Raw genomic sequence first — 60,745 nt, forward strand, 5'->3', positions numbered from 1 at the left:
CTAAATTATCCAAGAAAGGCTCTTCGAGTAGCAAGGAAAAGTGGTTTTGCAAGGCGTGTAACGAGGATAGAGAAGCCGATGATATTATGCAGCGTTTGTTTGTGTTAGTTGCATGCGTACTGCCTTGGACTAACAAAAGAAGCCACTGTTCAATCATATATTATTTGTCCTTATTGTTCTTAAATACTTACTTATTGTTATTTTTCAGCAAATATATCATTTTGAAGTATAATGTTCATTTGTTAGACTGTATTGCATTAATATTGCCAACAAGGCTTGGAAATATCACCAAAGATGACTTTTTTTTTTAAATTGTCCAGTAAATGTCCACTATCCAATAAAAAAATTCTAAACCTTAGCATGGCGATATTACCTACAGATACCTTATAGGAGATTTGGAAAAATTCTGAAAAACTCTAAAATTAGGAACCAGTTGTCGTTAGATTGGGAAAATGTTAATAAAACCATGAATTCATATTCAGTTCATATTCTATTTAGTGAATTCTGGTGATGCAATATCTAAAAAACAAATCGTAAAACCCATAAATTTTTATTTTTAAATAATCTGAACAGTCTTAGAGTAAAAGATATTGAGAATATCACAAATTATACAACACGATAGTAAAACAAACGTTGATCATTTATTAGGTAGATATGCCTCGAGATTTTTCAGATTCTGATAGAGGAGGTCTTCTGTCGGTCCTAAGCCTACAAAAATCCAAGCCGTAAAAGCCAGCAACGATCTCCATAAAGATAGGTGGTTCCATGTTCGTAGGTCACTTTTTGTGATCTGAAAAAAGAACATATATATTTTAAACATTCACATAAATAAAACATTTTTTTAGGATATCAAAGTAGCAACATACTAAAGGCTATAAGATAATATAAGGCTATACGAGAGCTATAAGTGATAAGATGGTCAAAAGTGCCCCCACATCTCTAAGCACCGCGATATGTGCTTTCGATAAAGCGTATAAAAACATGACTTTATACAATTTTTTAGCTTTCCAGAGGCCACAGAACCTCTTAAATCTAAAAAAGAAACTTTTTTCGACTTTATTTTTTTATGGACCCAATTTTACTTTAAAAAATCTGAAAAAATTCATGAAAGTGTATCTTTCGAATACAAAATAGCCTGATTTTTTTCAAATTTTTGTATTGAAAATTAAGCCTAGGAAAAATCATTGAAATTTTCAATAATTTTTTAGGTTGTGTTAATAATTTTTGGCTAACTTTTGAATATTAATGTTTTATTTATTTGATTGTCGTTCTTTTGAATGCCTAAGGCAGAATTTTCAATTATAAAAAAAAAACATTTTTTTATTCATTTATTTACACATAACTTCATAACTCAGTTGGTAATTGAATATTTTTCAGCATTTTTTCTTCGACATTATCAAATTCTATTGTAAAAGTCCCCATTTAACTCTTTCATAAAGATAAAATTCGAAAATACCACGTTTTTTTATCCTTTTTGCACTCTTTTTACCTTACCTCAAAATCAGATAGTTAGATGTATGCTTTTCCATCTATTCTCTTACTGGCTATGAATCATCATTGTTAAAATAATCATTTTTAACTTACATATTCTCAAATTGCGAAAAAATCGTGTTTTTCTAATATTTTTCCACTTTATTGGCTCAAACCTAAAATCTAATAGCTAAATAACCTAATTTCCGCGTATTTTTTATCGCACCCTTTAATTTTGTTATACCACTTGTCTTTTTTTTCTTAGACAGTCAAAACTCGAAAAAAAAACCATTAGCTTTAAGATTAACCCTTCCTCAACAATTTTTTTTATCGCTTTTAATCGCATATCACATTTTGTGCATATTGCCTACATATAATCTAGTGCCAAATGTTTATTAAAATAAATCAGTCACTAGATAATGATAGAGCACACCTATGGGATATATCATCCCTTTGTCCTAAAATCCGTTGTGAGTTAATATCGAAAATCTCGAGTCGTATTGAAATTCTCGAAGTAGTTGGTCAAATCGAAGTTTAGAGTTGAATATTATAATTGCCATATTATGTCCTATAGCCGCGAGTATCGTACTCTATAGGCTAACACAGTCAAAGCGATACGAAGGCGATGGCGACACGAAGACGATACGAAGACGACACTGAGACGAAAGCAGTGGCGACAACAACAATGTCTGCTAGAGATGAGAAGTTCTATGAGAACTTTTAGTTCCCATATTTAGTTCCCAATTGCAGCGGTTGAAGGAATTGTTAGTGTCCATGAGAACATCACATTGTAGAGACGTGACGAAGCTCTGGTTATATTTTTATTCAAATTACGCACTGGTTCATCGAATAATTTTATTTCATCAGTCTTTGAAATAGAAAATGAAATAAAAATTTCAGATTTTAGTGAATCAGTAATCTATTCCTTTGAAAAAGATGTTTTACTGAAATATTTTGGCGCTAAAAGTATCAAAAGAGAAGAACTAATACGTGACCATACTTCTATATATGCATTTAACTTGTCGGACGAACTTGCTTTGGTTTTTGATGAAACATACTTACATCACCAAAAGAGTCAAAATAACGATTATCAGCGTAATCAGCATTAAAGTCGTATTCAGGTCAGAAAAAAAACCCTTGCTCAAACCTTTTACTATTTGTACTATAGATGGATAGGTTGTAGATCTCCCTGGTCCATTTTATGCCACTGAAAATGATGCAACCATCATGAAAAAAGTAATGGATGATCCAAATGGTATAAAATCTATCATGAGGAAAGGAGATGTGTGTATCGTGGATAGATGTTTTAAGGATGCTGTACCTTACTTAGAAAGCCTTGGCTTCAAGATTCTTATGGCTGCCTTAAAAGGAAAAAGATCCAATTTGACCACGGCTGAATCAAATGAATCACCCTATGTAACTAAATTGAGGTGGGTTGTAGAAGCTGTTCATGGAATTCTTAGCAAAAATATAAGCTTCTTCATCAACAATTAGATAATAAACTTATACCAAAAGCTTATTAACAATTTATTTGGTAAGCGTTTGAATAGTGATCAAAATGATGATGGTTCTAGGATATAATAATCGAAAGAATGTTAAAATCTAATCAAGGTGAGAATACTTTAGCATTAGAAGCTGAGACAGCCAGGTGGTCAAGACGTCCTACGACCAAGCTGACATCGCAAGAAATTATTAAGTTTCCAGAGATGACTGAAAGGGATCTCAAAATTGTTTTCGGGAAACTATCAGTTAGGTCAAGCCATTTGACTGAGTTGATGGATGATAGTAATATCATCAATTTGGAGTATATTATAATGAAACCAAATATTATTAAAGTACTGATATGATCCAGGCATATAAGCAGTAAGACATATAAATGTATAGAATATAAACCTGATTCAATTGGATATGGTGGTATTTTGCGCCACGCATTTGACTGTCCAAATGGGGTAGGCACTGTGGGTTCGTGTTCTCATATAGCAGCAGTCATATATTATCTCAGTAGTGCAAGATATAAATCGAGAATCATAAGACCAGCAAAAATTCTATTAGAAATTTTTACATCTGATGTTAAACCAGTCATAGATGAGAATAGTGATTTAACTTTTCATTACAAATTATTTTTAGTTTATTGCCTAATTTTTAAACTTGCTAGGTAATTTGTTGTTATTACAGTACGACTAGCAAGAAGTGGCTTGTCCGGCTTATAGCTCGCATAGATTATGAAGCGATTAAAATAACAATTTTTCGATTTGAAGTAAGGTTTTAACGTTCTATTCCTTTTGTATTCTATAAGTGCAAATTTAAAATCAACCACAACCTTTGCGTAAATTTTGTTTAAAATAATAATATTTAATATATATTATTTTCGTAATATTCAAATTGCAACTAAATTTTTGTCGCAGCAACACCGCATTCGGAACAAGCTTATTTTATCTCTCTTATGAAACTTTTTTTTCTATTTACGTGCCGATGACGAGCTACTTCTCACTTGCCCTATGGTATTGTAGATATACTTACATTATATAACAATGTACTATTAAAATCTTGATATGATAACGTTGAAAACTGGTCGTCGTAGTTAAAAGTAATAAGATGAATAACTAGACAGAAAGCGTAGAGAAAAGCTATAATAGATATTCGTTTTTGATTCCAAAATTCCTTCAAGAAGTTTTTCTCAAAGTGAGCAGTGTCTATCCTAAAAGATGAATAAACAAAATTACAAACATGCAGAGTATAGGTTATTAGTGATTTTCATGTTCATATTTGTCCGAAGTAAGTGAACTATTATGATATAAAAATTAATATTTAATATGATCCTGAAGCTATTTTCTTGTGTGAGAATAAACCACAATTTTGAGTGTTAAATTTATCGTTTTATTTCCACAGCGGAAATCGTTCTCAAAATTTTTCTAATGTGAAAAAAAACCGGACTAGAAATCGAAATGAGTCGAATATAACGTATTTTCAATTAAATATAGTATTTTCATTAAAGAATTAATAATATAGTCTATAATTAATTTTTTTTGTTAAGGCGTTCTCTGTTTTATAGAAGTCTATGAATGTATCATATTTTTTTCTACACTTATAAATAAGAAAGCCGTAATGCAGTCGTCAATTTCATTAGTGAATTCTCCTTCACATTACTGTTATGTAAAAAGTTACCAAAACTATTATGTAACAATTTTAGGGATTTTTTTTTAAATATTTTACATTCTTAGGATGTACTAGTTGATGTTAGTTAGACTTTTAGTGGCAGATCTTGGAATTCAATTTAGAAGATATTTTGTCTATGTTTTAATACTTTCTAAAAAAGATTTACAAAACTAAAAAAAAAAAAATAATAATATTTATAAAAAAACCAAGGCTGATAGTACCGCTACTGTAGCTATTCATAGCTCCGACTGAAAGTACCTTATAATGGCTCCCGTTTAGGAATACGGATAAAGAGTATGTCAAAAATTCAAAAAGCAGACGAAGAAAAATAAGTCAAAATGGTTGAAGAAGCTGAGGAACATATTCAAAATATATGGGTAGACAGCTCTATAGACTTGGATGACAATTGCAAAAAAAATTACTCAAAAGCCCAATTTTTTACAAAGCTAAATGATGTAATAGAAGAAATCGGCAACACACGTGAAATATTGCTATTTTTCTTCTTTATAGTAGTAGCGATTGTAGTATTATTAGTCTCTGGTATATCGGCTGTGTAGTGAGTAAAGCAGCGGCCCTAGAACACTACCCTGCGGGACTCCGAAGTTGATAGGACAGAGGTTGGATTGTTGGTCTTTAAATTTTAGAGAGAAATATCTATTTGATATGTATATTTTAAGTAGGAGGAAACAGTTACTGGATAGTGCTATTTTTAATTTGTAACGCAGACCTCTGTGCCAGACTTTGTTAAACACTTGTGAGATGTCTAGAAATATAGAGTTGCAGTATTTCTTTTCTTTGGACTTGTTGGATAGTGGAGTGATTTTCCCGAAAACCAAACTGATGTTTTGGTAATGTTAGAAATTCATGATCTGCATATATCCTTTGTAGCAGCAATCTTTCAAAAACTTTGCTTACGGTTGGGAGTAGGCTAATGGGTCGATAATATGTTACTTCATTGGGCTCTTTTCCTGCCTTGCATAATGCTTTCAGCGAATTTCCATATTTTTGATATGATAAGCTTAGCTGGGGCCTTTCGTGAGTTGAGTTTGTTTATTTATTTCTTGACTTCTGTAGGAGTAAAACTTTTAATTGGGAGGGACATTTGAGCATCAAAAAAGAAAGATATGCAAGAATGGTTACAAATAAAAATATTCCTTTTGATTTGGAGATGGTTACATCTGATTCGTTTAAATGAATATATCTAAGTATAATATTGTATTGTATTTAAGTGATAAAATGAAACGGTCAAATTTAACTGCGGCTGCCTACATATCATTGCGAGTTAAATCCCATTGAGAAAATTTTTGCCCAGGTGATAAATGAAGTGGCATTCAAAAACACAACATTTAAACTGCAAGAAATAAAAAAACTTCTGTTACAATAGAACCACTAATAATTTCAATTGGCAATGGTGACAGTAACACAAGTTCCTCAAAAGATAAATAAATTGTATCTAAAATGTAATTTTGTGACTATGATTTATTTGAATTTGTATTTTATAAAAATTAAAAATATAATTCAATGTCTATGTCTTAATTAACGGCTTAAATTTTGCATGATTTTGTACATCAAACAGTTAAAACCAAGATATGAAAGTTTCAAATAAAATAAAATGTAAGTAATTTAATAAATATAATAAAAGTAAATACCGAATTTGTAAAAAGATTTTACATTAAACTTTTTTCAAGCAATCTTCTTGCAAAAATACACTACTGTTTGTTTCAATTAAGTGGCATTCATTTCAATAAAATTAAGTTTTTATCTGCAACCAGGAAGCGATGAAGTAGCACCAGAAATAATGAAATATATAGGAGTAAAAGCAAAAAAAAATTGTTATACATATATAACCTAATATGGAAGTGAAAAGTAATATCCAAAGAATGGACAAATGCAGTAATTATACTTATATACAAAAAAGGAAACACAAGAGACTGTAAGAACTATAGAGGTATATCACTACTATGTGTAGCAGCAAAAGTATACGAAACCATAATAGAAAGGAAAACTAGAAAAGAAATAGAACATACATTAGAGGATGTACAAAGTGGATTCAGGAAAGGACACAACACACAAGACCATATATTCACCATGCAACACGTAATAGAAAAAGCCTTAAAGAAAAATAAAAAAATATATCTGAGCTTTATAGACATGGAAAAAGCATTCGACTCAGTCAAGAGAAAAGATATATAGGAAAGCCTAAAGAAAAAACAAGTAAGTGAAGAACTGATAGAAGCAACAAAGAGTATATACATGAAAACAACATGTTTTCTGTATGAAAACATACAGTAAGAATGTTAAATATACAGTCAGAACCATTTGGAACAACTCAAGGAGTTAGACAAGGGGGAAGTCTCAGCCCAGTGCTATTCATAAATGTAATAGATAAGATAGTGAAAGAATGTAAGAAAACATTCAAGAAATACTGCATCGGTTGGAACAGAATGCAAATGATAAATGCTGAGATATGTATATTTGCAGACGACATAGTATTAATTGCGGAAACTGCAGAAAAACTGAAATACAACTTAGAAAAATGGAACCTAGAAGCAAGCAAATACAACTTAAACGTAAACATAGAGAAGACTCAGATAATGAAAATATCAAGGAAACAAGGGACAGAAGATCAAATTGAAGTAATGATAGACCAACAAAAAATAAGACGGACAAATTCATACAAATACTTAGGAACAGTAATCAACAACAAAGGAGACATCGAGGACGATGTTAACAACAGAATGGAAAACACAGGAAAACTATTCCAAGCACTAAATAGAGGATTCCTTAATAACCAAGAAATATCAACAAAGACCAAGATGACAATATACAAAACAATATATAGACCTACAGTGACATATGGAGCAAGAAAATTGGATATTAAACAAAAGACATCAGAGCAGAATTCAGGCAGCAGAGATGAAATACCTGAGAAGAACGATCGGAGTAAAAAGAACTGATAGAATCAGAAATGAAGAAATAAGAGAAAGACTCAAAATCAAACCGATACTCGACTCAATCATGGAGAAAAAATTGGCATGGTTCGGACATCTAACCCGGATGGACAATAATAGACAAGTAAAAAGAGTGTGGGACGCCAAACCAATAGGGAAGAACAGAAGAGGAAGACCCATTAAAGAATGGAACAGTGACATCTCGCAGATACTGCAGAGTAAAGGTAAGACTTTGCAGGAAGCTACACAGATGGCATCCAATAGAAAGGAATGGAGAAAGTTCGTTAAGAGCTAGGATACCTCAGAATACTGTCAAATATTGTAATTTAATGAATTGTATTATAAACGGCCCAACACCGAAAGGTACAAATGGGTCTACTGATTAAGTAAGTAAGTTTTATCTGCAAAATTGTCCGATACTGATTACTGGACTACCAACGAAGGCCGAGATGGTCAACCAAAAAGAAGATGAATCTGGTGATTTATGTAGTAAAATTATTGGGTGTGAATCTGTCTTTTGAGTTTACTTCTGCTAGTTTAAAAACAGAGCATAGTGGCTCCTTTTTTGATTTGATTAGTGTATAATACAATTAATTAATACAATATGCTATAAATACTATAAATATAATATAATTTTTATAAAGTCTTTTTATGTAAAATTTCGTAAAATTTTCTTCGACAGTCTAATTGAAATGCGAATTGAAAATTCTCAACTGTTAAGTAACTGCATCGTTTATGTAACTTCTAATTCTCTTTATATAAATAGGAAACCAAACTAATTATTACTTTTTGAAATTATATCGACAATATTTTTTACTCACCTGTCAAACACAGATACTAGACATAAAACACAGAGCGCGAAAAATGTCCCAACATATATGTCACTAAAATAAGCGTAGTGTATCAAGAAACTGGCATCCTGTTGACGTAAATTACAGACCAAATAAAGCCAATGTCCTAAACCTAATCCTCCGAGAAGTCCGTGACACAACGTGGAAAACCGTATCCACCATTTTTGGAAGCATATGGATATTTCCAGCGGGTAAATTGCGTACCTAAAACATAATTTACACATTAATAGATTACCTTGTTTCATTATAATCATTTATATATCTTTGATCAGAACAGTAAAAGCAAATTAAAAAAAAAGTCATAAAAAGATTAGTTTAATTTGGAATTTGTCGAAGAAAAAAAAGCAAATTTGGACAAACATACCAATAAAATATAATGAGCTAAAAATCACGCGAATTCAAGGAAACAAGGAGTGGATCAAACTAAAAATGATTTAATATACGGCGATACTGAAAGCAAAATAAAATAAAATGATAAGGATAGTCCATCAAGATAAATGCGTTTGATGTACTTTGAATGAAGATTTTATAAAAGAGATTTTTAATTTAACTTACACATTACTACTTTCGTGTTATATAATAATAATAGTAATAATAATAATAGTCAAGGGAGAAGAGGACTTATAGACATAGGTGAGGAACTGGATAAAGAGGTTGCTAATTTAAGAACCTCTTTTCAGATGCAGGCTGAGACATCTAATTTACATTGAAAAATTGGCGCAGTAGATGATATAACACCGCTCAAACTGAGGGAACAAGAAATGCGCATAAACCATCTGACTAAGTAAGAAAAAAAGTGCACTTGGATGAGTAAACCTCTGCATGGGCGACATCTCAATGAGATCAGCCAAGAATACGTCGACAATACAGCGTCGAACTATTGGTTGACACCAGGAAAGATGTTACCGAGACAGAGGGTTCCCTACTTGTCACTTAGGATCAGGTTATTTTAACTAAAAATTACCTGAAATATGTTGTCAAAGACCCTCATGTCCAAAACGACAAATGCTAATATGGATGTCAAACGCAAAAAACCATTCAACATCTTACGTGGGACTGCCAAGCATTTGTCGGAACTGATTACAAAGGACGCCATGACTGCGTAGGAAAGATTCTTCACCAAGAACTAGCTAGCAAATTGACCCTTCTCCAAAAAGACCATCAACCTTATGTAACGGGATTTAATTAAGCATCCAGAAATCAGATTCCCAATTCAGTCATATCATTCATTGCTTATTGCTCAATGCGATTGTTTGTTTATGACATGAAAAATATTGGTGTAACTAGAACACGCGCTGACCTAGTGAAATTTGCAATGTAATCAAAAGCTTATTTAATAATGTGTACAAATTATATTAGAAAACATAAATGCATAAAAAAACGCACGTGAGTTAAATACTCGGAACATAACGGGAGTAGATCATTAAGAATTAAGACTTAACAGTCGAAGCTAGTGTTGTCATCCATCAACTGACTACTCTCTTATTGTACTTAGAGAACCAATAAAGTAATTATGAGTATCCAGTGAGTTCGAGTTAATCAACCCCATGCCGGGGGTAAACTACCCCTAGAGTTCCACTTTATGGAACTCTTGATGGAAGCAATCTAATAAACATTATACAAAATATCCAACATTATTATATAGCGATCCTAGACCAGACGGAAATGGAGCAGATATAAAATGGGAGGAAAGGCGTCCAAGGATGAGGTACAGGAGAATGGAGTTGTAAACAGTAATTTCATCGTAAAGAACAAAGATGTCAAATCAGATATGGAGCTGAAAGTACTGCTATACATAATCACGACAGTTCTAATATTGAAGGTGCTATGGTCAGTATGGAAGACGCACAGGAGGAATTTGAAAAGTGACATCCATCGAGGCATAGTAGCAAGATCAACGGCAAATTTAGACGTATAAAGTGGTAAGTCTGTATTATCTGTTTTTATGATACTTCCTTGCACGATTTATTGCACATTTTTATGAATGAATAATATAGTACATATTTTTTTTAATACGATTTTTTTTAATACGATTAGGTCACTAATTTTTAATAAGACTATATGACCTCTATTTTTATATATATTTACCTAAAGATATTCACGATATTGACATGGTTTTAATCTATTAATTTAATTATTATTATTAATCTATTTTATTATTATCATTATCTTTGACTATTTTATTACTATTAGGTAGTCTATTATTGACAATTTTTAACAAGTACAATAGGTTTTATCATATTTATATAATTTTATATATGTATATATGTTTTTGACAATTTTATCATACTGCGTAAGACTATCGAATTTATGTGTTCATTACGAAGTACAAAAATAACGCAAATGGAAATTCTCATGAATAAATGAGTAGCAACAAGGTTTGTTGGGAAGATTTCGTCAAAATAATTGATGAAATTACAAAAGAAGTATTGAAGCAAAGCAAAAGGGACGTGAAGAAAGACGTACCTAAAGCTAAAGAAGTTAAAGAAGACGTGACGACACAATCATCGATTTATACAATAAATTCATTAATTTAATAAGGAAAAATTGGGAGACATTAACAGACAAACAAAGAGAGACGTGTAACAAATATTTTGGCAGAATCAGGGATAGAAATTTGCGCTCGTTTCAAGCAGTTAATACAAGAGTAGTAGTTTCCAGCTCGATACATCAGCTAATTAACAAGGAAATAGAAGACGAAACTAGCGACACAGAGCAAGAAATAAGTATGGCTCTTACAATCAACGAATTTTTAAATATCACAAGTAAGGTATTGCCCAGTGAGTTTGATGGAAGCGCAGGTAAACTGCAGTCATTTTTAGATGCATTAGAACTCCTTGAGAAAATAGCGATAGGGCACGAGGAAACAGCGATAACATTAATTAAAACAAGATGAACCAATAAGGCCAGAAACCTTATCACTAAAGAGGATACAATCCCAAGAATAGCAGCGGCACTGAAGAGAGAACTGAGAGGCGACAATCCGAAGACGGCAATATAAATTATCGAAGAAAAGACAAGGACATAAAAATGCAGCGGTCTATGCATCTGAAATTGAAGAATTAGCAAAACATCTAAAAGTTGTATACATAGCGGAAGGAATGCCATTGGAAGTAGCGAAAAAATATATAACGGAAACTGTAGTTGCAACAATGAAACGCAACGTCAACACAGAAAAAGCTAAATTAATATTGGAAGCATGTAACTTTACAACCACGCACGAAGTAATGTCCATTTTTTTATCGATCGATGCGACAGAAGGTAGCACACAAGGAAGAGTGTTAAATTACAGGACAAATTACGAAGCTAAGAGAGGACAGCACCAGTATAGGAGAGGATATCACAACAAATATGACAAGGAGAGAAGACCTACCTTTAAACAACAGAACGAAGCAAAGGGAAACCAATGGAACTATACACACAGAGGGTATAGACAATAAAGCAACCAGGCATCTAGAGGAAACCAGAGAGGAGGACATAATAGGAATGTAAGGCTACTAGAATTAGAAGATAGCCTAGGGAAACCGGAAAACCCACAGTTGGGGTTTTTAATGATCAAGATAACAGAAATACACAGTTAGAAGTGGAATATTACATTTACAATTTCGACTTAAAATTAACACATTTTTATACTTTTAGATATTTCTATACTCAAATGATCACAAGATTTTATGCAGAAACATGTGAAACCAAACACAAAGGCGAAAATAAAAGGAGTAACTAAAGGAGAATTGCAAACAATGGTAGAAATCGAAACAACACTAGAAGTAAAAGAACGTCGGTTTGAACATATATTTCAATTAGTGGAATCAAACTTTCCCATTTCAACGAACGGAATCACTGGGAGAGACCTTATTTAAAATTTTCAATGCATATTGGACTACGCTAATCTGAAAATGCATATTAAAGACGACGGAGACTGTTATGTTAGCACGAAACTGTTTTAGATAACATAGATAATGACACGATAATAATACCGCCTAGATGCGAAATTTATAGAATAGTAAAAAATTTTCAAACACTAAAGAACGACAGAGTAGTGGAACAACAGGAGATACTACCTGATTTCAAGAAAGAATCCGTACATCAAAATGTTGAATACAATCTACGAAACGGTAAAGATAGAGACAAACACAATCAGAACACTAGACATTAAATTGTGTAGCATATAATATAGACTGATCAATGACAGTAAAGATAGGAAAAAGGTATTACGGGAATCAGTTAAGTTAGATATCCCAGAATACACACCCGATAAATTGGTATTTTTTTGTGAGGAATACTCAGATATATCTGCCCTAAGGGACGACATGCTAACATGTAACAACTTCTACGAACAAAAACTGAGAGTGAAAGACCAAACCCCAGTATACATCAAGAATTATAGGACACCGCATGCACAAGCAGAAGAGTTAAACCGACAAGTACAGAAATTGAGAGACCAAGGAATTGTAGAACCATCTACATTAGAATACAATAGCCTGGAAGTGCTAGTACCGAAAAAGGCTATAGATGGAAATAAAGCATGGATATTATGCATAGATTTTAGGCAATTGAACAAGAAAATGTCACAGACAAATTCCCATTACCAAGAATAGACTCAATACTAGATCAACTAGGGAGAGCAAAATGATTTTCAGTTATAGACCTAATGTCAGGTTTTCACCAAATACCATTAGAAAAATTATCGAGGAAATACATATAGTTTAGCGTAGAATGGAGCATTTCAATTCACCAGATTACCTTTTGGATTAAACGTAAGCCCGAATAGCTTTTCTGTTCGTTTTCTAAAAACTACTATAGACGTTTTATTCAAAATTTTGCTGAAATATGCACACCACTAAACAGATTATCGAGGAAAGGAGCAGAATTTTTTTGGTCTAAGGAATGTGAAGAATCATTCAATAAGCTCAAATCATCTCTGATTAAACCACCAATCTTGAAATATCCGGATTTCAGTAAACAATTCATTTTGACAACAGACGGATCCAACGAGAGTTGTTCAGCAATTTTAAGTCAAAACTATACCAAAATAGACCTACCGATAGCATACGCACCAAGAAGTTTTAGTAAAGGAGAATGTAATAAACCTATAATCATCAAGGAATTACTAGCAATTCATTGGGGAATTAACCATTTCAAATGTTATTTATATGGAGCACCAACATTTTTGGTAAAAACGGATCATAAACCCTTAACACACCTATTTTAAATGAAGGAATCTACCTCAAAACTTACGAGGATCAGACTAGATCTAGAGGAATACGATTTTGAAATAGAATATATAACAGGGAAAAATAATTACGCGAACAGTCTTTCGAGAATAACATTGCATCAACTAAAGGACTTATACATAGATAACACCCATATACTAGCTATAACCCGAGCTCAATCAAGAAGAAAAATGGAAGAAACAAGACACAAGGATACAGAAAGTAAACCTACATTACAGCCGGAAGTCCACAAGCAACCAGTAAGAAGGGTACTAAATAATTTAGAGACGCATAGACTAACAATTTTGTCTTTGGGAGTAGACCGAATCTCACCAAGACTGAGCATTCGGATCAAAAACAAAATCAAGTGCAGCAAGAGCATGGCCACAGGATTCAATCACTTTGATTTAAGTCAAATGTTGGCACAACTTGATTGGCTCGCGGTAGAGAATGCAGTACGTAAAGTAAAGATATATGTAAATGATATTATTTTTAAATTGTGCACAATTGATGAATTTATAAAAGAAGGAAACAAATTATTGAACAATATAGAATTAATATACATATGCGAAGTACCAGAAACAGTAGAGGACGACAAAGAAAAACGTAGGATAATGGAGGAATATCATAACCACCCGATGTTTGGGGGTCATGTAGGAAATAATAGGCTAATAAAGAAACTAAAGGCAAGATTTAAATGGAGAAACATGGAAAGAGACGTAAGAAAATACATTAAACAATGTCATAAATGTTAAATTAACAAACCGAAAAGACTACATGTCGAGAAATTGGTGATATCGGACACTTCTTCAAAACCATGGGACATAGTGTACATGGACACGATAGGTCCATTCCCTAGAAGTAACGAAGGCAATATATACTGTATCACAATGCTGTGTGAACTGACGAAATACGCAGTGAGTGTACCAGTGCGCAACAAAGAAGCCGAGACAATATCTCGCGAAATTTTCGATCATTTTATACCAACATACGGACTCATGAAACAAATCAGAACAGACCAAGGCACAGAGTACAAAAATGAAGTATTACACAAACTAACAAAAATGCTAAAGACCACAACTTCTCAACGGCGTACCACCCACAATCGATTGAAAGTTGTGAGAACCTACACATAACATTAAACGAGTACGTGAGATCATTCATAGATGAAGACAGAGAAAATTGGAACGTGGGTTGCAGAATGTTCACATACTGCTACAACACAACCCCTAACGCGTATCATGGATATACACCGTTCGAATTGTTGTATGGCAGAAAATAAACTTACCTGAAGACCTTACACGAGACGTTCAACCATGTTACAACATAGATGCCTACTACAATGAGTTACGCTATAAACTACAATTCGCACACGAGAGAGCTAAAACCTTCTTATTAAAGCACAAAAAGGAACGACAGGAACACTTCGAAATAGGAGACCTAGTCCTGGTCAAAAGAGAAGAGAATTGTAAGTTTGATAATCTTTATGCAGGTCCTTTCATAATAAAAGAGGTAAATAACGTTAACTGGGGGACAAAGGAGTAGGATGCGAAAATATGGAGTTGATTCCAGTTTACTCCACTAAGCCTCTTCTACTCAAATCTGACTCTCACCTTCACGTTGGTGTTCCCTAATCGGTATCCAACCCGGGTGGAAGTTTGGGTCGGCAACTGACAAGAGCGGGTGAACTGGTCCTCCAGGTTGGGGGTTAGGCAGTGGGTTAACGCCCCCCTCCTATAAAAATTCTTCTGTTACGGAAACTTCAAAACAATCAGATGGACGGATTTTTTGTCGACAACTTGGCAAACGAAATAAGGTTAATGATATTGGTTTATTTACTTGGAATGTGCGTACGCTGTATAGTGCAGGTAAACTAAGAAGTCTGTCCAATACACTTAATGAATATTCAGCAGACATTATAGCACTTCAAGAAATCAGGTGGACAGGTAGTGCTAGCCTAGACAAAAAAAGACTACACTCTCTACTACAGCGGAGATAAAAATAATCATATTTTTGGCGTGGGATTCATACTGAATAAACGATTCAATTCAGAAGTCATAGCTTTCGAACCAATAAGTCCAAGGATATGTAGAATCTGAATTAAAGGCAGGTTCTTTAATTACAGCATTATCAATATCCATGCTCCCAATGAAGATAAAGAAGACGAGGAGAAGGACAGATTTTACGAGAAACTGGAAAGCACTTACAGACAATGTCAGAACAACGACATACAAATTATTATTGGTGATTTTAACGCTAAAGTCGACCAAGAAACTAATTAGCGTAAAACCCACCATCGGCGAGCATAGTCTTCATGCTGTCAGCAACCAAAATGGTTTACGCCTGATTGAACTCGCAGCATCATTGGGAATGGTGGTAGTAAGTACATGTTTTCCTCACAAAAATATCCACAGAGCCACATGGCAATCACCAGACGGTCAAACAAAAAACCAAATTGACCATATATTGATAGTCGACATTTCTCGGACGTACTAGATGTAAGAGCATGTAGATGTGCTAATATAGACTCTGACCACTACCTTGTAAGAACAAAACTCAGGGCTCGTATATCAAACGATAAGAAGGGTCAGAGCACAAAATCTACGAAATATAATAATGATGTGCCAAAATCTGAAGACGCTAGGGATAACTACAGGAAAATTTTAAATGAAGAGCTGACAAGAATTGACGAAAATTTAAGTATAGAAGAACACTGGACCAAATGCAAGGAAGCTATCCATACACCGGATAAAGGCTTTTTAAAACCCAACCAAGCTAAAATAAACGAAGATTGGTTTGACGAAGAATGTAAATCCATTAACCAATAGAAAAATGAAGCATATAAGAGACTTCAGCAGCGCAGAACGAGATCAAACCTGGAAGACTATGAAAATCTTAGACGAGAAGAAAAAAGGACGTTTAGAAGGAAAAAGAAAGAGCCATACGAAAACTCTCTAAACGAGATTGTTAACCACCACAACAGAAAAGACTCGCGAAAATTCTACCAGGAGATAAACAGCAGCAGAAAAGAATTCAAACCCAGAATAACAACATGTAAAGACAGAGACGGTTCCATAATTAGCGACAAAGAACATACACTAAACAACTGGGCGAATCATTTTGAAGAACTGTTTAGCGACAGTTGTGAAGAAGACCAAATATAAATTACTTTGCCTGAAATGGATGAAAACGCTCAAGAGCCGTCCCCACCGAAGAAGAAATTAGAGAAGCCATTTCAAAACTGAAAAATAACAAAGCCCCCGGTTTGGACAATCTTCCTGCCGAACTCTTTAAAAATGGTGGTGACATGGTAAACACATGCATAAATTAGTAACCGAAATCTGCCAACGGAAGGAAACGCCCGCGGACTCGAAAATAGGGGTAATGCACCCTCTTCACAAAAAGGGAGATATGATGGTGTGTGATAATTATAGAGGAATCACCCTACTTAACGTGGCATATAAAGTATTGTCCAACGTATTCTACAGAAGATTGATCCCCTATGTTAAACAAATAGTTGGGAACTACCATTGCGGTTTCCGATCCAATAAATCAACAATTGATCAAATCTTCACAGTCAGGCAGATTCTTGAGAAGACGCTTGAGTTCGGAGTCGACACCCACCACATATTCGTGGATTTCAAAGCCGCATACGACTCAGTCAACAGACAAAAGCTTCTACAGGCTATGGTGGAATTTCAAATACCGCTTTATCTTGTTCAACTAACGGAACTTATGCTGACAGGCGTAGAGAGTGTAGTCAGAATCCAGAACGACTTTTCAAGACTCTTCCATTGTAAAAATGGACTGAGACAGGGAGATGGAGTGTCGTGTCTCTTATTTAACCTTGTACTAGAAAAAGTAATTCGAGACTGCCATATTAATACGAATGACACCATCTTTAATAAATCTGTACAAGTGGTCGGATATGCAGATGACATTATTACTAGGTCCACAGAATCTCTGATCGAAGCATTTCGATCACTAAGGGCGTCTGCACTGAGAATGTGATTAAAAATAAACGCACAGAAAACCAAGTATATGTATTGTACTAGATCAGGCAACCAGATACCTAGACTATTAATTGATGATCTGGAACTGGAAGGTGTGGACACCTTCGTCTACCTGGGCTCGCTGCTGACCAAAGACAACAATGTCAGAGAAGAAATTAAAAGAATAGTGCTTTCCAGTAAATGCTATTATGGCTTGAGGAAACAGATAGCCCCAAAACTACCCAAAAAAATTAAAGTTACCATATATAAAACACTAACAAGGCCAGTGTTAACATACAGGTCAAAAACGTGGTCACTTACACAGAACGACCAAGAATTGCTTAAACGTTTGGAAAGAAAAATTCTAAGGAAAATATATGGAGGAGTCCAAGAACAGGGTTTGTGGCGTAGGCGCTACAACTTTGAGTTATACAGAAGTTTTGGGAAACCTGATGTTGTAAAATGTATTAAATTAGCACGCCTTCGATGGATACGACATGTAATTAGGCGAGATGAGGATGCAACGATCAGAAAAATTTTCGACCGAAGAGGACCAGTGGGAAGACGACCCAGAGGGAGACCAAAACTTAGGTATCAAGATAAAATAGAGGATGATCTAAAATCCATCGGAGTTAAAGCATGGAGAAGAGTTGCCATAGACAGGGACGAATGGAAGATTGTTCTGAAGAAGGCTTTAGCTCACAACGAGCTGTAATGCCACTGATGATGATGAAATAACGTTAACTGTAAAATTAAGATAGATAACGGTAAGATCAAGGAGGTGCATAAAAATAAGCTATACGCTTACAGTCCAGAAACACAGTGAATTAGTGATATGTGAAAACGGGAACAATTATATTGATATTGAACATTTTTTTGTTACTAAATATAAGGAAATATGTACCAGAAATTTGGATATAATTCTATTAATATGTATATGTAAATAGTGAATATAAATAATGTATGTATGTACAGTAATCAGTTGATGATGACACGAAAAATTTTCTTCTTTCGGAAGGGAAGAGTAAAAACAATCCCTCAGAAATTTTTTCTTCTGAGGGATAGAGATGTAACGGGATTTAATTAAGCATCCAGAAATCAGATCTAAGTAACCCAAAGTTTAAAAAATTTAAAATCCTTTTGATAATATTATTCATTGCTTATTGCTCAATGCGATTGTTTGTTTATGGCATTGAAAATATCGGTGTAACTAAAACACGCGCCTAGTGAAATTTGCAATGTAATCAAAAGCTTATTTAATAATGTGTACACCAATTATATTAGAAAAACATGAATGCATAAACAAACGCACGTGAGTTAAATACCCGGAAAATAACGGGAGTAGTTCATTAAGAATTAAGAATTAGGAGTTAACAGTCGAAGCTAGTGTTGCCATCCGTCAACTGGGTACTCTCTTTCTTATTGTACTTAGAGAACCAATAAAGTAATTATGAGTATCCAGTGAGTTCGAGTTAATCAACCCCATCAGGAGGTAAACTACCCCTAGAGTTCCATTATATGGAACTCTTGATGGAAGCAATCTAATAAACATTATATAAAATATCCAACATTATTATACTTATCATCAATATGTCCCTGACAGAATGCTTGAAAACGACAACTATAAACTTTACTGGTATCGCACTATGCTTACAGACCAACCAATGGCACATAATACACTGGATCTCATACTAGTTAATAAACTTACTAGACAAACAACACTTATAGGTGTGGCGATACCTAACAATAATAATCTGCGTGTTAAATACAATGAAAAAATCGCCAAGTACAGAGATCTAGAAATACAAATTAGGAGACAATGGAAAATCGAAAATCCCCAGACAGTACATATTATTCTCTTTACTACTAGAGTTATTTAGAGAGCCTTTTAGAGAACATAAAACACCTGGGTCTTAATGAACATTTCTATAAGACCATGCAAAAAGCAGTATTGCTCTTAACATCTAGATGCGTAAGAAAATTTTTGGGAGGTACACGGACGTACCAGGTCACCTAGGGCCCAAAAACACTGAAAGATTCCCACCAGAGCTTAATCCGTTTGATACCCTAGGTATCTGGGATGAGTGAGTTTTCCACTTAGAGGGAGTGTGAGCCAAATGGCTAAATCTGGATAATAATAATAAGGTCTTTTGTTCAGTACCGCATGAATGGCTTGTATATATATTGAAAATATATAAAGCCGATAATAAGATAGTGACCTATTTAAAGCATATAATGACGGAGTGGAAGACTAAAATTCACCTTCCAATACTCGGTGAAAACAACATCGAACCCGAAGATATCCCAATTAACCGGGGTCTTTTCCAGGAGGACTCGTTTAGTCCACTTTGGTTCTGTTTGGCGATATACCCACTATCTCAGTTACTGAACTTCACTGACTCAGTTTTTAGCATCAAAAATAACAATATTGTTGTGGTGAAGCTTAAGCATCTGCTGTATATGGATGACTTGAAATTAATAGCTTCAAGTCGAAACCACCTGGATCAGATGCTTAAAACTGTAAAAACATTCTCAAGTGATATCAGTGTGCACTTTGGACTAGACAAAAGCCGTGTTCTAAATATAGTCAGAGGAAAGGTTCAGCCCCGAGGTTTCGATATACAAGATGGCCAAAACAACAAGGAAATGGGTGAAAATGATAAATACAAATATAAATACAAAAACACTACTGCTGTGGCAAAGCTTAATTATCTATTGTATATGGATGATTTAAAACTATTGGCTTCCACTCGAAGACACGTGGATCAGATGCTGAAAACAGTAGAAAATTTATTTTCTAATTTTAAATGGCTAGAACATCGAGGTCATGGGTGAAAATGATATATATAAATACCTTGGAATAAAGCAAACGCGGAAGATTGACCATAAGCAAATGAAAACTGAGATAACTACTGAGGTTATACGAAGGGTAAAACAGCTGCTTCGTTTCAACCTTATTGTAAACAGTAAACATTGATTTAAGGCACTAAATACCTAAGCATGTTCTCAGTAGGAAAGATGCTCAAGAGATATCTACCAAATCATGACTTCTTCAAACCAACCGTCTACCATATTATCAAAACGTTCCTGAGAGTATGATTGAGAATGACAACTATAAGCTATACTGGGACCGCTCTGTGCTTACAGACCAAACAGTAGCACATAATAGACCAGATCTTATACTAGTTATTAAATTAACAAGACACACAACACTAATTGATGTGGCGATACCTAACAACAATAAATCGATAAACAATGAAAGGAACGAGATTCCGAAGAACCTCCTAAAAAAAAAAAAAAAACTGGGTCTGAAGGAACATCTCTATACACCATTAAGAGGGAGTGAGAGCTATATTTTACAAAGGTATTATTACGTATTTTACAACTTCTGCGTTTATGAAATTCGGTTTATGGGATTTGGGAAACACTATTAGAGGCTATTAAAGGTCAAAATCTGGAAATTGAAAATTTCGCTGATATAAATAAATCATTTTGACTTTTCTGTTGATCAACTCAGTCTATTAAATAATTTGTGACACTCAATATGCACATAATGTTGAAAAAAAGTCTAGCATCATTGTTTAAAAAAGACAAAGACTTTTTTAAACAATGCTAGCATAGTACGGGATCTATTCCAGTACTTGTCTAAAGCGCGCCTCTCCAATTATTTTCTGAACCATAATAGATACTTAAATTAGGCAAAAAATTTTTGAGTAACTGAACTAGAATATCTTGTTAAGGCACTTTGTTTTTGTGATATTTTTTGACAGAGTCGCATAAAAATCTAGAAAAATTTTGAATGACACGAGAACTTTTATATGATGTTTATTTATGTGCCATATATTGTCCTGTATAAAAACTGTCAATGATGTAATATTATTATTACTACTATTAATATATAAATAAATACGAATTCACAATGATAACATGGAAATAATGGCAAATTTATTATTTGAGCAAGCACTTACTTTTTGCCAAAGTTATCGTCCATATTGTCCAATGATGGTGGTCGATTTAATAATGTATTCGACCTAGATGTGACTTCGAACTTGTTTTTTTTCTGTACATATAGTTTATCCGATTTCCTAGGGCTTTTCTTCATTTTATCCGGTCTGGAATTGAATTCGGGGTTATTTTCGAATACGTCATCTTGAAGTTCTTCCAAGGCTACGGCTATATCGTTGCGAAGATCGTATTCTTCTTCTCGTTTTTTGTGCTTTCCTAAAATATAACGACAACACTTAAGACCAACAAAAAGTCAAATGATCAAAACATTCATAAAACGTTAGTTGTGCGATTTCCAGGGTAACAATTGTAGAGAAATAACTGCAAATTCAATATTGAGTTATCGATATTAATTTTAAATTTTGATTTAATTAAATGTTATTGATATTAAATGTATAAATATAAAAGGTTTTTTATCAAAGTAAATTTATACCTGCTATTTTGATCACATATTTGGCGATGCGCTTGTTTTTGATGACTTTGACTTAAAATATATATTTTTTATTAAAGTCGGTGAGTTAATTTCTAATTTATTTTTTTTAGAGGATAACTTTATTTTTTAGATGGTCTGAGGAAATATTTCAACGATGTAATTACAAGATGTAACTACAAAAAAGCAGACGTGGTGCAAGCTGTGACTCAGACCATCTGCTAGTACAGGCACGGTTTAGATGCAAAATCAGTCGACAGGCAAAGGAAAAATATACAAAACAAGAAAAACTAAACTTAGACAACCTAAAAGTCTCTGAGGTACAAGAAAGATTTGAGAGAACAGTGGATGAAAAATTACTAGAAGAAAACAGAGCAGACTCCACAATAGAAAACCAATGGAACACAATAAGCAGTATCATACTCAACACAGCGAAAGAAGTCTTAGGAACAAAGACACAACGGAGAGAAGAAACATGGTTCGATGAAGAATGCAAACAAGCTATACAGGAAAGAAATGAAGCGCATAAGAATTACATACTCAGACGTACTAGAGAGAGAAAAACAGAACATGAGAACAAAAGACGAAGAGCAGATAAACTGTGCAGGCAGAAAAAGAGAAAGTATGAAAACCAACGGATACTAAACATAGAGAGAGAGTTTAAGGAAAACGAAACACGTAGCGCATACCAATTTATCAAACATCTAAGACAAGGATACAAACCGAGGACTAGCCTCTGCAAAAATAAGAAAGGTGAAATCATTAGCGATATGGACGAAATTAAGAGAACCTGGATGACATATTTTAAGGAATTACTAAACAAAGGGACACAACTACCATTACAACAACAGTGGCAGCAGCAGGCACGACAGGAGGTACAACAACAAGAACTGGGGAAAGATGGAGAAGAAAATGAATTAACTAGACCCCCAACGCTAGAGGAGGTCCAAACGGCAATCCACATACAAAAAAGCCATAAAGCACCGGGAATAGATAAAATACCGGCAGAACTACTCAAGCAAGGAGGAAGGAATTTGACACAACAGATGTACCAGCTAATACGAGAGATATGGATAGAAGAAGAAATTCCCCAACAATGGAAGAAAAGTATAATCTGCCCTATTCATAAAAAAGGAGACAAACTGTTGTGTCAGAATTATAGAGGCATCTCTTTACTTTGTTCGGGATACAAAATACTCACAAACATCATTAATCGAAGACTACAACCTCTCACGGAAAAAATCATCGGGGAATATCAAGCAGGGTTTAGGCAAAATAGATCTACCATTGACCAACTATTTACAGTTAAACAAATACTAGCCAAAGCATGGGAATATGACATGGACGTTTACAATCTCTTTGTAGATTTTAAACAAGCCTATGATTCAATAGATAGAACAATTCTACCTAATATACTGAAAGAATTTGGCATACCATCAAAATTAATACGACTAGTGCAAATGACAATGACAGAAACAGAAGCACAGGTATGTATTCAGGGACAGATCACTGATGCGTTTACGATAACGCAAGGACTGAAACAAGGCGACGGACTAGCTCCAACGCTCTTTAATCTTGTTCTGGAATATGTAATTAGACGATTGACGGTGAGCGGAAATAACATACTTACAAACAAGTCTACCCAATTAGCAGCATACGCAGATGACATAAACATAATGAGCAGAACAATGAATGCAGCGGAAGAAACCTACGTTGAGTTAAAACAGAGTGCAGAAGCAGTAGGGCTAGCAATAAATACAAATAAAACAAAACTACTCATACAAACCAGATCAAATAGACCGGTGCAACAACACTTTATTGACGATATAAAACATGTAAATAGATTCACATACCTAGGAATGGATCTGGTCGCAAGCAATGAAGAAGAACCGGAAATAAATAGAAGGCTTGTGCTGGCAAATAAAGCCTATTTCGCGATGGGCCACATATTCAAATCGCGAGACGTACACCGGAAAACAAAACTCCGGGTCTATAAAACAATAATCAGGCCCATAGTAAGTTATGGTTGCGAAACATGGGTGGTGACACAGAAATCTGCCAATGCATTAGATGTGTTTGAAAGAAAAATATTACGTAGGATCCTGGGCCCAATAAGTGAAAACAACAACTGGCGAATTAGGTACAATAGAGAAATATACGAGCAATATAGCGAACCAACTCTAGCACAACATACTAAACTGCAGAGATTACGATGGGCAGGGCACGTGGTCCGCATGCATGAGAATAGAATCCCCAGAAAATTATTAAATGCAAGAATGCAGGGAAAAAGACCTGTTGGAAGACCTAAAAAGAGATGGGAAGATGAAGTCGATGAGGATGCCAGGAACTGCCTGGGAACGCGTTCATGGAAAAGAACAGCGGTAAATAGAGATGGTTGGAGAAGCCTGTTGAAGGAGGCCAAGGCCCGATTTGGGCTGTAGCGCCATTGGATGGATGGAATTACAAGATTTAAAAGCAGGTTCATATCTTAGATTAAATCAACAGTTTCTTTAATCTCAATTCATAAAAAAAACATAATAAATTCTTAACGGAAAGATAAATTTTCAAAAAGTCCACCACGTTCAGCTAAGCAGTAGCCCAATCATTGCCTTCGGGTGTTCGACAACATTTCGGGTGTTGAAAGTCCTGAATGATTTTTTGACGTAATTCGTTTAAACTCCGGCACGTTCATGCTCATGTCAGTAAATTTGTTGCTTTACATATCTCCATACGAAGAAGTCCAAAGGTGCAAGATCAGGAGAGCGAGGTGGCATTTTTATGGTACGTTTTGTACTAATAACTCTATCTGGCAACATAATGTTTAAAAAATCTAACACCTCCCGTGCATTGTGAGCTGGACGGCCGCCTTGCTGCAACCAACTTTCATCCATATTAATGGGTAATGCTCGAACTTCTGGAATTATGTATTTCTCAGGAGATCTAGGTATTTATGATGACACAAAGTGCCCACAATGAAAAAAGGGCCAATACGTTGTCACCTAAAATACCAGCCCAGACGTTGACTTTTGACGGTATTGTGTTTTGTAAGGAACACTTGTGTGCCTATTTCTGTAGACTACCCTAAGATAACAGATGAATTCTGATAATCAGTAGGGATTGCAATTTGTGGCAACGGTACTTATTTCTTTTTAATATATTTTGTGCAGTTCTAGCACTAATACCAGTTTCTCTTAAAACTAGGGTGCTGTTACAAAGAAAATCTGTTTCAGCTAGACTACATACGGCAGAGTCACGCTGTTTCCGTTATTTATTAATTGCACGAGCTGGTTGATTTTCATATTTATCACTATCCGTGCGTTTTCTACAATTCTTGACACAACAAATTTTTTCAAATTTAAAACTATTGTTGTGAATTGTAGATTTTGTTGGTACAGGGCCTTCGAATGAAAACGAAAACCTTCCTATTATATCATCGGCAATACTTCCAAAATAATGCCATCTAATAATTCGAATTTTATGTTGAGTTATAAAGGTTACCATCTTTTTAACTTGAAATATCAATTCAATCCAATGGGTGTTAAAAACAAGCTCATATGCCTGTACTAATTTCATACTATATTCGGTCTCTCTCTGTTAACAGAACAATATCATACTGTTCCTTTCGCACATTAATTATGCGTGCTATCTCCAAAATCAACGCACTCCCTCAAATGGACTATAATTTTGAAACTATATTTCTTCTGAATCTTTAATTGGATTTCGATGATTTTTTTTAGGTATACTTTTAATTAATTACTATATTAATGTTTTTTTGAGAAATGTCCACGTTTTACCTATATACAGGGTGTAAAAATAGTTGTGTTTTTTTATCTAATTTTGCAACACCCTGTGGAATTTATTAGACATAAACGCTACATGTTATTAATATTTCAAAATAGCTTTATCTCTTCTCAACATTTTCTACTCTCCAAAATTAACGCATTACCTCAACTGTACCATAATTTTTAATCTATTTTTCTTTTGAATCCTTAATTGGATTTCGATAATTTTTTTGCATTGCAGGTCTATTTCTAAATGCTTAGTGGTGATAGTTACTTTATTAATGTTTTCTGGGAAATGTCAACGTTTTGCCAAGGAAATTATTAGAAGCAAACGTTACATCCTATTAATATTTAGAGACAGCTTCATTTTTTCGACATTTTCGTAAAAAACCATCGATATCTTTATTATCAAAAAAGAAAAGTACGTTCATAGCATAACGTGATTTTACTGAATTGTAATACTCATTAATGGAAGCAGTTAGTTGGCTATGAAAAATCAAACAATTTGACAGGACAGTTTTTGACTGTCAATACTGTTTATAATTCAATAAATTGTTTTGCTGTTTTGCGTATGTTAGTTAGTTGACCTGGACCGTATTTCAAGAAATCTGAGCAGAGATGAATGTGTGCAGGCAATTACTTTAGCTGATGTAGGGTTAAGTTATCGTGAAATAGGCTTAAGGTTAAGAGTATCTAATACAATACTACGTACAATATTACGAGTCATTCAACGTTTTCGAGAAACAAACGACCATACGAGACGGCGTGAACAAGGAAGAGAAAGAATCACAACACCACGCCAAGATCAGTTTATCAGGCTTCGTGCTATAAGAGAACGTTTTGTCACAATGAAACATTTACCAATACAAGTTACAGATATTCATAATATTCAAGTTAGTAGAAACACTATACAAAGGCTTCTCGCTGAGCAAGATCTGCATGTAAGGATACCAGTCAGAGCACCAGCTTTAAACGTAAATCATCCTAGAATTAGATTACAATTTACAAGAGAGCACCCTGATTGGAATGTTAATGACTGGGATCACGTGTTGTTCACTGATGAGTCGAAGTATTACTTAAATAGCTCAGATAGACCTGTGCGAGTTATTCGACGGCCAAGAGAACGCTATGCACAGTGCAATATACGACTTATTACTTTGTTCAATGAAGGATCTGTAATGGTTTGGGGAGGAATATCTCTTACACCGCGAACCGCCCTTGTTGCTTTACAAAGAGATTCCTTAACAAGTGAAAGGTATATTATAGACATTTTGTCTAACCATGTAGTTCCATTTGTTCCTTAAATGGGAAATAATTTTCTTTTAATGCATGATAATGGTCGATCCCAGGTTGCACGTGTGGTCCGTGATTATTTGGACGAGGTTGGAATACAAACTATAAACTGGCCACCGTGCAACCCTGATCTAAATCCCATGGCGAATTTGTGGGATAGTATTGATCGCCAACTCAGTAGCTGAAAACTACCACCTGTCTCTCTTGACGACATACAAGTAATGGTGAGAAAAGTTTGGGATGCAATTGATCAAGAGCAAATACGCCGCTTGATTCTAAGTATGTCTCGTCGCTGTGAAGAAGTAATTAGATGTAGAGCTGAACATGCTCGTTAAGTGTTTTTGGGAGAAGAAATTATTAAAGATTATTCAGGTTATGTTTTCTTAGGCTTTAGTTGTACAGAATGTCAATAAAGTTTATGTAAATAGTGTTTTCTTTGCTTTAAATGTTAATAAAAACTTGTTGAAAAAGTTCTGTATAATCTTTGATAATAGAGATATCCAGATAATAATAACAAGTTTTTAGAAAGGATGAGACTGTCTTGAAATATTACTGTAATCTAGAGTTTCTTTTTAATAAATTCCACAGTGTTGCAAAATTAGATGAAAAAACACAACTTTACACCTCGTATACGGGTAAGTTTAAAAGGAGGGGACGATAGTAGATAAGGAAGCGGGGTCCTGAATCACTTTGGTAACCTGTCCATCAGGGTCTCCGATGCGAAGGTATCGATGCCATGATTTGACCTTGGGGGTGTACAAGAAGTACAAGAAGTGATCGACAATGACCAGAGGGTTGTAAGAACTGGTCGCTTATCGCTTGATCTCTTCTTCTTCTCTCCCGAAGAAGTGATCGACAATGACCAGAGGGTCGTAAGAACTAGTCGCTTATCTCTAGATCTCTTCTTCTCAGCCGAAGAATTGTCACCTACGTTACCTGTATGTTTTTACACTTGTCTCTTCTTTGTCTTACCTGTCCTGAAGAAGTAAAAGAATCGGTCGACAATGACCAGAGGGGGTGTCTTTGAGTGGACCACCTTGTATGTCGAGTGCAAAACTCATCGCTTATCGCTTCATCTCCTCTTCTTTTCGTTAAATTTGTACAGGGTGATCGAAAAAATAAATTTTGTATTGAGACTTGGAAATATTTTAGGTGTTGTTGCGTCAAATTTTTTTTTGTGTACGATGCTTAGATATATCTGTATAGCCTGCCTAGCCTAGCCTGCCTAGTCTTTACTTTTGAGACTTGTAGGAAAAGGAAAAATAACTATGTATCACATAAATGCTTTATTGTGTATATATATATTTTAATGATATATGTGGGTAGATGTAAATAAAACAATATTGGATTGATACTATAAATTTTATTTGTTTTGAAACAAGTTATTTATTTTAAATAAATGTATCCAGCAAAATTTTGTCAGTAATCAAGATGTGTCTTGAGGTGTACATGCTAGACGAGTTTTATTCAAGGCTCTCAACTTTTAACAATTGGAAGGGGAATAAATCTGAAATAGAGTTAGCTGCTTGTGGATTTTACTTTCTCCAAGTGGAAGATATAGTAAAGTGTTTCAAGTGTGGCGTAGAGATTTACAAATGGGAATCAAATGACAATATAATCGAAGATCACAAAAAATTTAGTCCCGATTGTGCCTTTGTAGAAAGAGTTTATCCCATTTTTCAGAGAATCAACGACAACAACAAATAAATTGTGAGTGAGAACAATAAATATGCCTGTTCCTGTGAAACATAAATGTCCAAAGTGTGGGGGTGACACTGAAGAACGAAATGACCTGTGTATAAATTGTGAATTGGAAGAGGTGTACAAGGAAGAGAGTGGTGCTAAAAATATACCTAGTAGAATGTATGTAAAGAGACAGAGACCGCAAAAATAATGTAATCGCATGATAAAAAATTAGAATAATAAAATAGCTGTAAATATAACATAAAGCTCATTTTTATTTTGCCCTTTGAATATGCCTGTACCTGTGACATATAAATGTACAAAGTGTGGTGGTGAAACTGAGATTCCAAATACACTTTGTGTAAATTGTTACTTAAAAAGTATATTTAGACAATTTGGTGGTGACAAAAATAACCCAAGTCATCTATTTATCCAAAAATAAGTATGCCTGTACCAGTAAAGTATAAATGTCCAAAGTGTGGTGGGGAGACTGAAATATCTAATAGGAATTGTATAAACTGTGACTACATAGAATATTTGAGATCCAGATCTGGTGCTAAAAATATACCAAGTAGTATGTTTGGTGAAATGTGAGGTCAGTTGTCTGAAGAAGAGAAAAAATATATAAAGACTTATATTTAGAATAACTATGTATTAATTTGTAAATCGTCTACGAGTACGCTACCAATATGTTAAACGCTGTCATTAATAAATTACCTTTCGAAATGCACATCCCTGGAGGTTATAGGTTTTGTGGACCCGGCACCAAATTACAGAAACGACTAGCACGAGGAGATAGGGGAATAAATGGATTAGACGAGGCGTGTCGTGAACATGATATTGCATATTCTCAAAATAAAGATCTATCCGAACGACATAAGGCTGATAAGATTCTAGGTGAAAAAGCTCTTGAACAGTTTCGATCGAAAAATACAGCATTTTCTGAAAAATTGGCAGCACTTGGTGTAGCTGGTGCAATGAAAGCAAAAGTGAAATTAGGTATGGGTCTAGGTTCTACTAAATATAAAGCTGTAACAAAAAGTTGTAATAAAGAATTGAACAAAGCTAAAAATAATTTAGAAAAACTAACTGAAAATATAGACCATTGTACTTTATTACTCCAAGGATTAACTATTTCCAAATCAAGTAAACGCAAACAAAATGTAAAAAAAAATAAACAAAAAATACAACAAAAGCTTTTAAATCATAAAAGAGCAAAACAATTAGAAAATAATATGGATGTGGACATTACAGATGATTTTGTTGATGATGATGATGACCTTCTTTCCAAAAGAAGAGAAAAACGAAAAATAATTGATGACAATGTAGTTGGTGTCAAAAAAGCAAAAATCAACTTAAATTACTTATTAAACAATACCCAAAAAAGAAAACGAGACATAAACAATGAAGATGAGGATGATGATGATCCAGTTAAGAAAAAAGTTAAGATATAATAAGTAAATTGTATTAAATTAAAAAATATAATGAAAAAATATGTAGATACTATATATATACGCACATATACCAATAACTAATTCAGTCTGATCTGTATCGTTGTTAATAAGCTGTGTGTTAACAGTTCAACAGCGAAAAAAAGTAAAGATAACAGTGAAATGGGAGTTAAGAGTTGTGTTGTTGAATTCCATGGTAAGCAAAGAGACAATGCCAGGACAAGACTCTTCACGAGAGAATTTAGTAGGTATCGGCAAAGAGATGAGGGTGTTCAAGCACAACAACTAGGGAGGCTTAACCATTTAGAACCCCATAGAGATGCCGATTACCCATTGGGAAGGAGACCGCTACCATTTCCAATCGAAGGAATCAACCACGTTCGAAGACAGTAATTTTAAAAAAATTTTATGTAATTAATAATAATTAATATATGCTACATTTTCTATTGTCGTTTTTTTTTAATAAAGACTTGTTGTTGTGTGTATTATGGGTAGTTGGTTGGAAACAGTCAAGATGGTTGGTAATAAGAAAAAGACAAGAAACAGCACTAAAAGAAAGGTCACATCCTCCTCCTCATCTTCTAAAAGAAAAATTTCAAAGCAAAAGTCATTTAGTTTATTGAGAGTAATTCGAGACATTAGAAAGAAACTATTGGAAAGCAAACCAAGAACGTTAAGGGAAGCTATTCAACAAGCATTACGAATTGTGAAATCCTACAAAAACATTAAAAAACCACGTGGTCGAGTAATCCAAGTTCCAAAAACTGGGGGTATATTACCTCTAATACCGATCTTTGCTGGGTTGAGCGCATTGGGCACTATTGCTGGGGGTACATCAGCTATCGTTAAAACTATTAACGAAGCAAAAGCAGCTAAAGAAGATTTACTCGAAAAACAACGTCATAATCGTAAAATGGAAGCACTGGCAATTGGAAAAGGTTTATACTTGAAACCATATAAAAGTGGAATGGGTATTTTTTTATGAATAAGAAAATGGATCAAATAAAAATTCCAAAACATGCTTTGACAAATGTAGAGTTACAAAAATATGCAAAATTAATGAAAATCCCACATTTTAGAGGTGTAATGATGAGAAATGGGTTTCCGAAAAAAATTTGGCAACATGAGAGTGGAATTATTAATTTAGACAATAAAGACGGTCCTGGAACTCATTGGACAGCTTACAAGAAGAGTAAATCCAAAGTCGTATATTTTGATAGTTTTGGTAATCTGAGACCACCGTTGGAAGCTATATCATACTTTAATTCAAATGGTTATTGTCAAATTGTTTATAATCATAAAATTTATCAAACTTATAACACTGTAAATTGTGGACAATTGTGTTTAGATTTTTTAAATAAATACCCTTTTTAAAAGAATATTCTTTTATTTACTCTATGATTATCGTTTGAACATGTCGTACACTTTTGTGTTATCTGGAAGAGAATCGGTGTTATCAACAAAAATTTACCCACCAATTATTTTAAACGAAAATGAACAGTATGTACTAGGTTTAATAGATTTCATGTCATACAATACAATTCCAAATGTAGACCAAACAAACAACAAGTTTTATATAGATGGTTACGATATAACGATTCCACATGGTTCTTATGAAGTCGAAGATCTTTCAAATTATTTAACTGAAAAAATAACTGAATTAGAATTAAAAGTAGATCAAACACCAGATAAAGATGATACAGAAATTAATAAAGGAAAGAGTCAAGAAAAAAATAATACAATTGGTAAAGGTGTGCCTAGAAAAAATCATAATATAGATCAACCTACAAGTTTGATATTGAGAATTAATAACAATACACTCAAATGTGAAATAAAAAGCAACAAAGTAATCCATTTTGAAAAACCAAATACCATTGCTCCCTTATTGGGATTTATACCAAAACGGCTCTCACCTTTAAAGACTCATGTAGCTGAGAATCCTGTGCATATCACAAAGGTTAATTCTATTTGTGTGGAATGTAATCTAATCACTAATTCATACGTCAATGAAAACCAAGGTCATATCATCCACATGTTTTATCCAAATGTCTTACCGGGTTACAAAATTGTGGAAATTCCAAAAAAGGTAATTTATTTACCTGTCACAAATAGATATATTGATGAAATTTTCATTAAAATAGTTGACCAGGACGGTAATCTTGTTAATTTCACACGAGAAGTTATTACGTTAAGACTACATTTAAAAAAAGTATAAATAATGGTTTTAATTTACAACTGTAGCAAATTTAATCCAGGTGTGGACAGTGTATATAATATTAAGAGTGTTGATAAAAACATTAGTGACAAGCAGACTCTCAAACCGTTGACAACAGAAAACAAAGTCTTTTTAACCTCACTAGGATTTAAAATAAAACACAACAACTACGACAGTGACAGGGAAAAAGAAAAGAAATACTTGGTGTAGAATAAAGTTTTTTATTAATACTAGAATACTAGGGATTTTCTTGAGGTGTACTTGTAAGAAGAGTGAATATGAGTTTTAACATTTTAAATATTGGAGATCGTGTATTGGTTGACAATTCAGTTGTGAGTCGAGAAATGCACAGTCATTTACCCTATGCCAATGCAACTTTTAATCATTGTGATGAAATAAGAATACCAATTCAGACTCAAGATATATACACCCTACCTTCTGAGAGTTATCTGTATATTGAAGGACGTTTAACGAATGATGGGAAAGAAAGCAATACTTTGCGCTTTATTAATAATGGTTTGATGCATTTATTTGATGAAATACGATATGAAATTGGAGGCTGTGTAATAGATAGAGTGAGAAATTTAGGTATAACAACGACAATGAAAAACTATGCTTCGTTCACACAAACTGAATCTAATCGATACAACTGTATAGGTTGGAGTATTAATGACACACCAACAGTTGCTGATAAAGCAGGAAATTTTAATGTTTGTATTCCACTCAAACTTGTACTTGGATTTTTTGAAGATTTTACAAAAATTCTTATTAACATACGCCAAGAACTCGTATTGATAAGAAGTTCAACTGATTTAAATGCAGTAATGTCTACAGTAGAAACTGAACTGAAACCAAAAGTGGAAATATTTAAATTAATATGGAAAATGCCTCATATTCAAGTGTCCGATTCAGAAAAGTTACGTTTATATAAATTTATTGAAAATGGGTCCAGTTTGGAGCTTGCATATAGAAGCTGGGAATATCATGAAATTCCTCTACTGCCTCAGACAATGAAATTTAACTGGAATGTAAAAACTACCAGTCTATTGGAGAGACCACGATTTGTTTTGTTTGCATTACAAACTGCCAAAAAGAATGCAATAAAAGAAGAGAACAGCTATTTTGATCACTGTAATCTTACAAACTTAAAGCTATTTCTAAATTCTGAAATGTACCCGTATGACAATTTGAACTTGAACTTTAGTAAAAGACATTATGCCCTTGCATATGAAATGTATGCACAATTTCAACCGTCGTACTATTACAAATCCATAGGAGATCCATGCCTTACTATGTTACAATTCTGTGCTGTTGCTCCGATATTTGTTATTGATTGCAGCAGACAAAATGAATCAATTAAATCAGGAAGTGTCGATATGAGAATAGAAATAGAAACTAATAAGAATATACCAGCTAACACAACTGCTTATTGTATAATTATACATGACCGTATTGTTAAATATAATCCTCTAACCAATGTAGTTCAAATGTTTTAACTGTAGTTCATCTAATGAAGCAAATCTGTACTTTGGGTTTTTAAGTATAAATAAAAAGTTAAAAAAAAGTTTACTCTTATTTAACACCCTGTACACAATAAATATTTTCATAACCTTGTTGACATAAGTGTCTAATTGGGGGCTAGACTAGTACCAAATCTGAAAGCTGTTCAAGACCTGTTCGAGACCTGTTCAAGACCTGTTCAAGACCTGTTCAAAGCTGTTCAAGACCTGTTCAAAGCTGTTCAAGACCTGTTCAAAGCTGTTCAAGACCTGTTCGAGACCTGTTCAAAGCTGTTCAAGACCTGTTCAAAGCTGTTCGAGACCTGTTCAAAGCTGTTCAAGACCTGTTCAAAGCTGTTCGAGACCTGTTCAAGACCTGTTCAAGACCTGTTCAAGACCTGTTCGAGACCTGTTCGAGACCTGTTCAAAGCTGATCAGGACCTGTTCGGGACCTGATCCAGAGCTGTTCAGAAGTTAAGCGAATACCTACATTTTACGATGAATAAAGATTTGAAAAGACAACTTATAACTAAACGGAGAAACATCCAAAGTAAATTAAGACAATTAAAACAAGGACAAATAATCCAAGAAGATTTATTTAATCCAATTACAAAACACTTGAAAAATATCGAGAACAAGTTAAATAGTTCACAAAATTCCAGTCCAGAAAATGAAACAAAAAACGATGAACCTTTAAGGTACATTAAAAACGATGATGACGATAATGAAACTACTGACTTTGAAACAAGTGAAATCAAACAATCGATATTGGACAACATTGAAGTGGATGATATAAAAGAACAGATTAAAAATGATAAACACTCTGAAAATCGATTTGAAGATATTGCTAACCAGGCGCGTGTAGACTACTGGGATCAATATGATCCATTGCCTAGGAAATATATTACAAATATGCACGCTGATGTTCTAAACAAAGAATTTGATCATAAATATGGAATTCGATTTGATGAAACATCTGAAAAGCTACTGATTGGGAATTCTGAAATAGATTTAGATGGTGCTGATATTCTTTTAAAAAAGAAAAGGTACAGGGGAACACCAGGTTTATATGAGCTTTTGTTTAAGAAATATCCAGCTAGTTTTACAGATGAAGATGAGAATAACTATAAAAAGATAGTTGTAGCGACTAATGCTCACAGAAGGCATTACAGATCAAGTAAACAGATAGATGGTAGTAGATTAGAAAAATATAAAAAAATAATTGCACCAATAACAGAAGGTAAAGGATTGGTTATGGAAGTAAACAACAACAAAATCGATTACGTCCACTGGGATGATCCAAATGAACTTGTAGAGCGATTACGTTTATTACTATCTTCACAGCTAGCTGGCCATACAGGACATACAAATGAAATAAATTCAATTATTGAAGAACTAAAAGAAGCAAACATTATAGAATAAATATCATGTCTGTTAAAAGAGATATCGTTAATGAGTTACACAAACCTGCAAGAATTAACTTTAAAAGACGAAGAATTATTATAAAATCTCTTAATGATTTGTTCCAAGCCGACTTGATTGATATGCAAAAATATTCAAATACAAACAGAAATTTCAAATATATTTTGGTTGTAATAAATTGTTTTTCAAAATTTTTATGGGCTTTACCACTAAAAAATAAATCAGGTGTTGAAGTAGCCAAATGTATGGAGTATGTGTTTAAACAGCAAAAACCAAATAATCTTCAAACAGATATGGGAACTGAATTTTTTAATCCACATATGAAAAAATTGATGAAAAAATATAATATTAATCATTACAATGTATACAGTGAAAAAAAGGCTGCGATTGCTGAGCGAGTTATTCGCACGATTAAATCAATGATTTGGAAACAGTTTAGTTTCAACGGTACCTACAAATGGATTGATAATTTACAACAAGTTGTTATTGAATACAACAATAAAGTTCACAGAACAATAGGAATGAAACCAGTGGATGTTAAGAAGAAGCATGAAAAACTATTGTTAAACACTGTATACAATCACATTAAAATTGTCGATTTGGAAAGTCAAAAATTTCATATTGGTGATCATGTACGCATTTCAAAACATCGAGGAGTTTTTGACAAAAAATACAATCCAAATTGGTCTAATGAAATTTTCACTGTTTATAAAATAAAACTGGGAAACCCTATTACATATTATTTAAAAGACTATAAAGGTGAAGAAATTCTTGGGGGATTTTATAAGGACCAGTTACAAAAAGTTAAACATAAAGACAGTTATTTAGTTGAAAAGGTATTAAAGAGAAAGAAAAATAAAATTTTTGTCAAGTGGTTAGGTTTTGATAGTTCTCACAACTCATGGATAGATAAAAGTGACGCAATATAATAAAGAGGGGATAGAAAAATATGTAAAAGACGTTCCACTTGCAAGATTTTGTTTGTTGTTAGAGAATATCGAGAGAGTGAAAACATGTTCATTGTGGATATCCAAGGTTTCTCTTTTCCTGGGGAAGATGTATTTCTTTGTAGGGAAATTGCTATTTTAGATCCTACTACTGAAAACATTATACACAGAATGGTTGTTTTACCAGTAACAGAAGCAATGATAAATAAGTCATATATAAAATGTATCGAACAACAATGTGTTCAAAACCATGGTTTAAATTGGCAATCTTGGCATTTTTGTGATACTCATCTAAAATATGAAGAAATTTCAAAATTTTTACACGACAACGTATTAGACGAAACAATATTGGTAAGAAATCATGAAACAAAAAAATATTTGGAAAAATTCATGGAAAATCGCATTGATTGTGTAGAAGATGAACCTAATATACTTTCCGATGAGACTATGAATCATATTTTTAAATCACATCCATGTTTTCAACATAACAATGAAAATTTACAATGTGCTCTAAACAATGTATTTAATATTCATTATTGGTATAAATATTGTAGAAAGTGTTGACAATAAAAAAATAAAAATTAAAAATAGTCTTTTATTAATAGATACACACAAGACATTTATTTTTAAATTGATACCAGACATGAAGCTTGTAAAACAAAAGACTACGCTTGATGTGGAGAATAATTTATTGGAACCAATTGAGAATAAGTTTAAAAAGCATGGAGTTTTGTTCCCTTCAACTATTCGATGTCTTATAGTTGGCCCTTCAAATTGTGGTAAGACCAATGTGATGATAAGTCTATTGGAACATGCTAATGGATTAAAATTTGAAAATGTGTATATTTACTCAAAATCATTAATGCAACCAAAGTACAAATATTTAGAAACTTTGCTAGAACCAATTAAAGGAATAGGATATTATACTTACAGTGGAAGTACGGATATAATGCACCCATCTGAAGCGAAGCCCCATTCAATTTTTATCTTTGATGATGTTGCTTGTGACAACCAAGATGTTATTCGAGAATACTTTAGCATGTCTCGACATTCTCAGGTGGATCCATTTTATTTGAGTCAGAGTTATGCAAAAATACCTAAACACCTTATAAGAGACAATGCAAATATTTTAATTGTATTCAAACAAGACGATTTAAACCTAAAACACATTTACAATGACCACGTCGGAACAGATATGACTTTTGAAGATTTAAAAAAAATATGTTCGATATGCTGGAAAGAGAATTATGGATTCTTATCAATTTTTAAAGACAGTGAAATAAAGAATGGTCGATATAGAAAAAAAATTGATCAATATTTTTTATTAGAATAAAAGTTGTAAGTAATAAATAAATAAAGAGATATTATTAAAAAGTATTTTATTATAATCTATAAAAATATATACACAGATATACATACAAAAATATTTTCCTCTCGCTCAATCTTCATTCCAATACCAACACATATCTGAAATAAAATATATACTAGTTACCTATTTTTTCTAGTGGGAAGCAGAAAGCACTTACTTGTTTATTATGTCCTTTGACTTAGAAAATGATCTATATTCAGATCATTCTCATCACATTCTTCTTCTATATGTACTATTGTACTTGGAGGAACCGTTCTTTGCTTCTTGCTTGATGTTGAGGCAAGAGCCTCATCCGGTGCCTCTTGTATGTATAGTGGTCTCTTCAACCCAAGTTGCTTTTGGACTTGTTGATGTCGCTCAAACTCTTCCAATTCATCGTCCAACAAGTTAAATCTGTATCGTTTTACGACATTCTCTAAAATTTGGAATTCTTGCTCTGTCTTTACTTTGGTCCTCATATACCGAACCGGAAGATTCCCAAATTTCTTTTTAAGACTTTTGCTATTGGGTGTATAGCTGAGACTCACAAATATTTTACTTCCCTTAAGAGACACCTCTTTGACACCATATCTAAAATTTAACGAAATTAAACAATCATAAATAAAAATGTTATTAAAATACGATCATTAGAATAAAAAATACATAGATAGAATATAGAACAAAGAAATTAGATAAATTAGTAAAATATCAAGAGGTAAAACAAAATAAAATAAAATTATTATAAATATTTAGATAAACAATAAAATCAAATGCAAATATGGTGAAATAAACAAGGAAAAAAGTGTATAAATAATAAACTCAATACTTACACAAACAATTCCTTTATAATAAGGAAAGCCGTTTCAATAGGAAAATGAACCGGATCTTCAGTTAAAATTACCAACTGACAGGGTACTGTTGCCATTCTTGATGTTGTTTGTTCACTGCTTGCTACTTACAATTGGATTAGTCTTAAACGACTGTCTGTATTTATAACAAGAAACTGAGAAAAAAAAACAATTTAACATTAAACTGACTTTGTAATTTTAAAACATTGCAAATAACTTATTTACATCAGAGTTAACCCTTTTGACCCATAAAAATGCAGTCACGTTGAACAACATCTTATTTGCGTCAGATTTAATCTTTTGACCCATAAAAATGCAGTCACATTGAATAACAACTTATCTGCATCAGATTTGATCTTTCTGACCTCTAAAAATACAATCACGTTTAATAACAACTAGTTTGCAGAATTATTGATAAATTTAAACTTTTTGATCCTAAAATATAATCACGTTGAATAACAAGTTACAGAAATACGTCAATTGATTTTTTTTTTTTACTGGATAAGTATAAATTGGAGAGCATCCTAATATTTGGGTTTTATTTGTGCATTCGAAAGTTACCAAGTTAAGTTGAACCAGTTACTAGTGAAAAAAAAATGAGTCAGCAAGTAGTCGATGAACTTTCCAACCAGATTGTAGAGAAGATGGAATCGGTAAGTAGATTAATTAAGAGAAAATCTGATTTACGAAACGTAATAAGATATTTGAAAAAACAAATTTTTATTTTGAATAAATGTTTAAAGAATAGGGTTTCTTGTGTTAAAAATTTTCACTGTATAGAAGCAAATTTAACTATTCTTAAAACATATCTTGAAAACTTTAAGAACAGACTAAATGCTAGAAAAACTCTTAAAAGGTGTTTATTGTGGCAGGATGTGGAATCTTGTTTTAATAGTAGAATAAAAACAGGGCTAATAGTCAATTTAAAATATAAAGAACCCAAAATATTTTTGGAAAAAGCTTTTAGGAGTTTTTCAATTCAAATTAGAAAAAGTTTGTTGTCGTGTCTTTTAAAAGTTAATTTGATTTTATATGGTGTTTTTATCAAACCACAAAATGGTGAAACCTCTATTAAACATTTTTCAACCAAAAATGTAACAATTGACCAAAATACAGACCTCAAGGATTGGTATAAAATTAATTGTATTAATGTGATTTTAAAAAAATTTGAGGAATTTCAAGAAAGAGATAGTGGTTGGGCACTATCACAGATTCTACATTTAAAAGTTAATATAAATAGGTATAATCCAATACTGAGTGGTATTTCCACCTATGTTAAATTACCTAAATATATAAGCAATACAAAGAGTGTAATTAACATTAAAAATTCTGATCCTTATTGTTTTCTCTGGTCAATTGTTGCAGCGTTACATCCTGCTAAAATCAATGTTACACGAACCTCATCTTATCCTCATTTTAGTAAGATATTAAAGTATCATAATATCAGTTTTCCCATTGACATAAAAGATATCCCTAAATTTGAAAATTTAAATAAACTTTCAATAAATGTTTTTACAACAAAAGGAACAGGAAAGGAAATTTTACCTTTGCTATTAAGTAAGACTAGTTTTTCTCCTCGTATTAATTTACTTTTAATTCATTCTCAAGATAATAGTACAAATAATAATAGTAGTGATGAGGATGATGGTCCTTTGTGTAGAAAAGATCTATTTCATTTTGCTTATATTAAAAATTTTTCAAGATTAGTAAATCAACAAGTTAAAAATGTTAGAAACAAAAAATGGTTTTGTGAAAGATGTTTTAATCATTTTAGTAATGATGCACTCTTACAAAATCATTTAGAGGACTGTATTAATTCAAATTCAGTTAAGATGGTTTTACCAACAGAAAAGAATAATATTATGAAATTTAAAAATTTTAAACATAAAGAACTTGTTCCTTTTGTTATTTATGCTGATCTAGAAAGTATTCTTATAAAATGCATTGACAATAACAATGATCCTAATATAAAAACTTATTTGTCTCAAAAGCATGAAGCTTTTAGTATAGCTTATTATTTTAAATCGTCTTATAATGATTCCTTATCATACTATAAATCATTTACCGGTCACGACTGTCTTGTGTGGTTTGTAAGAGAACTTGAAAAGATAGCAAAGAGAATAACTAGAGAAAATTTATTGCAAAAATTCAACAAGTTAGGTCCATTAACTGATAAAGAAAGACATGATTTTAATTTGAGTTTTGTTTGTCATATTTGCACTAAACCTATAGTCGATCCATTGGATAAAGTTAGAGATCATTGTCATATTACAGGAAAATTTCGAGGAGCTGCTCATAGATCTTGTAATGCTAATTATCAAAATACACATACAATTCCGATTGCATTTCATAATCTCTCTGGCTATGACGCCCATTTTTTAATTAAAAGCCTTAATAATAACGTTAAAGGTAATATATCACTACTTCCTCTAAACAAAGAGAGGTATATATCATTTACCAAATACATTCAAAATACAAATATTAATTTTAGGTTTATAGATTCGTTTCGATTTATGTCTGATTCATTAGATAAACTTTCCTGTAATCTAGATGATGATCAAAAACAAATAACGAGAAGGTACTTTGAAGATGATTTTAAATTTAATTTAGTTAAACGAAAAGGTGTTTTCCCATATGAATACCTCGATAATTGGGAAAAGTTGCAAGATACTTGCTTGCCACCTATTGATAGTTTCTTTAGTAAAATTAATAATGAAGGAATAACTCATGAGGATTATCAACACGCATGCACTGTTTGGAACACGTTTGAGATAAAAAACTTGCAAGAGTACGCGGAATTATATTTAAAAACTGACGTATTACTTTTAAGTGATATTTTTGAAAACTTTAGACTGATGTGTTTAAAAACATACGGTTTAGATAGTTTGCATTATTTTACTTTACCAGGGTTAGCATTTGATGCCATGTTAAAAGTAACAAATGTAGAATTAGAGCTTTTAACAGATATCGAAATGGTTTTGTTCTTTGAAAAAGCAAAACGAGGAGGAGTGTCACAATGTAGTAACAGATATGCAGAAGCGAACAATAAGTACATGGGTGATAAATATAATCCTGGTAAAGAGACCTCTTATACAATGTACTTTGATGTGAACAATCTATATGGTTCAGCTATGAGTTATTTCCTTCCTTATGGAGGATTTGAATGGATACCCTTAAATGATATTTACAATTACAATATATTAAATTGTCCCAATGATAGTGAATACGGATACATGCTGGAAGTGGACCTTGAGTATCCAAAAGAACTTTTTAATTCACACAAAGATTTGCCATTGTGTCCAGAACACATAACTCCACCAACTTCTAATTCTACCATTAAAAAACTCTTAACGACATTGTATGATAAAAAGAAGTATGTTTTTTATTATATGTATTTAAAACAAGTTATTAGCTTGGGACTGAAGCTTGCTAAGATTCATCGATGCCTAAAATTTAAACAATCACCTTGGTTAAAGAAATATATTGACTTAAACATTGAATTGAGAAAGGAGAGCAAAAATGAATTTGAAAAAAATTTATTCAAACTTTTTATAAACGCTCCGTATGGCAAAAGTATAGAGAATGTACGTAAATATAAGGATATTAAAATTGTAAACAAACTGGGTGGTAACTACGGTGCTAACTATTACATTTCCCAACCGAATTTTCATAGTTGTACCATATTTGATGAAAATATGGTAATAATTGAAATGCAAAAACAGAAAATTAATTTTAACAAACCTATTTACATTGGGATGTGTATTTTAGATATTTCGAAAACAATTTTGTATGACTTCCATTATAATTATATTAAAAAAAAATTTCAAGATAAAGCCAAGTTATTATACACGGACACTGATAGTTTAATATATCAGTTTTTTGTTGATGATATATATGCTCATATTAAAGAGGATATTCATAAGTTTGACACATCAGAGTACACTGAAAATAATGTCTATAACATTCCCTTAAGGAATAAAAAAGTATTGGGCTTGATGAAAGATGAAAACAAAGGTCAAATTATGACACATTTTATAGGATTGCGCTCAAAAATGTACACGATAAAAACTTTAAATCAGGATCAGGAAATTAAAAAAGCAAAAGGAATTAAGAAATCAGCTTTAAAGGAACTAACTTATGAAGATTATTATAAAAGTTTATTTAAAAAAACAATTGTAGAGGTTTCCCAAAATTCTATTGTCTCCAAAAAACATGACGTCTATACAATAACTCAAAGAAAAGTTGCACTTAGTCCATATGATGATAAAAGAATGGTTAATTTTTTAAGCACTGACACTTTACCATGGGGTTTCAATGATAAATAATTCTTAAATACGTTTGATAGTAAAAAAGTTCCTTATTCTTTATTTATTATTTTGGTAATAAATAAAAGTTTGTTTTTTAAATTATCTTTCTATTTTTGTACATCAGGTTTTCTTTAACCGATTAATCTACAAATTAAAATGGGTCCTCTATGGTGTGGTAAGTTATTTCACATATAACTTAAAAAATATATCGGTAATTAAAGCTGTTTTTTTTCTTTAGAAAAGTAAATTGTCATGGGAAAAAGTTTTTACCGACCAAAAAAGATTTATAAAATTACAATCGAATACAAGAAGAAAAATAATACCATACACCCAACCTACTACTTCTATCATCAAAATGTATGGAACGTTATGGTGTGAAAACTGTAAAAAATTCTTTTGTTTTTGTCAAACTTCTTTAGAGATGCATGGAGCCATATTACCTGACTTGTATTGTTTCGAAACCATGCCTAAATCATAACACACAAAGGTAGTAGTATTTGTAAAACAAATATTTCTTAATTAATTCTTTTTATGTTTCAGCCTTTAGACCATGTAATTCCAAAGAACCGCGAATCCCTCCAGAAGATCAGGGATGGAATCGTATCCAATGAAGTGGCCAGGTACAAGGACCGGTACGATTCCCAAATATTACGGGGTCATTCTTCACATCATAATAACTTGGTGAGAGCGAGTTACATGGATTCTGTGACGAGGGACTATTATCGACAGGTTAAGAAAAATATACATTATAACAGTAGAGTGTATATTTTTAATCAGATAAATAACTTGTTTCAAAACAAATAAAATTTATAGTATCAATCCAATATTGTTTTATTTACATCTACCCACATATATCATTAAAATATATATATACACAATAAAGCATTTATGTGATACATAGTTATTTTTCCTTTTCCTACAAGTTTCAAAAGTAAAGACTAGGCAGGCTAGGCTAGGCAGGCTATACAGATATATCTAAGCATCGTACACAAAAAAAAATTTGACGCAACAACACCTAAAATATTTCCAAGTCTCAATACAAAATTTATTTTTTCGATCACCCTGTACAAATTTAACGAAAAGAAGAGGAGATGAAGCGATAAGTGATGAGTTTTGCACTCGACATACAAGGTGGTCCACTCAAAGACACCCCCTCTGGTCATTGTCGACCGATTCTTTTACTTCTTCAGGACAGGTAAGACAAAGAAGAGACAAGTGTAAAAACATACAGGTAACGTAGGTGACAATTCTTCGGCTGAGAAGAAGAGATCTAGAGATAAGCGACTAGTTCTTACGACCCTCTGGTCATTGTCGATCACTTCTTCGGGAGAGAAGAAGAAGAGATCAAGCGATAAGCGACCAGTTCTTACAACCCTCTGGTCATTGTCGATCACTTCTTGTACTTCTTGTACACCCCCAAGGTCAAATCATGGCATCGATACCTTCGCATCGGAGACCCTGATGGACAGGTTACCAAAGTGATTCAGGACCCCGCTTCCTTATCTACTGACGATATTTTCTTTGTGACAGATCTCCATGTCGAAGGTAACTGGATGCCGTCATCTCTTTTATTGAGACAATTTGGCCTTTTTACAATTTCTATGACTTCTCGGATAATTCTTGGTTTTAGAAGCTGATGAGGGCTATGGTTCTGGAGTTTTCAAAATCAATTTTGTGACCTGTATGATGATGGTGTTGACTTAGATCTAAAATTGAATCGGAATTGCGAACAGAAGTGGAATGTTCATAAATCCTATTTTGGATGTTACGATTTGTTTGTCCTCTATAAGATCGGGGCAGTCTGTACAAGGAATTTCATAAACTTCGTGTTGATCATTGGGAATGGTGTCTTTGATTGATCGGTATGAAAGTTTTTGTTGGGGTATAAATATTGTCTGTATTCCTTTCGTATGATGAGGGTCTGAGTCTTTGGGTTAAGATCGAGTGGAAGATTGTTGTCTGTGGATGCTCCTACTGATGTGATTTTCACGGTAACCATTTCGGATGAGGGATGAGGACTTGTTTTAAACTAGAGAGCTCAGTAGGTCTCCAAATCAATACACTTGCCATGATGCAAGTAGATCAAGTGTCGAAAAACATGGATACTGTTTTTAAATTAATATTACCTGATCGCCATGTGATGTAATGTTATATTGAATATATTAAAATATATTTTGAGGCATAACGACTAGAAAAAACTTACTTTTTAACATTATGTTATTTTATTATGTGGATGATTAAAAAAGTGTTAATGAGAAGATTAATAAAATCTAATCTTTTTAGTACAGAATAACTATTTACCATCTTAGCAGTAGATATACATAAAATGTATCAAACATTACTTACGCTTATTGTTACTCGAATTTGCCGGCGATATATCTCTTCTCTTCTTCTTGCTCTTCTTCTTTTCTTTCGGGATCATCATTTCTCTACTATCACCCATGCCCATTTCGGAGTCTCCGTGTCTTTTCTTCTTTGATTTTGATTTTTTTAGTGAAGAAGTCATTATATCATCGGCATCTCTTCCACTATGTGCTGCTTGCATCGTATTGTACGCATTCATTTCATCTGTGTCCATCTGAGCATACTCTTTTCGTTTTCTGTAATGTTTTCGTTCCTCAGGACTGAGAAGTTCCAAGTTACCTAACAAATAGTAAATAATTAAAATAAAAAAATATAAGATACAATATTCAAATTCATAGCTTTTAATAGATTTTAATTCATATATTTTAATACTCTACAGGAAAGAGTCCCAGTTAAATTCGCTCCGGCCATATATTTCTTAGAAAATATAGTTTAAAAATGCCTTTAGTAAGTACACAATTTCTCAAAATTTGTAGATACCTAACTACAAAACTACTTCTAACTTAAAATTTTATAATGATATTTTACTCAAGTATTATGATGTTGGAGCTCATATTTCCTTGATTAATATTTGATTTGGTTTTTCTGTGTCAGAAATTGCAAGTGATATATTTCTTAGAAAATTTTAGTAATACGACATGAAATTTTATGTTAAGAAATAGGGGTGGTGCGTATCTGAATATTATTACTTTAGTTACGGTTTGAATGTCTTTAGTCCATTATGGAGATTTTTGAAATAAGTGAAATTGGGGCAAGTCTATGCTTGCTAATAATATCAAACGTTGGCAGTGTGTAGAAAGAAGTTGCAAACCATTTGGTATAGTCCTAAATATTTATAACAGTGTTGTTGAATTGTTGAACCACAACCATGGAAGTTTATCAGAAACATTGTTAAACGTAGGTGAGTGTTTTGCTTTAGACTTTAATGAGATATTACCAGCACAACACCAAGCCATCCAAGAATTTACTGACTACTTGGTAGACAACTATATTTCTGAACAGGCAGAATTTCCTCCTAAGATATGGGCGGAAAACAATTCATCACTTGAACGTAGAACCAATGCCTGTGAAAGTTTCCATTTTAAATTTCATTCTTTATTTTACAATACGCATCATAATATAGTTTAATTTTTAGGAATTTTAAAAGATATTTAATGTTGCACTTAAATAAAAACACAAAGTTCTGTGAAACCAAAAAAGTACACCGAAAAGAACTTCAAGAGCGTTAAAAATTTGTTGATCACAACATAGCGCAATTAAAGCAAAATCAAATAAGTTGATTTGATTTTGTCAAAATATCTATGACAGATTATGTTATAACCAACAGAGTTATACATCTATCAAAAATAATTTACGTAAGATGCCTCAACTCAGCAGATGTAGGTAGCGACCATAGCCTAGTATTATGTAAAATAAGAATCATCAAATGAAATATTAGAAAACGATAAAATCATGAAAAGCTGGGAAAAATTCAAAAATAACATAATTAATACAGCAACAGAATCACTTGGAGAAAGGAAAGTAACGAATATTAACATATCAAAAAAGAAAACCCCATGGTTTAGAGAGGACGTAAAGAGAAAATGTGAAGAAAAGAAGAAACCAAGGCTTTCTCTTAGTATATTTTGAATAGGTTTGTAGATGTGTAACAACCCTGCAGGAGGCTTTTTGTTGTGGTGAAGTCTCCTATGATTCTTGTTTCCATTTTAATGGACACTTTATTTTCTTTATACAGAGCTTTTGTAGCTTTTATGAGTTCCGTCTGTTTTTCTAATTTGTATATTGCCTCCCATAGTTCTGACCTTGGTACAGAGTCATACGCCTTTCTCAGGTCCACAAATGTATATCTCTATTTTCTGTTTTTTTCTTTTCCAACAGTTGTTCCAGTATGTATATATGGTCTATGCATGATCTTCCTGCCGTGATGCCTGCCTGATCCTCCCCGATTTTGCATTTTATCGCTTGCTCCTTTTTTTCTCGCAGTATCTTCCCATATAATCTTTCTATTGATGATATTGCGCTTATTCCTCCGCAGTTTTCGCATCGCTTTCTACCTCCCTTCTTAAATATAGATGTCATATATGCCGCCGTCCATTCCTTTGGGAGCCGTTCTCCATTTATGGCTTTCTGAAATATCCATTTTATCATCCGGTGTAATTTTTTTGAGCCGATACTCTATAAGCTTAGGTGAGATGCCTCCAGGTTCCGGTGCTTTCTTATTTTTGATCGCTTTTATTGCCTTTTTCATTTCCCTATCTGTTATTTCTATTTCTTGTTGTGGGGATCTGCTTCGTCTTCGCCTGTTTTCTTTTCCAATGAATTGTGGTCTTTGTTCTGTTAACAGTTCCTTGTAATTGTCTTTTCATTCTTTGTCCTGTATATTTTCTAATTTAATTTTTTCTTTTGAGTTTTGTTTCAATCCTCTCAGTACTTTCCACGACTCCGAAGTTCTTGTACCTCCTATGTATATTTTAATATTTAAGCAGATTCTTTCCCATTCTTCATTCTTTTGTTGTGTTATTTGTTTTTTCACTTCTCTATCTTTTTCCCTATATTCTTTATAAACTTCATCGTTGTTTGTAGTCAGCCATTTTCTGTATAGTTGATTTTTTTCTTCAATTATTCTTTTTGTTGTTTAATTTATTTCATAATAGTGCTGTTTATTTATTATATGTTCTTGTTCTCAAAGTGATTCGAATGCTGTTTGTTTTATACTCGCCTTTATATGCTCGTATATTTCTTCGATATTGCCGTATCTGAATTCTATTAATTTTTGTTTAGTTCTCTTATGTGATTAAAAAGTAAGATTCGGCGAAATTTTAATCCGCCTCGTCTTGAGACTTTTACAAAACTTGTCTATTTTTCATAGACTTGTATTTTGAGTGTACATAACCCAAAAATGCATTTGTTTTTCGAAAAAGTGTATAACTTCTTTTTGGATATGGCTGCAGGTCTATTTTTTTATTTTCTGTATTAAACCAAAAAATTATTTTTTTGATTTTTATTTTAATTTTTTCGTAGCCATCTTTTGCCACCTTCAAAAAGTCAGAAAACTGTTTTTAAGGGTTTTTCTAAATTTTTCTCATTATATGCACTTCAAAATAGATCAAATCAAAGTTTTTTTTTATAGGTTTTATATTGACTGACTCTTTGAGACATTCAAAAATTATGCGAAACTACTTTAAACCGGAAAAAACCATGTTTTTTCGTGGTTTTTAAGGGTTTTGCAGGTTAATCACATTATTTAAGATCGATACAACCTGAATGTCTTCAATTCATATTTAAACTATTTGGAAAATAATATTTTCAGGCCTCAAAGAAGCTAATATAACCATCGTTTATACGAAAAACCAGGTTTTCAACCGTTATTCGGGGATTTTTACCGGATTGTAAAATCCTGGCTCATGTTATATTATGTAGAAAGGTAAAAATAAGTTGGGTAAATTCAGTTAAGTTTTCATTTCAATTTTGAACAAATTTTCGTTTCAATTTCAGTTCCCTGAAAAAACATGGTCTATAGAGGTTTAAAGTTGCTTTAAATTATATATGACTTATAAAAAAAAGTTTTTTGGGTTTTAGAACGTGGCTTACGGAAAATCTGGAAAAAATTAGAAATGTAGATTTGATAAAATACACAAAATAAAAAAAATACACCTGCAGCTATGTCAAAAATTAGGTTATGTACAGCTGCGATCACTGAATAGTTTACACCTTCATTTTTAAATTTTTATACTGTAAAATTGTAGTGTCGTCCGGATTTGCTCAGTGTCAAAGCGCTTGTCTAAAATTGCGCATGTATTAAACAATAAAATAATAAGCTATTAAACACGTCCAAAATGTCCAGAATGTATTTAAATAACGCGTCAAGAACAAGAACTATTGAAAAACTCGATGAAGGTTGGTTACTAATGCAAGTTGCTGCAGAACTGTACGTGAGCCATATGTGTATATTAAAGATGAAACAAAAATTGGACCATTTTCATTCTTTAGCACGGTTGAGTGGCTCAAGAGGGCAGAAGATCTCCACAGAACAACATTATGAGGTGTTAGTGGATTATCTGAGAGAGACTCCTTTTGTCACAGCTCAAAAAGCTAGCGAAAAGACAGCGTTTCCAGACAGAATTCGCACTGAGCGTAAAGGATTAACGCAAGTGAATTGATAAATTGTGTAGCTGCAAGGAAACCTTGTTTGACTGAGGATAACAAGTAATAAACCGTGAAGAAAACTTTTGGTCTAACGTTGTCTTTTTCGATTAAAAAGCATTTCAGTCATACAGCAATGATCAAGAGTTTATAGGCAGATAAATCATAGGTTTGATGAACGGTGTACTCATAATTTAAGAACTAGTAGAGAATTCTCTTTCAACGTATGGGAATGGATAAGTGCTGAACTGATGGATACAAACATATTCTTAATAATATAATGCTGCCATCAGTAATTCAGAGATTTCCCTTCTGCCCTTCTCCCCAATAATTCCCAAGACCTTAACCCCATCTAAAATATCTGGGCAGCGTTGACAAAGAAATTAAATGAAAGAAAACTTGGGCCACGGAATAGAATTGAAAAATATTATTTGTGGTACTTTTTATCATTATTTAATATAAAATAGATTTAAAATAAAATGGATATTTTTACCCCTTCTTCTTCTTCCTTCTTGTATGTAGGCTTTAAAGCCTGTGTCTTCTTCAATAATAGCCTCCTAAATTGTTTAAATTGTCGCACTATCTTTTTCTTGGTTCGCCAATACTTCTTCATCCATTTGGTGACTTATCTCATGCTATTCGTACTATACTATCCTCTGCCATTCTACTAATGTGTTCGTTCCACTCCTGTTTCCGTTTTGTCACCCATCCATTTATGTCTTCTATATTGCATGCTCTTCTTATGTTTTCGCTTCTATGCCGATCCAACAGACTTTTCCCTGATATTCTTCGAAGTATTTTCATCTCTGATGTTTCTAGTACCCGGCTCGTTTTAGATGTGTCAGGTCTTGTCTCCACCGTGTATTTTAATATAGGTCTAATTGTTGCTTTATAGATTCTTATTTTTGTGTCTTGTCTTAAGTGTTTGTTCTTCTAGATTGTGTAATTAAGAGATCCCGCCGCGTTTCTTGCTTTTAAGCTTTGTTGTCGTACTTCTTCTTCAACATCTCCGTAACTAGTTATATTTAGTACCAGATATCTAAATCTTGCTCCCTGCTTTATTATTTTCCCTTAAATTTCGATTTTACATCATAGTGGGTATTTAGATGTTGTCATATATTTGGTTTTTTCTGCTGATTGGCTGTTGTACTAAAGATGTGTCTTAATATTTGGAGCTGGTCTTCTGTATTGGCAATTATGCGGCGTCGCACAGAGTGCTATTTTACATAAAAAGCTGGCTAAAACGAAAATTTCAAAAACCAGCATTTCGGGCTGATTCTTGTGCCTAAAGCAGGTATAACGTCATCTGGAACTATCCCCTCTCCTAATAACCTAACCAAACAAATTTGACAGCTGTCACTTTGTAACACGTTTTAACTTCGTTTATTTATGAGATTTTACTACACTTTTTTGTACGATTTGCGATTTCTTTATTTTTATAATTCAAGTGATATTTGTGAAAGGGGCAGTTATGAATATGCGATAGGAAGGTAAGAACTCAATATTGAATTATTTTTTAAAATTTCACCCTTGTTTTTAGTTAATCTCTCTCATCGATACTGCATAAGAGTTATTTCATAATAAAGACTAGACTATCTACTTTCATAAACAGTTTTCACAGGTTTCACAAGTTTTCATAAAATTAAATAAAAACGAAAATACTGTAAGTAAGTACAAGCTCATTTATGAATTGGTTATTAAACACAATGCATTCAAATGTACAAAAATATTTGAAAAAATAGCACTTATGTTTTTTGAGCTGCACTTTGAATTTAATATACCTTGAACCTTTTAGTACTTCCGTTTATACTGGAAGTAACCGTTATTTTGGTTAATTTTATAATTCAAGGGATGCTATTTATATAGGTATATATTGAATTCAAATTTTATACCTGAAAATCATTGAATATCTCTTCCGCATGGTTTCAATAATAAAACTGACGTTAATAATGTATTTTAAATACAATAAATAGAATATTATTATCTCTTGTGCCATTAAGATTAATTGTACAAAAAAGTTATTTTGTAGACCAATTAGGATGAGATATGTCAAAGAAAGTAGGGACATTTCCAATGAGGAAGTAAAATACATTGAGAAGCAGACTAAAAATTTGCAAGGGACAATTATATCAGAAAATATAAATATTAAAATATTAAAAAGTGGGTGGAAAGGTTTGCAATGCAGTCACAGACACTGCATCCACACTGCGCTGCTATATTTGTAGTAAAACTTTGAAAGCTTTCAATAATTTGGATATAGAAGAAAGTGAAGATCCGAAAACGTTCAAGTTTGAATTATCAATATTACATGCTCGAATAAGATTTTTGGAATTCCTTCTACATTTGTCCTATACAGTAAAAGCATAAGGTAAACTACGTCGTGTTAATTCGAAAAATGACAAGGAAAAAATATAATCTGCAAAAGAAGAAATTCAAAAGAAATTTTAGGAAAAAAATGGGATTGCTAGTGGGTAAATCAAAAGCTGGGTTTGGAAAATGACGGAAATACATCCTGCAGATTTTTCACCGATATCAACGAAGCAGCCGCAATCACGGGAATTGATATTCAGCTATTGAAAGGTTTAAAATAATATTAGAAGTATTATCTTCAGGCTTTCACATAGTTGTGGAGAAATTTGCCAGATATACAATGGACAATGCAAAATATTACGTGCAGTATGCCTGGCAACCTATATCCCCAAAAGTTCAAAAAATTGTGATACATGCCCCGAGTATAATATCCCACGCTCTTTTGTCGATTGGGCAATTATCAAACGAAAAATCAGCAGAAGCACTAAATACGCACTTTTTCCAGTACCTATAGGGAGAGTTTTTGTAGAACATTTTCCCGAAAGTAATGCAATAAGGACGAGATAAATACGCCCTTGGTGACTTCAGCTACCTTAGCAGCATTAGACAGAATGATTAGCGGACAAAAAAAACATTTTCCAAAGAAGCTTTAGAATTTTAACAATGCGAAACATCGGAAGATGAATCTCAAAATAATGAAACAAGTGAATAAACCTCAGAAAATAAATAAATAAATAAATATATTTTTTGACGTGACAACGTCTTAAATTAGGTTGTGGCTCGGAGTCATTTAAGAAAAAGTGTAACGCCCGCTCACGTCTGTTACAGTGAGTCGCCGAACGAGAGAGAGGCCCGCCGGACCGGCGAATGCCTTGCGTCTCTCTCCCACTCAAACATGATCGGTCCGCTGCGCGCGGCACTAGAGAATTAGGCGCGTTGAATCGCTAAAGTTGAAAATCGTTGAAAGTATCGTCAGCTGTGTCTGTAGTGAAAATATGGAGTGCTTAGATTCGTCATTTACAACAACTACAACAATAAAGGTAAATAATTGTACACTAATATTTCATTATCGTAAACTATGATTGATTGATTAATTGTTAGATTGACACAAAAGTTGAGAAACTGAGTTTATAGGTTATGTCATACTATTAACAAATGTTGATAGTGTTAAGTAAATTATTAGTTTAAATCACTCTGCAATCAATCGTAATTCAGTCGATTGAGAAGAAACAGCGCGTATTGCTAGTCAAACATTTAAAATATCAAATTATAACTTCTAACCTGTCAAAACAGGGCGACCAAACAAACGAACTAAACCGACCAATCACCACGCGCGGAGTTAGAATTTAACTGTGTTTAGCAAGAATTTCAAATTCCAATTTTAGTAAATGTTTTAATTTTCAACTTTACCATTTACATTTACAAATTTTAATTAATTTCAAATTTATTTAGCAAAAATTTGAACCTTCGATCTGAATAAGTGTTTTGATTTTCAAATTGATTCTTTAAAATTAAAAATATTAAAATATATATAATCAGAAGTGAACGTCACATAACATTATCTGTACTTATTATTATTTAATATGTAGGCAAATACATGTGACCATACTTGGTAGACACAATTGGAAATAGTAATTTTTTATAACTGAAAAAAATAAATATATAAAATACTGGTAGCAAACAATAACTTCAATGATCGATATCTCCGCAACTAATTGATATATCGAAAAAATTTTCAAATAAATTTTGTAGAAAATAATAAGATCAATAATATAATATAAAATAAACAATATATAAAATAAATAATATATAAAATAATATATAAAAATATAATATATAAAATATAAATAATATATAAAATACCTAATAAATCGGTAATGCAATTCTTATTTTCATTCAATTCCTTGTTCCTATTGTGCAATTTAATAATATTCATATCAATGAATATTCTACCGAGAAAAAGACGTTGTCACGTAAAATCTTCGCCCGTAAAACCGACTTTACAGGCAACCGATTTTTTTTGTATTCTTTTTTATATCTATATTCTATAAATTATGTAAATTTATTTATTATTACCATATATTATTTTTATCATTAGTATTGTTATTACTATTAGGTGTTTGTTATTAGTGGTAACATTATATTACAGAAAAAAACAACCAAACTCATTAAACGTAATGAAAATATTTTTGGCCAGCTTTTTATGTAAAATACCACTCTGTGCGTCGTCTGTCTAACATAATATTTGGATTTCTTTGTTTCCCATTCTGTAACCCTGACCTTTACGTACTGCTTGCATTATTTCGTCCATTAATATATTAAAGAGAAGTGGGCTTAACGAGTCATCCTGTCTGACTCCGCTTTGTACTGGTATACACTGTGATATTTTCCATTTATTCATTCGATTATGGAAGTAGATGTTTTCAATGGTTTGTATAATATTGATTGGTATGTTTCTTTTATACAGAGGGTGTAAAACGTCTTCGACTTGGATGCGGTCGAAAGCCTTTGTCAGGTCTATAAAACATAGATATGCTGGTTTATTGTACTCGATGGTCTCTTCTGTGATTTCTCTTAGTACAAATACGACGTCTAGGCAGGATCTTCCGGATCTGAATCCTTGTTGTTCATCTGATAAAGTTGTTAGTCTATTGATTTTGTTGGTTAGGACTTGTGGTAAGCTTAAGTGCGGTGTTTAGTTGTTGGGGTCTTCTTTATCTCCTTTCTTGAACATTGATATCATTATGTTTTAGAAGATATTTTTAGCCCAAACTCTCTTATTTTCGTTATTAACAACATAAGCCATCTTATCTAAAAAAAAACTTTTTTCTATAATTTCCATTTTGTTACATTTTGTAAAATATAATTATTTTATTTTATTTTTTTGATTTTAATCAACCTGTTTTGGGTCCGCCACTGGTAATTAACGGTTATTTTACCCCCGCAAAACCCCCGCAAAAACTCACAAAAACTCTTAAAAACCTTGAAAAACATGGTTTTTTGAGGGTTTAAAGATGATTTGCCCATTTTTGGAATGGCCTAAAGGACCAAGTTACATCAAATTATATATAACCTATAAAAAACCCTGATTTAATCATATTTTAAATTCTGTATACTGGAGAAAATACGCACAAAACTCCAAAAAACAGTTTTCTAGATTTTTGAAGGTGGCGCACCTGACAGAAAAACTGAAAAACATAATAAAAGAAATATAGTTTTTAATTAATACACAAAATGGAGAAAAAAAACTAGATCTGCAGCCATCTCCAAAAAAAGTTATACGCTTTTATCGAGAAAAAAATGCATTTTTACATTCAATGTTTATTGGATAATAGTATAATTCAAAGACATCAGAAAGATTTCTTCTTTTATGTCTTAACTTTTTAACTTCTTGGACTAATAAATAATCTGAATATTTGTGAAGAGTATTCAATGGGCGTTAAATGCATATAACATGAAGAATTCGCTATGTTTAGAATCAAAGCCACAATTATGATCATTATGATCCTCAAAATGTGTGACGTCACGTCATTGTGGTACGTAATAAAGGTTCAACACAATTTTGTTACCTGTTTTCAAACATTTTTTTACATTTACTTTTAATTATCGTTTTCTGAATAACTGACAGTTTTATAGGAACTCCTCAGTTATATTGTGATATATACGAAAGAACCCTAAATTAATTACGTTTTTATTTATGATAATTACAAAATCAACAGAACTGTGGAAATGTTCAGACCTAAAAAACTTTAATTGGAAAGGTTCTTTTATAAATGTGAAATGTATGAGTAAATACGCCCAATTTGGCTCTCCAAATATTTGTAATATTGACCAAATCCTCCCACGATACACCCACGTGAAGATATTCACCCTTTTGATTATTGGTTCCCGACGAAAATCGAGCTAGTCCCACACTGCTAGACACGTGAACGTTTGACATATGACCTTTCGAAATATTCCTCTTTATATGTAGGCACACCTTGAACCCCAACCTTTCTAAACAAATATTTAAATTTAACAAAATCAATTATTTTACGTTATAATGGCTTACCTGAAAGTTCCTCTGGCATTTTCTCGTCTTCATAAAAGCTGAGACTCTGAGGTCGCGAATCTGTAAAATGGGAATGTCTGTTTATATCCCTTCGCATTTCGGTCTCTATCAGAGATAAAATTTTTGAGTTGATCTGACTTTCACCGTCCACGGAGATTTCTCTACTTGGGGTGTGCATGCTAATATTTTCGTTTTTGTCTTCATATTTCGTATAAGTCCTATTGGACTCGGTTTCCGATAATTGGTAATCATTGTCACTGCTAGGATTAGAAATAACCGATTTGTGAACCTGTGCAACTATCTGTTCCTTCATGTCTTCTTTTTGTTTACGTTTTTTCGCCCTAGGAGATAAAATGCCGTTCATTTTCCACTATCCGATCGCGTATTTTCGTATCGATTATTACACCATTGGACACTCTTTGTTTGTATTAAGAACGGCGCGTTTGTATTCACCTGCTTTATTACAAACATTATTTACAACGACTTTACAATTAGTTACATATTTAGAATTAATTTACTACAAACTGTTGTGGCGCACAGGGTGGTTTGTCGCGGTTTGGTCTGGAAGGGAGTGAGGGAACGATTTGTAGGGGTGCAGGGCATTCAACTGGTGTTTGTATTGCGCATGCATGAACTAGATTTCATCGCAAGATTTTTTTAATACAAAGAGATGTACAGAGGGATGTTTTGATTGAGCATGTGACACACGATATCAAGATAGAGATGTTTATAAATATCTATGACGTCAGATGGTTTTGAAGTTCTTTGAATAGATACCTATTTTTATATTTATCCTGCCCTTTTATTACGGTACACTGGCTACACTAGAAGTTTTTTCTGAATTGTTCTTTATTGATTATAATTTCATTTAAAAATATAACATTGATTTTATTATTAATTTTTCATATCAACTATACGTTTCATACGATAATTAGGGACCTGATAATGAGTCAAAAAAATATGACTAAAAAGTTACTGAATTAGTTAATGACTAGGTAGAATTTGTATGATTTTCATTCTGAAATATATAAAAATTAAGCGGAAAATTATACAGGGCGTCCAGAAACTCTCCTGACAAACGAAAAGCAAAGATTTCTCAGATAATTTTAAGACGATTTAACCCAATTCAACCAGAACGCTTCTATTTAGAAAAACGAAAACTGTTACGATTATTTATACTCCAGAGTTGAATCGATTCCATTAATTGGGAATTTCTAGTACCGGTCATAGGCGTCCGTTTTGGGTAAGTCAATGGATATTTTACCGCATAACTTTTTGAAAAATCGACTTGAAAATTTTTAGTTTTTTCGTCATAAAAGTTAAATTAATAGGTACTTTAATTAATTTTATAAATTAACTTTTGTTTTAATAAATGCAGTACACAATTAGTAAAAGAAGTTTGAAAAAGCAAAAAATCAATTTGAAACAAAAACGAAAAACGAACTAAACTACGAGTAACACCAAAAGAACAAGTATCAAAGGTAGATAGTAACAAAAGATACTCAATGTGATGACTATTAGTCTCTATGCATAAATGTTTCATTTTGCTTAGAGAACGCCGAATTCTTGCAAAAATTCCAAAGTTATTTCTAAATTCGTTGCAAGCATCTTGTATCCTTAGCCAGAGTTGTGTACAATTTTGTACCGAAATGGAATAAACAAATGTTTTATATATCCTCAAATACAATAATCGCAAGGATTCAAATCCGGTGACCTTGCTGGCGAAGCAACTGGACCACCTTAGTTATTATCAAGAAAGTCTCGTACATTCCTGCTAAAGATGGCCGGACAGCCGTCATGTAGAAACCATAAGTTTTGCTGAATATTTAAAAGCACATCATTTAACAAATCAGGTAAAACATTTTGCAGAAAATGTAAATAATCAGCTCAGTTGCTATCAACAAGTCCTCGTAGACACTTTGTCTCAGGACCAGCAACCTCATGTAGTGTCGTACGTTGCCATGTTATCAATTCCACTGGTAACTTAAATATCTTAACAGATAAGATCGAATAATGTAATCTAAATTTAAACTAATAAAATTTAACGGGTTTTTACCCAAATATTTAGTGGCTCAAAACATGTACACCTAGAAACACTGATGATGGAATACAGATTCCGAAAACGTTTTGTGATATAGCCCGATTGGGTATTTTAATTATACACCTTTTATAAAGGATTTTAAATAATTTTTTTTAATTATTAGTTATCAAAAATAAAATAAAAATTTTGAATTTTTTTTGGCCAGGCTGTTATAAGGGAGTCTGTGGACATGGCCAGCCTATCTTGAACATTGGGATTTAATCCCAATAAAATTTGTTCGCATTCGGTATTAGTTAGTATTCGGGTTGTGATAGGGTTCAACGATTGTTCTGAGGATTTTTCTCCCAAAAGATCTGAGTTTTTTTTCCATTTGTCAGCGTCCATGTCTCGCACTCATGCATGAGCAATGATCTAATTAATCTTTTATATATCCCGATTTTTGATGTTCGTGTTAGACTCTTGGATTTAAAATAGTCGTGCCAAGGCTATACATACATGTGTTTGCTCCCTGAATTCTTCATTTTATCTCTACAGTGGTATGGTTATCTGCGGTGATTGTCGCTCCGAGATATTTAAAACTCTCTACTCTTTTAAAGTTATATGGGTCTATTGTTACATTTTATCTTGTCTCTTTTGCCTGGTAATCCACATATATTTGATTTTCTCTTTATTGATCCTTAGACCGTTTTTTTGCTTCTATCTATAATTTATTGAAAGTTTTCTTTACATTGGCGACTGTTTTTCACAATGTCAATCCGCATATGCTAAGTATTTATGGTCCATTTACTGTCAGTAGTTCTAATTCTAATGTATACTGTTTTTATTACTTTCTTCGGGATTGTATTACAAAGGAGAGTTGACAGCGAGTCTTCTTTTTTCATGTCCCTATTTATTTCAAACGATTTTAAGAGTTTGTTACCTATCCGTACTCTGGATCTACAGCCATTTACACATATTTTAACAAACTAGATAATTTTTTTGGAACTAAAAGTTCTGCCAATGCATTCCATATCTGATTCCTTTTAATACTATTGTATACTTGTCAGCGACATGGAATGTGACATCTCTGACCGGCAAGGAAATAGAAGCTACGGAAGAAATGGAAAAAATGAACGTACAAATAATGGGAATAAGCGAGACAAAAAAGATAGGGAAAGGACACATCAATATCAATGATAAATATAGTCTATATTATTCCGAAGTACCACAGGGCCACAGAGTCGGTATAATAGTTAATAAAAGAATAGAATCAAGAATAACAAACTACGAAGCAGTGTCATCTAGAATAATCACAGCCCAAATAGAACTATAAGACAAGATAGGAATAATACAAATATACGGACCAAAAGAAGGTAATGAAGAAGAGATAATGATAGAATTCTACAACGAACTCCAAAACGCATTAGACAAATTAAGAGAGACAAGAGAAAAAATAATAATCTTAGGCGATTTGAATTCAAGAGTAGGTAAGGATATTAACAGGGGATTAGGATGCATTGGACAATATGGGGAAGAAACATTAAATAGAAATGGAATTAAAATGCTGGAATTCTGCCAAACCAATGACCTGATAATAGGAAACACATTCAGTGAGCAAACCATTAACGAAAAATATACATTTGTGGCTGAAGAGAGAAATGCGAAAAGCTTAATCGACTATATAGTCTATACGAGAAACCTAGAACAAAATATAAAAAACATCTTAACGGAAAAGGAACCTGAACTGTCTACACAACACAGGATGGTCACTGCAAAACTGGAGGATGAAAAAATGGAGGAAGTGGAAAGAAAAGGGTACAAGAAAGTAAATGTAAACAAACTAAAGATAAAAAGTGTGCGAGAATTTTACACGGAGGAAACTAACAAAAGACTGAGACAAATAGAGCGCCAAAAAGAAACATGGACAATGAAAGAAAGATGGAATACATACAGTGAAGTATTAAAGACAACAGCAACTGAAGTGTGTGGAATCAAAAAATCTAATAAACAGTTAAAAAGGACAAGGTGGTGGAATAAAGAAGTGAAGACAGAAATAAAAAAGAAGAAAATAGCATGGAAAAAATACCTCGAAACGGGATTAGAAGAAGATAAAGAAAAATACTATAGGCAGAGACGACTGGCAAAAAAGACAGTCACACAAGCAAAAACAAAAACATGGAAAGAATTTGGAGAAGAACTTCAGGAAGAATATATAACAAATAATACAAACTTTTGGACGACAATACGACACACACGGCAGGGAAAACGAAAGGAAATAAACGCAGTAAGAGATACTTCAAACCAAATACAAATAAGCCCAGAACAAATTGTTAGGGTATGGAAAGAATATTATGAGAAAAAATTTGATACCGAAGTGATAAAGGAAGACAATATAATCAATGAAGGCGAAGAAAACACAGAGCCAGAGCAAATAAGTAGAGAAGAAGTAATAGACGGATTATCAAATATAAAAATAGGCAAGGCAGGTGGAGATGATGAAATTGAACCGGAAATGGTAAAATACATGGGAGAAGAAGGAATAAACTGGCTATGGAAAATATATAAAGAGGCGTGGGAAAAACAAACACTCCCTAAAGACTGGCAGAACAATATCATCGTACCAATATACAAAAAAGGAGAACATGTAAACTGCGACAACTATAGGGCAATATGTCTGTCATCGGTGTGCTTTAAAATATATACGAAAATAATAGAGAAGAGACTGAGACAAGAAGTAGAAATGGTTTTGGGAGAAGAACAAATGGCATTTAGACCGGGAAGACAGACAAATGACAACATATATATCATTAGAAACCTAATAGAAAGAAGCATAGATACGGGAAAAAAACTAGTATTAGCATTCATAGACCTAACCTAAGAGCAGCATTTGACACGATAGAAAGACATATTATAGGGAAATGCTTGAGGAAAATTAACGTACCTAATGCATTGATAAAAATTATAGAAAGTACTTACAAAGAGGTAAAAGGAAGG

At 32.8% G+C, this 60,745-nt stretch overlaps 2 protein-coding genes across 2 annotated transcripts; both read right to left on the reverse strand.

Moving 5' to 3' along the window:
- Positions 1 to 520: 520 nt before the first annotated feature.
- LOC140435594 (uncharacterized) lies at positions 521 to 56,641 on the reverse strand. Its single transcript, XM_072524340.1, has 6 exons — positions 55,732 to 56,641; positions 45,210 to 45,506; positions 21,602 to 21,854; positions 8,399 to 8,632; positions 3,991 to 4,168; positions 521 to 790 (listed from the first exon to the last, which is right to left on the reverse strand). Exons 1-6 carry the CDS (start codon positions 56,093 to 56,095, stop codon positions 638 to 640), a joined length of 1,479 nt encoding a protein of 492 aa, XP_072380441.1. The 5' UTR covers positions 56,096 to 56,641; the 3' UTR covers positions 521 to 637.
- Positions 37,344 to 39,001, reverse strand: LOC140435593 (uncharacterized). Its single transcript, XM_072524339.1, has 3 exons — positions 38,539 to 39,001; positions 37,887 to 38,299; positions 37,344 to 37,827 (listed from the first exon to the last, which is right to left on the reverse strand). Exons 1-2 carry the CDS (start codon positions 38,631 to 38,633, stop codon positions 37,894 to 37,896), a joined length of 501 nt encoding a protein of 166 aa, XP_072380440.1. The 5' UTR covers positions 38,634 to 39,001; the 3' UTR covers positions 37,344 to 37,827; positions 37,887 to 37,893.
- Positions 56,642 to 60,745: the final 4,104 nt, after the last annotated feature.

This window comes from Diabrotica undecimpunctata, chromosome 3 (assembly GCF_040954645.1).
Source record: "Diabrotica undecimpunctata isolate CICGRU chromosome 3, icDiaUnde3, whole genome shotgun sequence".
NCBI classification, from domain to species: Eukaryota; Metazoa; Arthropoda; class Insecta; order Coleoptera; family Chrysomelidae; genus Diabrotica; species Diabrotica undecimpunctata.

Excerpts from the sequence above, each read along its gene's own strand:
- LOC140435593 (XM_072524339.1), bottom strand. The coding sequence starts at position 38,633 with ATGGCAACAGTACCCTGTCAGTTGGTAATTTTAACTGAAGATCCGGTT. Across the intron at positions 38,300-38,538 it reads ATTATAAAGGAATTGTTTGT|ATATGGTGTCAAAGAGGTGT; the intron begins GTAAGTATTGAG and ends GTTAAATTTTAG.
- LOC140435594 (XM_072524340.1), bottom strand. The coding sequence starts at position 56,095 with ATGAACGGCATTTTATCTCCTAGGGCGAAAAAACGTAAACAAAAAGAA. Across the intron at positions 4,169-8,398 it reads CTAGTATCTGTGTTTGACAG|GATAGACACTGCTCACTTTG; the intron begins GTGAGTAAAAAA and ends TTCATCTTTTAG. Across the intron at positions 791-3,990 it reads ATAGTACATTGTTATATAAT|ATCACAAAAAGTGACCTACG; the intron begins GTAAGTATATCT and ends TTCTTTTTTCAG.